Genomic DNA, 72,089 nt, shown 5'->3' on the forward strand with positions numbered 1-72,089 from the left:
TAGATGAAGGATATTCAACAGAGAGTTGTCATAAATTGAACTTTTTTAGGTTGGGCTAAAGTTGTGAGTGGAGTACCTCAAGGATCGGTACTGGGACCCCTGCTTTTTAACTTATTTTATAATGACCTTGAGGTTAGCATAGAGAGAAAAGTCTCCATCTTTGCAGATGACAATAAATTGTGTAAGGTAGTAGAATCGGAGCAGGATGTAATTTCTCTCCAGAAAATGTTGGATAGACTGGAAACTTGGGCAGGTAAATTGAAGATAAGGTTTAATACAAGTTTATTTGAACAGGAGTAAATAGAGGACAAAGTGCACAAGCAAAAACGGAGCTTTTCCTTGAAAAAGAACGCTGTGATGTTCAAAACGCGTTGGATGGGTCTTTGTCATATTAAATTGCCCTTTTAATTTATTTTTGATTCTGGGTCCTTCCTGCTCTGTTTTTGCTTGTGCGCTTTGTCCTCTATTTACTCCTGTTCAAAAACAGGTGATGGTGGGTGGGCATGTACCGTCTACCACCTGTCTTCAGGAGGATAGTACCCATACTATTGGATATTAAGTACTAATATCATTACTCATTCCTTAGACTTTGGATTAGTGGTTTGGCTTACTTTTTTCAATTATACCTGCATTGGAGCGCTTTAGCCTATTCTCTCTATCTTAATACAAGTTTATACATGTGGGCAACAAGAATAAGCAGGCAGCTTACAAATTAAATGGGGTTAAATTAGGAGAATCCTTGTGGGAGAAGGATTTAGGAGTACTTGTAGACAACAGGCTTAGCAATGGTGCCCAAAGTCATGCAGTAGCTACAAAGGCAAACAAGATCTTATCTTCCATTAAACGGACAATTGATGGAAGGCGAGTAAACATAATTATGCCTCTTTATAAAGCATTAGTAAGACCACACCTTGAATATCGAGTACAATGTTGGGCACCACTCCATAGAAAAGACATTACGAAACTAGAGAGAGTGCAGAGAAGAGCCAACAAATTAATAAAGGGGATGGATAATCTGATTTATGATGAGAGAATAGCTAGATTAGATTTGTTTACATTAGAAAAGAGGCATCTAAGAGGGGATTCGATAACTATATATAAATATATTCAGGGACAATACAAAGAGCTATCAAAAGAACTATTGTCATCATAACTCCCAGGACATACTTGAAAACGAGGGGTAACTGTCAATGTATTACTCCCTGGAAAAGCATTGTATAAATAAATAATTCATCCCAATGGCAGTACCAACGACACAGGTTCATTCCTTAAGGTGGGAGGAAATGAGTTTTCACCAGCAACAAAGGAAAGGGGTTGTTACGATAAGGGCAGTTAAAATGTGGAATTCATTACCCATGGAGAGTGTGATGGCAAATACACTAGATATCTTCAAAAAAAAAGTTGGACATCTTTTTAGAAAGGAAAGGTATACAGGTGTAGCCCTCTTTCCCCCCCCTAAGTGAGATTGAGGTGGGTAGGTGTATTTGACTACTTCTCAGTGTGGTGCGGTACCTGTTTGGCAACCAGGAGGGCTGAGCTTCCGCCACGGGGAACCTGGGGTATGTACTTACACTCGGTGCAGCGCCTCCACTGATGAGGGATCCCAACGGGGTGGGAGTGTGACCTCACCAGATCCCTCATACAGTAAATACACACCGTGTGAATAAACAGTATTTACTGAGCATGAACTGTGACTCCAATAACACCTCTTTGCATAACATCAAAACAATATATCAATAACAGTGCATCACTCTGAATGCATACAGTACCATCCCCTCACCCACATGTCCATCATCACATTCCCCTCAGTCTCTTGATTGTCCACAACAATAAAGACCAGTGTGAGTGTGAGGGATAGCGCTTCCCTGTGTTGTGGCCCGGTGGTGCACTTAATATATACTACCTCCCTCACCAGTCCTGGTCAGGAAAATCCTTGGAACTCAGCAACACCGCACAGTGATCCCACGGCGTGCTGCGCTGCTCTCTGCAGGAATGGAGGCATAAACTGACTCCACAGGAAAGGAATCTCCAGCCGGAATGCTCCTTTAACACAGTCTCTGAACACGCTGTCAGACAGTCAGGTGCTGTCAGACAGCATCCCTGTTGCTCACTAAAGATGGTGAAGGAGTCCCTGTCCTAAGGCCAACCCTATACCATACAGCTTCCTCTGGTGTCATAGGGGACTAACTGGGCTCTGGGGTATACCTCTACCCTAGTCCCTGCACGAAGAATAACTCTCCCTGTAACTTCTGTCTGATCCCAGACTCTGGCAGCTCACCACGTGCAACTGGCACTGGTGATATAACACACACTGAACAACTAGAAAGCAACCCCCCTTCTTCCTATGAGGGGCCTCTCACTGACACAGCCAAAGCTAACGGCTGTGGCTGCACTTAAGGCCACACTGTGTCTTCTAGTCAGAGCACACAGCACGACAGCTATGTCACTGACAAGATTACACACACCTAAGGGCAGAGTCCCTAACCTAGGGGCCATCCCTTATTAATTACCCACTAACCTGGTGGGGAGTTGGGGCCTGTCTGGGACCAGGGGAACCTTACCTGGTGTAGGAGCCACTTGCTCCCTACACCCTTCCTTCCCCTTCCTGCTCCCAGCTGCAACTGACAAATGTGGTCCCCGCAACATTGTAGCCTTCCTCCACAGGAGAAGCTGCAAAACCTTATTTGCTGTCTGTCTGGCTGCACGTGATGTGGGTGAAAGGGCAATCCCCAGAGGCTGCTGGGAATTGTAGTCCACTCAGGACCTCTGTAGCATTGGAACCGCGTGCGCTATCTTTTCTGCACACGCACAATCCTGTAATGGCTACCGCGGTCGCTCTACGCATGTGCGACCTCACGCCAACCTTAACCTTGCCGCCGGCACTCCTGGCACTGTACAGCGCGTGTGCAACTACACTGCGCAACCGCGAGCTCCTACAAGATGGCAATGCCCTGTAACTAAGGTCGCCGGCAGCCCCCGAAGCTCCCCGACATACCACGGGGGTCCCCGTTCTCCTGCGGTGGTAAGGGGGGCTAGGGGGAAGCCTGCTACATAGGGAAATACCAAAAACATAAACATGAGAAGGCTGTTGATCCAGGGAGTAATCTGATTGCCAATTTTTCAGGTCAGAAAGGAATTTATTTTTTCCCTTATGAAATATCATTGGATGATATTTCACTGTGTTTTTTGTTTGCCTTCCTCTGAATCAATATACTCCAAGTACAAATATAGGATAAACATTATCGGTCATCTAAATTTAGCATAGGTTGAACTTGATGGACGTATGTCTTTTTCCACCTCATCTACTATAACGTAACATAATGATTGAGCAATTGTTCAGTGGAGCTTAACATTTAAACAGAGAAAGTGTGAGTTGACGGAGGAGTGATGGAGTGTTATTGGGTGGAGAATCAAGAGATACCCTAACTTTTTGACATGAGCCAAGGATGTACCTTTTTTATTTCTTTGAATGAAAAAAATATGGGGAGCCAGTGAAGATATTTACTTGAAAGCAAACAAATAAAGAGTGATGGCTGTGGTTGTAATAAATCTTTTAAAATAGCTAATGCTAACTCAAGTGTAACATACACCACATGCAAAACCTCCAATGCACAATTGATGGAATTGTAGATTTGCATCATAATCAAACTAACTCACAGAATATGCGTGGGTAATGGAAATAACAAGGCTTGGTAGCCCTATATAACAATGAGGGCAGCTTAAGTGGGAACCAAAGTCTGTCTGTCTCAGCCACTGACGGTATCTTGTGTCAGAGTTTCAAAATTAGTGATTTGTGAAGAACAATCAAGTTCAAAGGCAAGACAATGGATTTCCTTCTGCGTATGTTTTTCTTAGTCCTGCTGTGGATTGAGTTCATTTTGGGGATTACACTAAATTCATTTATCGTGGCCACAACTTCCATGGAATGGATAACATATGCCTGGGTACCGGTGACAAAATCTTGGTGTCTCTGGGGTTGTCCAGATTTTGTTACCAATGGCGTATTATGTTGCATAATATATTTTGTATATATTTACCAGAGTTATATTTGCAGATGCATTTTAATGTCATTTTTTTGGTTGTAAGTATGTTTGTGAACTTCTCCAGTCTCTGGTTTGCCACGGTGCTCTGTGTATACTACTGCGTTAAAATCACAAACTACAACCATTTCTTATTCATCTATGTGAAAGTCCGGATCAACAAACTAGTCCCATGGTTTCTTCTGGCATCTCTGCTGACTTCTCTGGCTTCCAGTCTCCCCTTCGGCTGGTATGCTTTTACCTTGAACTACAGCAATTCAACTAACAACCTCTTGAAAAACCGCACTGTGCAAGATATTATTGTGGTGGAAGATTATACCAACCAGTACATTATGTACGGCTTAGGATCTTCGCTGCCATTCACCATATTTTGTGTTGCAACTTTCCTTTTAATTAAATCGCTTTGGATGCACATCAGGCAGATGCAACGCAGTGGCATGGGCATTAGAAGTCCCAGCTTGGACACTCACTTCAGAGTAGTAAAAAGTATGGTCTTCTTCCTTTTCCTTAATATCATTTTTTTCACCAGCATGAATGTGATATTTTCCAGGGTGCTGCCAATAGGAAACCCTTGGTTTATGTTCCTCTCTATTTTGACTTCTGCCTATCCGTTTCTGCACTCTGCGGTTCTGATCTTCTACAATAAGAGGCTCAAACAGACACTTCTAGATATATGCCACGGAGCTGTGAAATTTACTCAAAAACAGAGAAATTCTGCCAAATCCAGCAACGATTTCACAACTGGACGTCCACATGGTAAATATCTAGATTGTTTAACAATATGGCAATTTTACTGACCAAAAAAATGATGTCGTGTAATCAGATGAGAGAAATAATGGATATTTGCCAGATAACATTCAATTCAAATGGACACAAAGAAACTAGAAATAGATTGTCTATTTTTCACACACTGGGTGTTAAATCTTTCTTACATTGATATGTTGTTTTAAAAAACTATGTTCTTAGCACTGCTTAGGGGCGATGAAAACAAGAAAGAAAGAAGAGAGGCACAGTTAGAATGGCAAAGCAGACACAAACATACTGTACATTTAAAGAAGGTGAAATATAATCCCCAACCCATTTACTGCCAGATGGGTCATCAATTTATTGGGGTTATTTCATAAATGCAAAATAATGCCGATCAAGGTACTATCACATGGAAGTTTGTACTATACTGCCCCGATCAGCACTGTTGCAGTTTAATGAATGGTCCCCATTGTCTATTTCATAGAGATCACTTACTAAATCATATACTATTAAGCTTTTCTTCTGATCTGAGAAATTCTGAGTATTAATATGCAATATGTTCTGCCCTTACAAATTGAAAATATATTGCATAGGTGAACGATGTTATTGGTTTGCATTGCAGATATGTGTTGCTAAATGGATTTTCAATGGTAAAATACCAAACTAGTCCGTACCACACGGCAGAATAAATACTCCCTCATTATTTGGTCACTTTTTGATTTACAAACACAATAAATAAGTGGTAAGGTCATACGATGCATTCAAAGGGTCACTCTATCCTGGGAATAACAGTGCTTATGGGCTTAATTGATTAAATGGAGGTGATTGACATCTTTAAAAAAAAGAAAACAGGCAACCGTGCGTATTGTTAAAAAATACTTAAGCATCCAGTGTAGCCACAGTAAACAAATGCTTTGGAGGGCTTTAATCCTCTTTATCTCTTTTAGGTAGGAAAAAATACCCCATTCATGCGATCTTCATCATAATATAATAATATTTGCACATAAATACATGGTTTAAACACAGTAAGAAAAAATGTTGAATGGAATAAGAATGGATAACAATAAGCTGTATTGCACATACAGATTTATGAAACCATGTGAATGGTAGACGTGAATAAGGGAACCGATTGGACCCTTAAATAGTGTGTGAGTAACTACCACAATAAGGTTGTAACTGCCGACATAATAAATAACCAAAATGAGATTATTGACTCCTAATGCAGCATTTCATTTTCATCACATATACTGTATAAAAATGTATTCTGGAAAAATCACAGCCCGTGTGAAATGTGCATCGGGTCGGTGTGAATAGAGTCAGATTAAGAACTTGCTTTTGGAAGACATTTATGAAACATACTGATGGGATAGAACACAGAGGATAAAGGACTATTACAATCATGATAGTTGGGACAGTCCTATCCAATCATTTGTTTTCATATTTTTCTCTATACTATTATATGTGTCTTGTATACATACTGTATTTTATACAGTGTACAGTATGTGATGGGAATTAAGAGCTGCATTAGGAGCAAATATATCGGTGGTATTTCTCATGTAAAAGTAAAAGTCCTATAAAATATACACACAAAGTGAGTCTTGCTCAGTTGAGTGTATAGTTACCAGTGATTTGCTGGCCTGATTTTAGCCTTTTGTGGCTTCAATACAAAGTTTCATTTTTAAAACAACATGCATGTTTCTTAGAAAACAATCGATTCCAATGCTGTTATACAGATATCTTCTGGGTATAGCAGTACACACTGTATACATGTATATATCCTTCTTTTACAGAAGCAGCTGGTATGCAGTGTACAGCCTGCAGAGCAGCACCTTGCAGTTGAGTGACTGAAAGCTGATTAGATACAAGAAGTTCCTCCCCAGTGGATCCTTCCATTCTCCATATCATTGTGCTCTTTCTTACAGACTTCTTTGCTCTGTCAGCGTATTGCATGTAGCCCCATTATTTGTTCTATCAGTTTATTGCTAGTAGCCCCATTATTTGTTCACAGTTAAACTAATCCTAACTCATTCACTGGTGTACAGCATCGACACACTTTATTCGAGCAAATGCCCAGTTTGTACCTGGCAGATACCTGGAATGCGCCGCTCCTCACCTCTGACAAGCCCCGTTGCGTTTGCCTTCCCAGCCACGGTTCATGCCTGGCTGACGGGGGCCTGATCTGTTAAATGATAATGATCAGGATTTAATAGGCTGCAATGCTTCGCGTGTCCACCAGATGGCATAAATTCATGAATTGTAATGCAGTATATATATATATATATACAGTACTGTATATACACAGTATATATATATACTGTATAACAACAACCCCTATAAGCCCTAACATACAGTACTGTACATACAGTACTGTATAAGCACATACATAAATGATACTACTGTATGGGCGGCGGGGGCGAGATGTGTTTGCAGCAGAGAGAGATCCGCTGCTCTCTCTCTGCGCAAACATCGGCACATTAAAAATTATTTTAAATACATTTTTATTGATAGTGTACATGTGCAGGGGGTCTCCGGAGCTGAACCGTGTTGGTTTCAGGTCTGGGGACCCCCTGCTCCCCGAGATACAGCCCCCTTTATGAGGTGCCGGTATCTCTCTGCTTGGTTTAAAGGTCCCGATCACGTGATCGCGGCCTGTAAACCAAGCAGAGCAGAGGGATACCGGCACCCCCTAAAGGGGCCTGTATCTCGGGGAGCAGGGGGTCCCCAGACCTGAAACCAGTGCGGTTCTGCTCTGGAGACCCTCTGCACATGTACAGTATCAATAAAACACATACAGTATACAGTATAAATAAACACTCGTTCTTTACCTTAGCGGCTATGCGCTATGGTAAAGAAGCAGCATTTCTGTATTTTAATAATATTGTACAGTGAGCAGGGGGTTCCCTGAGCCAGAAATTAATGCTCATGGACCCCCCCTGCTCCTGCTCAATATTATTAAAAATACAGAAATGCTGCTTCATTACCATAGCGGATAGCCGCTAAGGCAATGAAGGGGTTAACCCACCGTGCCCGCTTTATTGTGCGTAGTGGGGATGGGTGAGGGGGTTATTTGGCCCTTGGTGTGAGTTTAGGACTTGCGGGGGGGTTGCGGGTGCACTTAACCCCTTCACGACCGTAGCAGTTAATACCGCTACGGTCATGAAGGGGTTAAGCCCTCCCGCTACCCCCCCGCAAGCCCTAAACAAGCACCGTTGGTGCTAATACCCCATTCACCCACCCCCGCTACCCACAATAAAAAAAATACACACACACAGCAGCCGCCAAAAAATAAATAAATAAATCTAAATAAATAAATAAATAAATGACAATAAATACATTTGAAATAAATTTTTATTGATAGTGTACATGTGCAGGGGGTCTCCGGAGCTGAACCGCGTTGGTTTCAGGTCTGGGGACCCCCTGCTCCCCGAGATACAGCCCCCTTTAGGGGGTGCCGGTATCCCTCTGCTTGGTTTAAAGGGCCCGACCACGTGATCGCGGCCTGTAAACCAAGCAGAGCAGAGGGATACCGGCACCCCCTAAAGGGGCCTGTATCTCGGGGAGCAGGGGGTCCCCAGACCTGAAACCAGTGCGGTTCTGCTCTGGAGACCCTCTGCACATCTACACTATCAATAAAAATGTATTTTAAATGTATTTATTTATATTCATTTATTTATTTAGATTTATTTATTAATTGTACTGCTGCTGCAAGTCCTAAACTCACACCAAGGGCCAAACACCCCCCTCACCCCCAATAAAAAAAATTCACGCACAGCAGCCCCACAATTAATAAATAAATCTAAATAAATAAATAAATACATGAAGAGAAATAAATATATACTGTATATATATACTGGATATATATACAGTATATATATAATAACAATCCCTATACATATACAGTATATACTGTGTATATATATACACTGTATACACACATATACATATATATATATATATATATATATATATATATACACACACATATATATATATATATATATATATATATATGTATATATATATATATATATATATATGCAAATATAGCTGTATGCTCATCTGCATGTCTTAGGCAGGTCTGCAACCCCGCCTTTCCCCATTATCACCCAGCATACAGCACTTCCACTGCAGCAAGGGATTCTGGGAAATGACATGCAAATGAGCACACAGTGTCACTTTTTGCCTCAATAACCATTTTTAACATGGTTCCCTATAGGCTTAAGCTTGCTGCATGGTCACAGCTTCGAGCACAGCCAGGGTTAAGGTGCATACCCAGAAAACCACCCACAGACAGCTGTTTCGACCTTGATGGGTCTCATCAGTGTGGGGTTGATTTTACTGGGAATGCAAGAGAGGCTTATGGGATAGGCCAAACCATAATACTGAGTTAAGTTATGGTGAGTAAAAAAGTGACAAAAACCCTCCACAGGAAAGCAAATATGCAAATATAGCTGTATGCTCATCTGCATGTCTTAGGCAGGTCTGCAACCCCGCCTTTCCCCATTATCACCCAGCATACAGCACTTCCACTGCAGCAAGGGATTCTGGGAAATGACATGCAAATGAGCACACAGTGTCACTTTTTGCCTCAATAACCATTTTTAACATGGTTCCCTATAGGCTTAAGCTTGCTGCATGGTCACAGCTTCGAGCACAGCCAGGGTTATATATATATATATATATATATACAGTATACAGTATATATACACACATGATGAACCAATATACAAATACATGTAGAATGGTTATCAAAATCATACTGTCCTACAGATAACGCTTCTCTATACAGACAATAATAATAATCCATTTAATAATCCTAACTGATTTTACAATATAAAACATAACATTCCAATCCACACAGTACATTGCATTTACATTGTATAAATGATGCATAAAATCTATGCACCATATACATTCTGCAAATGAATGTTAACAATATAATTGCAAGCTACTCTACCAGTAAATACAAACACTTCCAAACAAGTCAACTATTTTAACCAATCAAGTAAACAAAAATCAATATATACTGTAAGTACCAACCAGAAAACACAATTTAAAACCAAAGCTAACCCTTACAATACCAAGGATTACATCTATCTAATTGTAAAAAACCTTATACATTATACACAGCATTGCAATGTACATGATGAACAATACAGTACATTCCCTGTATCTCCCTGCCTTCAGTGTAATCTGTTTAAAGCCCCCTCCCCCCTAATGTTTCTGTTAAACAGATTACACTGAAGGCAGAGAGATGTAAAGGCCTAAAGCCCCCTCCCGCCTAATGTTTCTGTTAAACAGATTACACTGAAGGGAGAGAGATGTAAAGGCCTAAAGCCCCCTCCCCCCTAATGTTTCTGTTAAACAGATTACACTGAAGGGAGAGAGATTTTACAGAAACACACATTAGGGGGGAGGGGGCTTTAAACAGATTACACTGAAGGCAGAGATATGTTTCTGTTACCAGTAAATCTCCCTCCCTGCTGTCAGTGCAGTGTATGTAAATGTGGGGAGGGGGGGGGGGACCCAATGTGCATACTGTGAGGTCTAACCACCCTCACCCCCTACCCACATACCGTTACGCCCCCCCCCATCCTGGCCATGGCCCCTCCGCTTCTGCAAAACAGACACAAAAATGAAAACATACAAAGTAATGTCCCCTAACCCCTTAATCACCATAGCGGTTATTAACCGCTACAGTCATGAAGGGGTTAACCCACCCTCACCCACCACTCGGGATGCCTACATACCCTCCCACACTAACCCCCCCCCCCCCGTGAGGCCTAACCACCCAGTCAGTACCCACAAGGGAGGCCTACCCACATACCGTTGGGGAAACACCCCACCCCCAGTACCCACAATAAAAACAGTACAATGACCCACAATAAACAGCATTATATTTATTAAATACATTACCCACCCCCTGTGCCCCCCCATAAATACAAGATTTATCCTTTTACATACAGGGTTCATAACGCAGCCCCACGCTAGTCCCCGGTGGGCTGGCAGGGCACCTGGACAGACCTACAGTTTACCAGCAGCCCTTTTTACACAGGTTCTGGAGGCCTGCTGGTGGATCCTGCCAGCACCATGGCACCCAGGTGGTCTCCTTGGTCACCGTGGGCCACAATTGGGTCTCCATGGTAAGCCCAAGGATGTCTGGGAGCCCCGGGTCAAACCCACAGGTGTCTGTGGGGCCTCCGGTGGTTCCCTCGGGGGTCTGGGGAACTCACGGGTGCTCACTACAGGTCCGCGGTGCCCCCACAGAAGTGGGACCACACATCATCATCCTCGCACCTACGGGTCGGCGGTGCCCCCACAGAAGTGGGACCACACATCGTCATCCCCGCAGACTACTGGTCCGCGGTGCCCCCACAGAAGTGGGACCACACATCATCATCCCCGCATGTGTCACCCGTGGAACCACCAGTCTGATACCCTTGGGATACCCGAGGATACCCACAGGTTGTCTCCAGAGGCCCCACGCAAAACCACGGAATCAAACCCTGAATGTAAAAAAAATAAACCTGGCCTATACATTCAATACATACACCCTCCCCCCCAACACCTACAGTACAATAATGTGCAAAATAACTATTATCCAGATATGGATAATAGATTAATTGCCCATTATTAAAAACATTAACTAGCATATACAAATAAATAAAGTACTACTGACCTCATCAATACGAAGTGTCCGTTGCCAGCAAAATCCTTGTCTTGTCCACAACATACATAGCAAATACAAAGCCAATACATTGCAATTACATTCAGATATCAATTAACCCCTTAAACACCTTATCAGATAATAACCGCAAAGGTAATTAAGGGGTTAAGCCACACAGGACCGATACCCACCCTTCACCCATGAATTTGTACTGTGGCTTCATCATGCAACTATATATATATATATACTGTATATATATACAGAGAGACAGAGAGAAAGAGAGAGAGATATATACAGTATATATAAATATATATATATATACACACGTTATATACACACCCATGATAAACCAATATACAGTACAAATAAATGTAGAAGGGTTATCAAAAGCATACTGCCCTACAACCAAGTAAACAAAAATCAAAAGCCAATACATTGCAATTACATTCAGATATCAATTAACCCCTTAAACACCTTATCAGATAATAACCGCAAAGGTGATTAAGGGGTTAAGCCACACAGGCCCGATACCCACCCTCACCCATGAATTTGTACTGTGGCTTCATCATGCAACTATATATATATATATACTGTATATATATACAGAGAGACAGAGAGAAAGAGAGAGAGAGAGAGAGAGAGAGAGAGATATACAGTATATATATATATGCTGTGTATATAACGTGTGTATATATATATATATATATATATATATATATATATATATACACACGTTATATACACAGCCATGATAAACCAATATACAGTACAAATAAATGTAGAAGGGTTATCAAAAGCACTGTCCTACAACCAAACACTTCTCCATACATACACACTAAATTAAAATCAATTTCCTTTAATATTCATAACTGATCTCTCAATCTAAATCATCACTAAACCTCTGAAAAGCCATTTAAACAACTTACATTCCAATATAAATGATGCCTAAATATCTATGCACCATATACATTCTGCAAATTAATCAACCAAGTAAACAAAACTCAATTAGCAATCATTATTTACATCCCTAAACAATTCACACTAGATCCCGAACAATAAAACCATTAACAAATTCACGCCTAGAGCAGAACAATTAAGCCTTTGAAAAAATATAAGTACCGACAAAAATACAACCTTTACAAACCAAGCCTATCCCTGACCTGCCTCAAACACACAATACAATACCAAAGAATACATCTATCTAATTTTAAAATACTTTAAACTCACAATAAAGCATACTGTAGCAGAATACACAAAATAATTTAAAACACATCTAATCCAGCTTTTAAAACAACATAATTTCTTACCCTGTACTGTATGTATATATCTCTCTAGACATATATACATACATACATACAGTGGCAAGAAATGATATACCACAAAAATAAATAAATACACATGTTAAAAAACCTTTTGAAAAAATTAACAAGTTAAATAAAATACATTTCTTTACTGTTGTTCACTTACCATTACTTGCCCCCACCGACTCCCGTTGCGCAGCTTACTCACGAACCAATCCACGATCAGGAACCCATAAAATAAAAAACCATAATATAAAAAACATTAAACTAAAAATCCAAACCAATCCACGGGTCTTCTATCTGTAATCCATCTTCATCTGTGTTCTTCTATCTCCTTCCAGCGGGGCGGGGCGGGGTCTTCTCCCCGTCTGCGGCCACGCCCTGCTCTTCTTTCTTTCCCGGAGGTCCTTCCTCCGCGGCGTCTGGCTTCAAAATGAGACGACATAGGCTTTTAAAGGCCTATGACGTCACATTTTGCGTCATGGTTCCCACGGTCCTGATTGGACCGTGAAAACCATGTGTTTTGGCCGACAAAAAAAAAAATGATGACATCAAATGATCACATGGTATGGTAGCCAATCAGAGCGTGGGAACTCCATCCCTACTCTGATTGGCTCTGGTATACCATGTGTCAGGGGCTTGGGGGAGAAAGGATGTGACGTCATGAAAACCTGTCACGTGGTACGGTAGCCAATCAGAGTAGGGATGGAGTTCCCACGCTCTGATTGGCTACCATACCATGTGAGGGCGGCCATGTGCCTTTTCATGACGTCATCTTAAAGGCAATTGAAGCAAAGCCATTCTGATTGGCTGTGCTTTCATTCCCTTTAAGTGACGTCATCATTTTTTTTTGTCGGCCAAAACACATGGTTTTCACGGTCCAATCAGGACCCTGGGAACCATGACGCAAAATGTGACGTTATAGGCCTTTAAAAGCCTATGTCATCTCATTTTGAAGCCAGACGCCGCGGAGGAAGGACCTCAAGGAAAGAAAGAAGACCAGGGCGTGGCCGCAAACGGGGAGAAGACCCCGTCCCGCCCCGCTGGAAGGAGATAGAAGAACACAGATGAAGATGGATTACAGATAGAAGACCCGTGGATTGGTTTGGATTTTTAGTTTAATGTTTTTTATATTATGGTTTTTTATTTTATGGGTTCCTGATCGTGGATTGGTTCGTGAGTAAGCTGCGCAACGGGAGTCGGTGGGGGCAAGTAATGGTAAGTGAACAACAGTAAAGAAATGTATTTTATTTAACTTGTTAATTTTTTCAAAAGGTTTTTTAACATGTGTATTTATTTATTTTTGTGGTATATCATTTCTTGCCACTGTATGTATGTATGTATATATGTCTAGAGAGATATATACATACAGTACAGGGTAAGAAATGATGTTGTTTTAAAAGCTGGATTAGATGTGTTTTAAATTATTTTGTGTATTCTGCTACAGTATGCTTTATTGTGAGTTTAAAGTATTTTAAAATTAGATAGATGTATTCTTTGGTATTGTATTGTGTGTTTGAGGAAGGTCAGGGATAGGCTTGGTTTGTAAAGGTTGTATTTTTGTCGGTACTTATATTTTTTCAAAGGCTTAATTGTTCTGCTCTAGGCGTGAATTTGTTAATGGTTTTATTGTTCGGGATCTAGTGTGAATTGTTTAGGGATGTAAATAATGATTGCTAATTGAGTTTTGTTTACTTGGTTGATTAATTTGCAGAATGTATATGGTGCATAGATATTTAGGCATCATTTATATTGGAATGTAAGTTGTTTAAATGGCTTTTCAGAGGTTTAGTGATGATTTAGATTGAGAGATCAGTTATGAATATTAAAGGAAATTGATTTTAATTTAGTGTGTATGTATGGAGAAGTGTTTGGTTGTAGGACAGTGCTTATGATAACCCTTCTACATTTATTTGTACTGTATATTGGTTTATCATGGGTGTGTATATAACGTGTGTGTATATATATATATATATATATATATATATATATATATATATATATATATATACTGTATATATCTCTCTCTCTCTCTCTCTCTTTCTCTCTGTCTCTCTGTATATATATACAGTGTATATATATAGTTGCATGATGAAGCCACAGTACAAATTCATGGGTGAGGGTGGGTATCGGGCCTGTGTGGCTTAACCCCTTAATCACCTTTGCGGTTATTATCTGATAAGGTGTTTATGGGGTTAATTGATATCTGAATGTAATTGCAATGTATTGGCTTTTGATAACCCTTCTACATTTATGTGTACTGTATATTGGTTTATCATGGGTGTGTATATAACGTGTGTATATATATATATATATATATATATATATATATATATATATATATATATATATATATATATATATACTGTATCTCTCTCTCTCTCTCTCTCTCTCTCTCTCTCTCTCTCTCTCTCTCTCTTCTCTCTGTCTCTCTGTATATATATATACAGTATATATATATAGTTGCATGATGAAGCCACAGTACAAATTCATGGGTGAAGGGTGGGTATCGGTCCTGTGTAGCTTAACCCCTTAATTACCTTTGCGGTTATTATCTGATAAGGTGTTTAAGGGGTTAATTGATATCTGAATGTAATTGCAATGTATTGGCTTTGTATTTGCTATGTATGTTGTGGACAAGACAAGGATTTTGCTGGCAACAGACACTTCGTATTGATGAGGTCAGTAGTACTTTATTTATTTGTATATGCTAGTTAATGTTTTTAATAATGGGCAATTAATCTATTATCCATATCTGGATAATAGTTATTTTGCACATTATTGTACTGTAGGTGTTGGGGGGGAGGGTGTATGTATTGAATGTATAGGCCAGGTTTATTTTTTTTACATTCAGGGTTTGATTCCCTAGTTTTGCGTGGGGCCTATGGAGACCACCTGTGGGTATCCTCGGGTATCCCAAGGGTATCAGGCTGGTGGTTCCACGGGTGACACATGCGTGGATGATGATGTGTGGTCCCACTTCTGTGGGGGCACCGTGGACCTGTAGTCTGCGGGGATGACGATGTGTGGTCCCACTTCTGTGGGGGAACCGCGGACCCGTAGTGAGCACCCGTGAGTTCCCCAGACCCCCGAGGGAACCACCCGAGGCCCCGCAGACACCTGTAGATTTGATCCGGGGCTCCCAGACATCCTTGGGCCTACCGTGGAGACCCAATTGTGGCCCACGGTGACCCAATGAGACCACCTGGGTGCCATGGTGCTGGCAGGATCCACCAGCAGGCCTCCAGAACCTGTTTAAAAAGGGCTGCTGGTAAACTGTAGGTCTGTCCAGGTGCCCTGCCAGCCCACCGGGGACTAGCGTGGGGCTGCATTATGAACCGTAGGATAAATCTTGTATTTATGGGGGGGCACAGGGGGTGGGTAATGTATTTAATAAATATAATGCTGTTTATTGTGGGTCATTGTACTGTTTTTATTGTGGGTACTGGGGGTGGGGTGTTTCCCAAACGGTATGTGGGTAGGCCTTCCTTGTGGGTACTGACTGGGTGGTTAGGCCTCCCGGGGGGTGGTTAGTGTGGGAGGTTATGTAGGCATCCCGAGTGGTGGGTGAGGGTGGGTTACCCCCTTCATGACTGTAGCGGTTAATAACCGCTATGGTGATTAAGGGGTTAGGGGACATTACTTTGTATGTTTTAATTTTTGTGTCTGTTTTGCAGAAGCGGAGGGGCCATGGCCAGGATGGGGGGGGGGGTAACGGTATGTGGGTAGGGGGTGAGGGTGGTTAGACCTCACAGTATACACATTGGGTCCCCCCCCTCCCCACATTTACATACACTGCACTGACAGCAATGCAGGGAGGGAGATTTACTGGTAACAGAAACATCTCTCTGCCTTCAGTGTAATCTGTTTAAAGCCCCCTCCCCCCTAATGTGTGTTTCTGTAAAATCTCTCTCCCTTCAGTGTAATCTGTTTAACAGAAACATTAGGGGGGAGGGGGCTTTAGGCCTTTACATCTCTCTGCCTTCAGTGTAATCTGTTTAACAGAAACATTAGGGGGGAGGGGGCTTTAGGCCTTTACATCTCTCTGCCTTCAGTGTAATCTGTTTAACAGAAACATTAGGGGGGAGGGGTATTTAAACAGATTACACTGAAGGCAGGGAGATATAGGGAATGTACTGTACTGTATTGTTCATCATGTACATTGCAATGCTGTGTATAATGTATAAGGTTTTTTACAATTAGATAGATGTAATCCTTGGTATTGTAAGGGTTAGCTTTGGTTTTAAATTGTGTTTTCTGGTTGGTACTTACAGTATATATTGATTTTTGTTTACTTGATTGGTTAAAATAGTTGACTTGTTTGGAAGTGTTTGTATTTACTGGTAGAGTAGCTTGCAATTATATTGTTAACATTCATTTGCAGAATGTATATGGTGCATAGATTTTATGCATCATTTATACAATGTAAATGCAATGTACTGTGTGGATTGGAATGTTATGTTTTATATTGTAAAATCAGTTAGGATTATTAAATGGATTATTATTATTGTCTGTATAGAGAAGCGTTATTTGTAGGACAGTATGATTTTGATAACCATTCTACATGTATTTGTATATTGGTTCATCATCTGTGTGTATATATACTGTATACTGTATATATCTATATATATCTATATCTATCTATCTATCTATCTATCTATCTATCTATCTATCTATCTATCTATCTATCTATCTATGTGTATACAGTATATATATATACACAGTATATACTGTATATGTATAGGGATTGTTATTATATATATATACTGTATATATATCCAGTATATATATACAGTATATATTTATTTCTCTTCATGTATTTATTTATTTATTTAGATTTATTTATTAATTGTGGGGCTGCTGTGCGTGAATTTTTTTTATTGGGGGTGAGGGGGGTGTTTGGCCCTTGGTGTGAGTTTAGGACTTGCAGCAGCAGCACAATTAATAAATAAATCTAAATAAATAAATAAATAAATGAATATAAATAAATACATTTAAAATACATTTTTATTGATAGTGTAGATGTGCAGAGGGTCTCCAGAGCAGAACCGCACTGGTTTCAGGTCTGGGGACCCCCTGCTCCCCGAGATACAGGCTCCTTTAGGGGGTGCCGGTATCCCTCTGCTCTGCTTGGTTTACAGGCCGCGATCACGTGGTCGGGCCCTTTAAACCAAGCAGAGGGATACCGGCACCCCCTAAAGGGGGCTGTATCTCGGGGAGCAGGGGGTCCCCAGACCTGAAACCAACGCGGTTCAGCTCCGGAGACCCCCTGCACATCTACACTATCAATAAAAATGTATTTCAAATGTATTTATTGTCATATATTTATTTTGATTTATTTATTTATTTTTTGGCGGCTGCTGTGTGTGTGTATTTTTTTTATTGTGGGTAGCGGGGGTGGGTGAATGGGGTATTAGCCCCAACGGTGCTTGTTTAGGAGACAGAAAAAGGGGGGATGGGGGAGCACAGGTGGAATGGTATATAGTCTAAACTCAGATATGTAAGACTCTGAGCTGCTGGTGTGGGTGATGTAAATATATATATAATCTCAAACACTCACACGGCCTTGTGCAAATGCGTGTGCATCAAGGTATCTTTACGTCCTATGTTCTTTTCTTTAAGGATCTCGTCTGTGCTTTTCCTTCTTCGTTGGTGTGGATTCGCCTGTTTTGTTCTGGAGTACTCCACCTCTCGTCCGGGCTGGTTCTTCTGTTTCTGGTATTCGTTGTAACCCTCGGAATTAAAGAATTAAAGAACACAGGTTCAGCGACAATGGGATGACAAGCAAAAGAGGGCAATCTAGGTTGGGGGTGATCTGTGAGGTAGACTGTATATAATCAAACACTCACACGGACATGTGTGGGTGTACTCAAGGGCTGGCGTATCTTTTGGCTCCCTGGATTGGTCTCACTGTTCCAAATAGCAAGTGACTGATTATAATGATAAAAAATATAAAGTATTGTTACTCACACGGCCAAGTGTGAGTGCACACTTGGAAAGGTATCTTGGATTGGTCCTGGTGTCCTATGTTGAAGAATTTCTAACCGCTCCTGTTCTGGATTCCTGGCTCTCAGGTGGGTAAATGAAGATATAAGTCCAAGGATACCGGGCATAAACTTTATTGAAGTGTTAAACAATTAAAACAAATGAATTGATTAAAACAGGGGTGTAAAACAAACCCTCCGCTTGCTCAACTCGTGAGCTGCGGCAGGGGAAGGGGTGGGAGGCCCGTCTCTGGGATGTTCAGCAGTCTCGTGGTGCTACAGCCGCTCGCTCCGCGTCCAGTTGGAGCTCTGTACTTCCCTGTTCCTGCTCCCGACGGTGGCCGCAAAGTATCAAAATAGTGGGGGGATTTTGAGCAACGCGTTTCGCCCTATGGGCTTCCTCAGGCTCCGTAGTTAGGAAGGGTATGGTACACCGCTCCACTTTTATGTGTTGTGGACATCCTAACTACTACGCCCCCCTCGATCTAAAACAGCTGGGCTTTATTACATAGTTAAACATTGTGTGTGGTGGGTTGATTGGCCCCAGTAGGAACTTTCATTAGTTCAGTTCTTGTGTCAAATAGGCTTTGTTTTGAGCATGCTTCTACGCAGCCCTCTCATTAGAGACAGGTGATCTTTAATTGCGTGCCTTCATTTTTACAGTCCATTGACATTTTAAACATTTCTTAAACGGATATCATACATCATTATTCTTTCATGAATAGAGAAGTGGTGTAATACAAAAGTATAAAAGTAATATGTTTACTATTATATAAAAAAGGGTTAAAAAGTAAAAATAAAAATAAAAAATATCCAAGTTCAAATGTCCTGCATAATTGTGTATATACATATATATATAAAAGTGCCTCATATATATTATAAAAATGGTTCTAGGAACATGTGAGATAAGTCCATAGCCTGTAATAGTTTGTTAGTTTATCCAGATCTGTAATATGAATCAAAAACATAATTAGTGCCCTATAGTGGGATACGGGGTGCATAACTCATCTGAAATCAATATTCCGAAAAGAGGGAGGGGGGGGGGATGGGGAGGGGGGAGGGAGGGGAAGGGTGAGGGTGGGAGGGGGGGGGAAGGGAAAAAGAAGGGGGGGGGGTGGATGCAACTGGACTAAAGTCGGGGTTCGAACCTATCTGCTATAAGTCTAAAATGTGACCTGTATGATTTCTAAAACCGCTTTTTGGGGTGGGGTGGAAAAACTTTATAATCAATGAAGTCAATAAAATGCCCCTAGGTCTATGTCTATGTTGAGGCCCTTGGGTGCCAGGGTCTGGAGTCTATATATCCAGAAGGTCTCACGTTGAGCTAGTTTATTAAGCTGGTCTCCACCTCTCCAATGCGCCTCAACTTTCTCTATACCTTGATATACTAGCCCCTCTGGATTCCCTCCATGTGACAGACTGAAATGCCTGGAGACGTTATGGGTCATAACCTGTCGACGTATATTGCCCATATGTTCCAACACGCGGACTCTTAGGGGCCTAGATGTCCGGCCCACGTATTGGAGCCCACATGGACACGCCAGCAGGTATACCACATACTCAGTCCGACATGTAATTAGATTTTTAATATTAAATTTTTCTTTGGTGATATTAGATACGAAACTGTTTTTTTCTTTTGCTGCCTGTTTGCAGGCCTTGCAGCTGAAACAGCTATGAAAACCCACTGGAGGGGGGTAACCAATGTAGTGTGGGTTTTTTATCCCTTTTAAGGACACTCGGGGCTAACTTGGCTTTAATCATAGGTGCCCGTCTAAAAATGACCCTTGGTAAAGGCGGAATGTGGTCTTTTAAAATGGGATCTTTTTGCACTATGTGCCAGTGTTTCTTTAAAACTTCAGTAATTTTGCCAGAGTCGGTGCTAAAATCTGTAACAAATGATAGAGGGAAGCTTCTATCATTGGATTTAATGTGCGGTTTCAAAAGGTTTTCTCTTGGGATTAGTTCCGTTCTTTGAAGTGCATCGTCAAGTGTTTTAGCTTCATAACCTCTTTCTAAGAATTTCTCTTTTAAAATGAATGCCTGTTCCTGGTAGGTTTCTTGGTCTGTGCAATTTCTTTTTATTCTGCGCAATTGTCCATAGGGGATGTTTTTTAGCCACTTCGAATGGTGGCAGCTAGTATTCAATAGGTAGTTGTTTGCGTCAGTCGGTTTGAAAAAAGTTTTTGTCTTTAATGTATTACCTTCCACAGAAATCGTAAGGTCTAAAAAATGTAGAGAGTTTTTACTGTGTTCTGAAGTGAACTCCAGATTCACTTGGTTATTATTGATATAGCTGATAAAATACTCTAACTCTATTTCTGTGCCTTTCCATATGAGCAGCACATCATCAATGTAGCGATGCCAGGAGACAAGGTTCGCGCCATGCGGATGTTCGGACCAAATGTAACTGTCCTCCCAATCCGCCATAAAAATGTTTGCAAAACTAGGTGCGAACCTTGTCCCCATCGCGGTGCCGCACAGCTGGAGGAAAATCTCCCCATTGAACCAAAATGAGTTATGCCTTAAAATAAAACTTATACTGTCTAAAATAAATTTGCGTTGTTCCTCTGGCATTGTGGGGTCTTTTATTAATGCTCGCTCTATTGCCCCTTCCCCATCTGTATGTTTGATACAGGTATAGAGCGATTTGACGTCGCAGGTAACTAAAATGTAGTTATCCTGCCATTGGATATTGTTTAAAATGTTTAAAACTTGGGACGTATCCTTGAGATAGGATCTACTACTTGTGGCGTATTTTTGCAGGAAGGTGTCGACATATTCGGACAGGTTCTGGGTGAGGGAACCTATCCCTAATATGATTGGTCTACCTGGGGGAGTCTCCAGGCATTTATGTATTTTAGGTAGGAAGTAAAACACAGGCAGGATGGGGTTGTCTCTTTTGAGATAACTCCACTCCTTGGTGTTTAATATACCCTGTGCTTTACCCCTCTCCAGAATGACATCTAAGATTTTTTTGTCCTTTATTGTTGGATCTCCATTCAATTTCTGGTAGGTCCCTAGATCTCCCAGAATCCGTTCTGACTCTTTGAGGTAATAATCCGTGTCCATCACCACCACACCTCCCCCTTTATCGGCTGGTTTGATGGTGATGGATCTGTCGTCTCCTAGTGTTTTCAAGGCCTCTTTCTCTTCCTTGCTGAGGTTATCCCGTTTTGATTTTGGCTGTCCTGCAATCTTCTCTAGGTCTTCCAGAACCAACTGTGTGAAGACCTCTAGATGCTGCCCCTTACTACTACTTGGATAAAATTTAGATTTGTCTCTTAATCCTGAGTGAATAAACATATCCTCTGGACTTGGAATACCCAGTGTACTTGGCAGTGTGGCTTGGCTTTCTCTAAGTGTTTCTCTAGACTGAGCGTCTTAATTTAGAAAAAACCTTTTTACTGTCAATTTTCTTAAAAATTTATTTGCGTCGAGGAACAAGTTAAAACCATTGGACTTTATACTTGGGGCAAAGTTTAGCCCTCTTCCTATTAGTCCGAGTTGTGTATCTGTGAGTATGGTTTTACTGATATTAAAAACCCCCCTTATTTCGTTTGTTTCTTTGGGATGCCTCCTTCTTCCTCTTTTTCCTCTCTTTCTCTTTTTTTGTTGTAATGTTTCCCTTCTTTCTCTTTCTCTTTTAGTGGGTTGAAATGATTCTGTGTCTGTGGTGGGTGCGGGGGACTCTGCTCTAAAAAAGTCACCGCTGTATTCTGCTTGGGCCTCTCCCAAACTGGGCTCTTAATGGGAGAACGGCTTGCATATCTTCTTCTCCCCCCATCTCCATCTCTATCTCTTGTTGTCTCTCTTTTATCCCTAACGTGGTGTTTTTCTCTTTCGTCTCTCCCATGATATTTATAGCCTCTATCTTCCCTTTCTCCCCTACAGTCTCTCCCATGATTTGGTCGCGTCGCTTGTTTAGGGCTTGCGGGGGGGTAGCGGGAGGGCTTAACCCCTTCATGACCGTAGCGGTATTAACTGCTACGGTCATGAAGGGGTTAAGTGCACCCGCAACCCCCCCGCAAGTCCTAAACTCACACCAAAGGCCAAATACCCCCCTCACCCATCCCCACTACGCACAATAAAGCGGGCACAGTGGGTTAACCCCTTCATTGCCTTAGCGGCTATCCGCTATGGTAATGAAGCAGCATTTCTGTATTTTTAATAATATTGAGCAGGAGCAGGGGGGGGGTCCCTGAGCATTAATTTCTGGCTCAGGGAACCCCCTGCTCACTGTACAATATTATTAAAATACAGAAATGCTGCTTCTTTACCATAGCGCAGAGGGATACCGGCACCTCATAAAGGGGGCTGTATCTCGGGGAGCAGGGGGTCCCCAGACCTGAAACCAACGCGGTTCAGCTCTGGAGACCCCCTGCACATCTACACTATCAATAAAAATGTATTTAAAATAATTTTTAATGTGCCGATGTTTGCGCAGAGAGAGAGCAGCGGATCTCTCTCTTCTACAAACACATCTCGCCCCCGCCGCCCATACAGTAGTATCATTTATGTATGTGCATATACAGTACTGTATGTGTACAGTACTGTATGTTAGGGGTTATAGGGTAGTTGTTATACAGTATATATATATACACAGTATATATACTGCATTACAATTCATTATAGGGGACGGCTTCAAAGAGAACAGCTCGCAAGCGCCACCATGTGTTTTTACACGGCATTGCAGTATTTCAGCCAGCCGGAATAAAATGCTTAAATCCCTGCCGGGAAAATAACGCAATGCACTCTGGCAGAAAACGGTCAGAAACCTGAATACACCCGGGTATACCCGAATTCGCGGGACTAGCCGAGCGAGAATAAAGTGTGTCGCCACTGTAGTTCATCTTGAGACTGCGGAAACCTACATTTGTTCTCTTGCTTTCAGGACATCTGTGAGAGGCGGCATTGTACATTCACTGGATTGTCTATCACCAACTTTCAATAATATTTAATGTTTTGTTTTATTTATGCAATAAAAATTAGTTACCCCTAGGGTGGCTGTATAATTTATAGGAAGTTGGTCATTATTAGTGCTTGTGAAAACTTTTAAACTGTGTGGAAAGCAAAGAACGTGATTTAACATTTCAACGCACCGGCTTTCTTGACTTTTAATGAGAACAGTAAATTCCCATTTGGGGCAAATTCATTGTAATAATAATAATTACCCAATAATTTTACCCAGAAGAGGCAGATCACAGTTGAGTTGAATAGAGGTTTTCTGCAATAAGCCGCTTTTCAATATATTGAATGATCTCCTTTGTTTTATAATTTAATGACCTAGGTTTATTGTTTAATAAGATAAATTCAACCATATTTGTTTCCAACGTGATTGACTGCAGCTTGAAACTGAAATGCTGTATTTTTCATCACACAGTATCCCGGTTATGATGACTAGAACAAATGAGTATTACTTATCAAGCAAATACTGTATTTATGCGTGTGTGTGTCTGTGTGTGTGTGTCTGTCTTGTTATACTGTTACAGGATTCAGTACCAACTTTAGCAGAGTATTAGGAATCTCAAACTAATTGGGCGGGAGAGGGGAGTTAATGGAGAATCCTTTTAGGTTTAACGCATTAGAACAGATAGGTCAAAGTAAATAGCATAGGTCTGCAAAATAACATACATAGCAGTCCTTAATCTCAGTTATATGAAAGGGAGTTCCGGCTCTCCCCCAGACAGGTGCTCTGCAACCTGTTTCCCACACAGATTGAGAGCAGAGAGAGCAGGAAATCAGCTGCCTGCCTTTTAAACCTCCCCTTTCCCATTAGCTAGCAGACGTATACGCTAGGGTGTGTTTTTTTCTGGTCTGCTAGAGCGAGAGAGTTTTTAACCTCTTATATACTCTCAAACAGGGAAATAAAAATGGAACTGTGGAACTTTTCTGCTATCATTCTATTAATTTCCATCTTCTTCTCACCCAATATAAAATGCATCCCCTTTTACCTCTTTGCTCCAGACTGGCACCTGGAGCTGAGGTGGGTGTCTGAGTTATTTGTAGGCTTTCGATATGCCACATGTGGCTTACGGTCAGAGGGTGGGGACAATTGGTATGGTACACCTGCTTTTATGAAATCCTTACCCAGTTCTAAAGACCTCATAATCCTCAGCAAAGGATAACTATACTCATCATATAACATACATATTTTCTAACTTTTAATAAAACGCTGTGCAGGTGTGTGTCAGTGTCAGTTAAGAGTAGACCACCCAATCCTGGGTATATGGACCTATATAATGGTGCCAGCACACAGTGGGAGCGCTTAATGTACAGTACTAAAGTGTTGCAGGTATGCACTTCACAAAGATGCTTCAGTACCACTTTAACTGCTGCCATTGGAGGTCCCCTCCGATGATCGACACTCTGTGCACTTTATAGCGCACATCTGATGGGCCTTGCTGCACCAGGTACTGCTCTCCCTCCAGTGGATCTTCTGCTCTCCTTTCAGTGAATCTCAGCTCTCTCTCAGTGGGACTCATACTGGCCCCGGATCACACTTGATCGAACTTGAAGACATTAATGCTCATGCCCCTTAGTCCCACCTCTTCCACAGCCTTTGTCATTGGCAGATATTATGTCTATCACCAGTCACATGTCCATAGCACACTGGCGTGGAACTTGCCAGGGGGTAATGTGAGTTTGTTGCTTACATCACACAGGTTGTTGGAAAAAAAAAGTATAAACATCCATACATTGTGATTATATACAGTTGCATTTCAGTGTACAGTACAAAACTGATATACCATAAACATACACTATGTAACTATGTAACACCAAAATATTAAAGTAGTTACAAGGTAACACAAAATATAATTTAATGGCTTAAAGAAGTCACGGCAGTGTCCAACGTTTTGGTGCAGACCTAAAGAAGCCACTGGCAGGTCTTTCCATGCTGAGAATACTGTGGGACCATCCTGACGGTCTTAACCATCTCTTACGGCCTCTACGCAGAATATGCAGAAACATAGACAAACAGCCCCAATGCCGGTGTAACAGGATATCTTGAAGGGATTTATAGATTTATCAATATGAATAGTCTTGGTGAGTCAAGAGAAGATGTTGATTGTTGGGAATTTTATAACTTCTTAAATCCAGTGATCTGGTATACACATGTAGCTGGGCCCCTTTCCCTCCCTTACATCTGATGTGGGAGGCTACGGCTGCAAGTGGTCAGGGAGAGTGCTCCAGTGTTATGGAGCTCCGCGGCGGATGCCTAGGCAGGGTGCTGCCATTGTAGATAGCCGTGCATGCGCAGAAGCAACTCGTGCATGTACAGAAGTGTCTTGAGGTGCGGCGCTATTTGAGAGAGGTACACATGCGCAGGGTGAGTGTAGTAGCGGCAGCCATCCATCTTCTACATGCTCTTCAGGGGAACTACAGGGTCCCCTTGGGCGGCCCGATCACGCGGCACAGCACAACCAATAGGGCTGACGGATTCACAGTGAGGAAAAAGTGGAGTTTGGACGAAGGAGCACGTGCTGGCAGTTGGATCCAGGAGGCAGAAGGGGAAGGTAGGGTCTGGGTGTCAGTGGATCCTAGACTGGGTCCCATGCAAAGACATGCGGGCTCCATAATCAACATAGGATTCCCAAGGGTATTTTTTCCCAGTCCGGAACTTGCCCCGGTATGCTTCTGGGGTCAGGGCGTACTGTGTGAGCTACATACTTTGGATACGGCATCCACGCGTGGAATACCCTGCACAGTTCGCTTGGCTTTACCGGACAACAAGGGACGCAATCGCAGCACCATGTCCCGTCGTGGGACCCTATATCTGTGACACTACATCTCAAAGTCATTTAAAAATGCGTTGATCTCGTCCGTGCCATCCACGAACTTGCTGAAGCTGTGGTGGTCCACCCGGGTAATATCCTGTTCCCCGTTGACAAGGTGGGAGTGGGGGGCTTTTTCGTGCACTGCGGCAAGCATCTGTATACACTCGGCTGCTGTAGCCCTTTCTCCCCATGCGACCAGGAGAGCTGTGAGCCCAGGGGCGGCAAGTCCGGCAGCCGCAGCGACTACCTCCTCTGGACCCTCTGGTGCCAAACCACCATTATTCAGGTGGTCACTTGCTCACTCCCCATGTCCTTGTGGGTCCAGAGCTGGATTGACCTCCTGCACTCCGTGGTGAGTGGTGTCTGCTGCCACAGCAGCTAAGGGGCCAGGCCCCTCCAATGGAGCCAGTCTGGCTTCATGACTCTCCAAGTCCTCCTCCAGTTGCACCTTTGACCGACCGTCTGTCGGTAGTCCATAGCCTTCACATCGTTCGACGACACGAGCTCGGTCCCAGGATTGGAACCCTCCGGATCTGTGACTCATGATGAGACTGCTAGCACAGGTATATGGGCAAAGGGAAAGTTGTACTATCTAGTGCTCTTGTGAAGCGTGTGTAAGTTGCCATTTGTCTGGGGAGCTCGCAATCTACAAGTTTCCCCCACTACTGTATGTTACTGAATCCCGCAGGAGACAATACCATAGGCTTAATCAGCGTCCCATCGCTCCCACAAGTAAATAAGCCTGTCACGGTAGACCAGGTCTTACCAACACATTAATACCGGGATTCTGGATTGAGCACAAAAGTAGGGCAAAATAAATTGTAATTTATTAATTTTCAGACAAACACACAAATCTTCACAATTACACTGGATAAAACACTTACTGGGAAGGGGATACGAAATCAAATATCCACGGAACAAATGACTTAACAACAAAGTCTCTGGACACCCCTGCACGCATGCAAGTGGGTGTGCGATTTGAGCCGTGCGACAGTCCTTGGCTAGGGGCACAACTTGCCTCCCCTATATCTCCGCCAAAAGGAATAATTTCGTAAAGTCCTTACAGGATTCGTTCAAGAATTCCCAGCTAAAACTAATTCTGGAAGAGGGGTGCAATTCTTCGTTACGGTGTAGTTAACCCCTCACGCTTTGGAACAACTGACGCTGTACTTGGACATTTCTTAGATGAAATCAGGTGAATCTGACTAGGATGTGGCTGCAGGCATTCTTATAGGGTTAAGAGCCCTAATCCTAACATACACAGCAATCCACCCATGGGAACAACTTTTTCCACATATCCCCGACTTGCCAGGAGTTCCTAGAATGAGCAGAAGTTGATTTCCGGTCTGCTAAGAGCATGCGCCAACCTGACACCTAAGCTGCTTCGCATACCGGGCCCAACCTTGCGACTGTAAATCTGGGGTTTGGCTACCAAGTGTGAAGTGCTCATACTTTGCACTGGTATCTGATACTTAGCAATATCCTGGCTGTCACGGGAGCTTGTACAGGGTTATAATATAACACAAATTCACTGAGTTGAATCGAATGCGAATAAGATATGATAAATAAAGTTTATTCCTTGAAGAAGGTGAACACACAAGATATACAAATAACACACAGAATATGAACACTTACTTAGGGTTTGGGCAATGAAGCAATCAGGATCTGGATTGGCAATTCATTCACGATACAGCATACAGATGAAGACAAAAATGAAGACACTGGGCATAGAGTTTACATCAGTTATATAGGATTTAAGCCCTATCCCTTAACATTGGGTGTCAGGTATTGGTTACCAATTACCTACACCCAATTACCCCTTGCCACCTCACGTGGGAAGCCAGGTAATACCTGCCCACAGGGGTGGGCATTATTCTAATCAAGGGCTCATTTCCCTAGCCCCACTCTAAAGAATAGGCGCCTCCAAATCTGCCAGAAGAATATCTGGACAGGAAAACCTTTGTCTGTAAGTGTGATTTACAACACCTACAGACCACTCAAGTCATGCTCTTCTCCGCCCTATCATATGCAATCAGGGTGGGGGAGCCTTTGATCAGGGGGTCTGTTGTAGACTGATAGTCGCCCCCTAGACATTAACATACTGCAGAGCCAGTATCTTTCCCGGGCTTTTATGCCAGACACCAAATACAGTACATTTTCACAATTATATATATATTAAAATAATCCGTTCGGCTGGGCCGAGCGGGCTACAAAATGCCAGATCCTCATGCCAGAGAGGATTCTACACGGTGGCCAATTTTTAGCTCGCTACAGCCCACCGAACCGGAGTTATAGAAATTCAATTTAAATGCACATTTACAGACATTGCATTTCTCTGCCATTGAAGTCAATGGCAGAAACCCAATCTGAACAATTAACCTGCTTCCGTTCTGTTGCTCAGAGAGGGTCGGTATTTGCCACGCAGTCATGCTGGAACGATGACTACATGCTGGCCAAATCCCAGCTCTCTAGTCCGCACAGAACCTGAGTTATGGACTTAAGGTTTTTACCGTTTTACACGTAGCCGTTTACCTTGCGGCTTTTACCTCCATTGGAATCAATAGGGCCGGCGCCGCCATGGGAAATGCATGGGCTGGCGTCGCCATAGGATTCAATGGGACCTCCGCTACCATTGGAGTCAATGGGCAACTCACACTTTTTTACAGTTAACCCTACTACGTTCGGTTGAGGGGAGAGGGCTGGAAATTGGCATGCAGTCATGCCAGATCAGTGACTACATCCTGGCCAAATCCTAGCCCTCTGGTCCCCACGGAACCGGAGTTATGGGTTTTCAGTTTACACTGTTTTGGACTTAGTGTTTGAGAGCTACGCGGCTTTCTCCGCCATTGCTGGCAATGGTGCCATCTTCGTGGCGAGTGCGACCCTTTCTCACCGCCATTAATAGTCTGACACGGTTGGGGTCGAGTAAGGGGGTTCCTGGGGCCTAGGAAAGAATTTTATTCCGGGGTGCTCTAGAACCGAAGTTTCCCACGCCAATTGGTCGTGAACTTGACCGAGGCCTGATCAAAGCTCTTTTCAGACATTGTTTCCGCTCTTGCGGTTTTGCAGTCTGGCTGGCTGCCAGCTCGTTCCTGGAGGTCCGATTTGAGAAATCCCCATCGAAATGCATTACTCCATTCACTTTCAGTGGGGAACCGCCGCTCCTCCTCTTGGGCGCCACCTGCAGGTCTTCCGTGATATCGGACCCAAATCGCTGGAATCTCCATAGGGTTACATGGGGCTCCAATGGCAACCTATGGAGAGACTGCAAAATGGAGACAGCAAAGGCGGGAAAGGGGACAAAGGGCAATAAACATATAAATGCAATTAACCCTTTCCCTCCCGATCTGATCCCAGTGTATGGGGTTGGTACATACACTGCAAAGGTACAAACACCAATAATTTTACCAACAAAAACATCCAGCACATAAAACAGTTTGCCATGAGGCAGGGGAATAAAGATACATGAAATCCCTCTAAATGTGGGAAACATGACAACCAAGGGACGTACCTTTTGGTTTGAGGCAGGGGAACATATGTATTACCGGTACATTTCTGGTTAAGCCCTCACCTCCCAGACGGTGGAAGGGGGTGCCTAATGGGGTGACCCCTTTATTACTCGCTTGGCACCCCTCCCCCGTCACACCGGCCACCCTAACACCTAGGGTCTCTGAGGCTTTTCAACTCCGGACTTCTCTAGACACTGGGGCACCAACATAGCAGGGTGCCCTTTGAAGTTCGGAGATGAAAAATCCCTCAGCTCATTCATCCATAACATATGGGCATGTTAATGGATTCATTGCTGGCTGACAGGAAAGGGTTCCTGCCTTTACATTTAAAACAACATTGAAATACAGTTTATTTTTATATGTAGGTTTTGTATGTGCTACAAATATAAAACCCATATGTTTGTTCATGGTACACTTTTACTAGCTACACTTCAAAAATTAGAGTGCTAGCTCTTTCCAATCGTAAGTTATCCACTTAATTGAAGGGGCTCTGTGATGTGGTTTGACTTATTATCGGCCTGGTTTACAAACCGGCATACAATGTATCCGTGCTGGCTTTGATCAGTAACCACAGACACGCGTCACAAATTCACCTCAAGTGGATAACGAGACAGTCGGATATATGGTAGCAAGAAGGTACATCAGCTAAATCGCAGACCACTTATTCAATTGACTTTGCGGTTTCGACGTCTGTGGTCTAGAAAGTGATACCTATCTTCAAGGCAGCCACTTATTCGCAGGCACGCTTATTCAATCAATGCTTGGCACAGCGCTAGAAGCTCCCCCTTGTTTCACGAATGCAATTGCACAGTTCAAATACATTCATATAACTGCAGCTAGCTTCTAGGCTGCAAAACAGGGACAATAAAGATAGTGTAGGGGAAAACATGGCATTATGGTGACCATACAATTTAACCCCTTCAGTCCCAACAAGGTTTAGGGTTAACAAGCCGGGAATAATACCTTTATTATTGGCCCGGTTAACCCTTCACCGCCCCAGCCAAACCATTACATTTAATATTCAGGGACTCCATTTCCACAGGCTCACTACTACAAGTTCGGTGTAAAGCAGATGTGGTGCCTATATTTAAAAAGGTAGCTAGATCACAACATGTGAATTACAGACCTGTAAGCCTGAAATCAAAAGTGGGGAAGCTACTTGAAGGTTTAGTATGAAATAATATTCAGGATTGCCTAATGGAAAACAAAATGATTAGTAATAGTCAGCATGAATTTACTGTATGAAGGATCGTTGTGCCAAACTAACCTTGTTAGTTTCTTTGAGGAGGTACAGCAAGTAGGAATTTAGACCAGGGTAATGCAGTTGATGTGGTCTACTTAGATTTTACAATGGCTTTTGATATGGTTCCACACGAGATTAGTGTACAAAATAATGCAAATTGGACTCAGTAAACATATTTGCATCTGGATTGAAAACTAGATGAAGGATATTCAACAGAGAGTTGTCATAAATTGAACTTTTTTAGGTTGGGCTAAAGTTGTGAGTGGAGTACCTCAAGGATCGGTACTGGGACCCCTGCTTTTTAACTTATTTTATAATGACCTTAAGGTTAGCATACTGAGAAAAGTCTCCATCTTTGCAGATGACACTAAATTGTGTAAGGTAGGTGAATCGGAGCAGGATGTCATTTCTCTCCAGAAAATGTTGGATAGACTGTAAACTTGGGCAGGTAAATTGAAGATAAGGTGTAATACAAGTTTATACATATGGGCAACAAGAATAAGCAGGCAGCTTACAAATTAAATGGGGTTAAATTAGGAGAATCCTTGTGGGAGAAGGATTTAGGAGTACTTGTAGACAGCAGGCTTAGCAATGGTGCCCAAAGTCATGCAGTAGCTACAAAGGCAAACAAGATCTTATCTTCCATTAAACGGACAATTGATGGAAGGCGAGTAAACATAATTATGCCTCTTTATAAAGCATTAGTAAGACCACACCTTGAATATGGAGTACAATGTTGGGCACCACTCCATAGAAAAGACATTACAAAACTAGAGAAAGTGCAGAGAAGAGCCAACAAATTAATAAAGGGGATGGATAATCTGATTTATGATGAGTGAATAGCTAGATTACATTTATTTACATTAGAAAAGAGGCATCTAAGAGGGGATTCGATAACTATATATAAATATATTCAGGGACAATACAAAGAGCTATCAAAAGAACTATTGTCATCATAACTCCCAGGACATACTTGAAAACGAGGGGTAACTGTCAATAAATTACTCCCTGGAAAAACATTGTATAAATAAATAACTCATCCCAATGGCAGTACCAATGACACAGGTTCATCCCTTAAAGTTGGAGGAAATGAGTTTTCACCAGCAACAAAGGAAAGGGTTTGTTATGATAAGAGAAGTTAAAATGTGGAATTCATTACCCATGGAGAGTGTGATGGCAAATACACTAGATATCTTCAAAAAAAAAGTTGGACATCTTTTTAGAAAGGAAAGGTATACAGGTATATACCAAAAACATAAACATGGGAAGGCTGTTGATCCAGGGAGTAATCTGATGCCAATATTTCAGGTCAGAAAGGAATTTATTTTTTTCCTTATGAAATATCATTGGATGATATTTCACTGTGTTTTTTGTTTGCCTTCCTCTGAATCAATATACAGAGGCGACCAACTTTATTCTAACTCGGCTAGTTCCGCAAATTTGGGTATATCCCGATGATGTTCGGTTTTGTACCGTTTTCGGCCGGAGTGTATTGCGTTATTTTCCCGGCTGTGATTTAAGCATTTTATTCCCGCTGGCTGCAATACTGCAATGCCGTGTAAAAACACATGGCGGCGTTTGCGAGCTGTTGTCTTTAAAGCCGTCCCCTATAACCCCTAACATACAGCACTGTACATTTTTATTCATAGTGTACATGTGCAGGGGGTCTCCAGAGCTGAACCGCGTTGGTTTCAGGTCGGGGGACCCCGTGCTCCCCGAGATAAGACCCCTTTATGAGGTGCCGGTATCCCTCTGCGTTTAAAGGTCCCGATCACGTGACCGCGACCTGTAAACAAAGCAGAGGGATACCGGTACCCCCTAAAGGGGGCTGTATCTCGGGGAGCAGGGGGTCCCCGGACCTAAAACCACAGCGGTTCTGCTCCGGAGACCCTCTGCACATGTACAGCCTGAATAAAAAACATATATAAATAAACACTCGTTCCTTACCTTAGCGGCTATGTGCTATGGTAACGAAGCAGCATTTCTGTATTTTAATAATATTGTACAGTGAGCAGGGGGTTCCCTGAGCCAGAAATTAATGCTCAGGGAACCCCCTGCTCCTGCAAAATATTATTAAAAATACAGAAATGCTGCTTCATTACCATAGCGTATAGCCGCTAAGGCAATGAAGGGGTTAACCCACTGTGCCCGCTTTATTGTGGGTAGCGGGGGTGGGTGAAGGGGGTATTTGGCCCTTGGTGTGAGTTTAGGACTTGCGGGGGGGTTGCGGGTGCACTTAACCCCTTCACGACCGTAGCAGTTAATACCGCTACGGTCATGAAGGGGTTAAGCCCTCCCGCTACCCCCCGCAAGCCCTAAACAAGCACCGTTGGGGCTAATACCCCATTCACCCACCCCCACTACCCACAATAAAAAAAATCACACACAGCAGCCGCCAAAAAAAATAAATAAATAAATCTAAATAAATAAATAAATGACTATAAATAAATACATTTGAAATACATTTTTATTTATAGGGTAGATGTGCAGGGGGTCTCCGGAGCTGAACCGCGTTGGTTTCTGGTCAGGGGACCCCCTGCTCCCCGAGATACAGCCCCCTTTATGAGGTGCCGGTATCCCTCTGCGTTTCAAGGTCTCGATCACGTGACCGCGGCCTGTAAACCAAGCAGAGGGATACCGGCACCCCCTAAAGGGGCCTGTATCTCGGGGAGCAGGGGGTCCCCGGACCTAAAACCACAGCGGTTCTGCTCCGGAGACCCTCTGCACATGTACAGTATAAATTAAACACACACATCAATAAAGAATCGTTCTTTACCTTAGCGGCTATGTGCTATGGTAATGCAGCAGCATTTCTGTATTTTAATAATATTGTACAGTGAGCAGAGGGTTCCCTGAGCCAGAAATTAATGCTCAGGGAACCCCCTGCTCCTGTACAGTATTATTAAAAATAAAGAAATGCTGCTTCATTACCATAGCGTATAGCCGCTAAGGCAATGAAGGGTTAAGGCAGAATAAACAATAAATACATTACATACATATTTTTAATGTGTGTGTTAAACTTCCCTTCCTTCACTGTAATCTATGTAAAAACCCCTCCCCCTATTGTGTGTTTTAAACCTCCCTGCCTTCACTGTAATCTATGTAAAAAAAACCCTCCCCCTATTGTGTGTGTTAAACTTCCCTGCCTTCACTGTAATCTATGTAAAAACCCCTCCCCCTATTGTGTGTGAAGCTTCCCTGCCTTCACTGTAATCTATGTAAAAAACCCTCCCCCTATTGTGTCTGCTAAGATTCCCTGCTTTGACTAATCTGTGTAAGCCCCCCTCCCCCTATTGTGTCAGTTAAATCTGCCTGGCCTGTGTTTCTGTGAGTGCAGTGTACTGTATGTAAATGTGGGGAGGGGGATCCCATGTAAATAACCACACCCACACCCACTACCCACTACCCACCTGCACATGGCCCCTCCGCTGCTGCAAAAAAAAGAGACAAAAATTAAAACATACAAAGTAATGTCCCCTAACCCCTTAATCACCATAGCGGCTATTAACCGCTACAGTCATTAAGGGGTTAACCCACCCTCACCCACCACTCGGGATGCCTACATACCCTCCCACACTAACCCCCCCCGTGAGGCCTAACCACCCAGTACCCACAAGGGAGGCCTACCCACATACCGTTGGGGAAACACCCCCCCACCCCCAGTACCCACAATAAAAACAATAGTGACCCACAATAAACAGCATTATATTTATTAAATACATTACCCACCCCCTGTGCCCACCCCATAAATACAAGATTTATTCTTTTACATACAGGGTTCATAACGCAGCCCCACGCGAGTCCCCGGTGGGCTGACGGGGGCACCTGGACAGACCTACAGTTTACCAGCAGCCCTTTTTGCACAGGTTCTGGAGGCCTGCTGGTGGATCCCGCCAGCACCATGGCCCCCAGGTGGTCTCCTTGGTCACCGTGGGCCACAATTGGGTCCCCACGGTAGGCCCGCGGATGTCTGGGAGCCCCGGGTCAGACCCACAGGTGTCTGCGGGGCCTCGGGTGGTTCCCTCGGGGGTCTGGGGAACTCACGGGTGCTCACTATGGGTCCGTGGTGCCCCCACAGAAGTGGGACTACACATCATCATCCCCGCACCTACGGGTCGGCGGTGCCCCCACAGAAGTGGGACCACACATCTTCATCCCCGCAGACTACGGGTCGGCGGTGCCCCCACAGATGTGAGACCACCGCTTCAGCCCCGCATGTGTCACCCGTGGAACCACCAGCCTGATACCCGAGGATACCCGCAGGTGGTCTCCAGAGGTCCCACGCAGAACCACGGAACCAACCCTGAATGTAAAAAAAATAAACCTGATCTATACATTCAATACATACACCCTCCCCCCCAACACCTACAGTACAATAATGTGCAAAATATCTATTATCCAGATATGGATAATAGATTAATTGCCCATTATTAAAAACATTACCTAGCATATTCAAATAAATAAAGTACTACTGACCTCATCAATACGAAGTGTCCGTCGCCAGCAACATCCTTGTCTTGCCCACAACATACATAGCAAATACAAAGCCAATACATTGCAAGTACATTCAGATATCAATTAACCCCTTAAACACCTTATCAGATAATAACCGCAAAGGTGATTAAGGGGTTAAGCCACACTGGCCCGATACCCACCCTTCACCCATGAATTTGTACAGTGACTTCATCATGCAACTATATATATATACTGTATATATATATACAGAGAGAGATATATATATATATATATATCATTATTTACATCCCTAAACAATTCACACTAGATCCCGAACAATAAAACCATTAACAAATTCACGCCTAGAGCAGAACCCTATATGTATATATCTCTCTAGACATATATACATACATACATACATACACTACCGACACGTTTAATCCGAGCACGGCTAGCACCGCAAGCCGGGGGATGCCCCGGCGTGCTAGCCGCACTCCCTCAGCGTGCCGCGCATCACCGATGCGCGGTCACGCGTCATCGGGTGCCTGCGCCCCCTGCACGCGCGTCCAGGGTTCCCCGAGAGAGCCCTGGTGTCCCGCGATGTGGGGGACGGCGGCAGGGGGTTCCGGGGGACCCGGCAGCGGGAGGGAGAGCGCCCCGATCGGAGGGCGCTCTTCCGATGCTTCGGCGCGCGCCCGGCACCCTCCAGCGAGCGCCAGGTTACTGCTGCGGCCGAGAACGGGCAAATGCTCGAATAAACTCGGCCGCAGCAGTACAGTGGCAAGAAATTATATACCACAAAAAAAAAAATACACATGTTAAAAAACCTTTTGAAAAAATTAACACTTACTGATTGGCTCTAGTATACCATGTGACAGAGGCTTGGGGGAGAAAGGATGTGACGTCAATGAAAACCTGTCACATGGTATGGTAACCAATCAGAGTAGGGATGGAGTTCCCACGCACTGATTGGCTCTAGTACCATGTGACAGGTTTTCATTGACGTCACGTCCTTTCTCCCCCAAGCCTCTGTCACATGGTATACTAGAGCCAATCAGAGTAGGGATAGAGTTCCCACGCTCTGATTGGCTCTAGTACCATGTGTGCATGGCCATGTGTCTTTTAATGACGTGATCTTAAAGGCAATTGAAGCAAAGCCATTCTGATTGGCTGTGCTTTCATTGCCTTTAAGTGACATCATCATTTTTTTTTTGTTGGCCAAAACACATGGTTTTCACGGCCCAATCAGGACCGTGGGAACCATGACGAAAAATGTGACGTCATAGGCCTTTAAAAGCCTATGTCGTCTCATTTTGAAGCCAGACGCCGCGGAGGAAGGACCTCCGGGGAGGAAAGAAGACAAGGGCATGGCCGAAGATGTAAAGAAGACCCTGCCCAGCCCGGAAGAAGATAGAAGAAAGAAGAATACAGATGAAGATGGATTACAAGTAGAAGACCCGTGGATTACTTTGGATTTTTAGTTTAATGTTTATTTTTTTATGGTTTATTATTTTATGGGTTCCTGATCGTGGATTGGTTCATGAGTAAGCTGCGCAACGGGAATCGGTGGGGGCAAGTAATGGTAAGTGAACTAAAGAAATGTATTTTATTTAACTCGTTAATTTTTTCAAAAGGTTTTTTAACATGTGTATTTTTTTTTTGTGGTATATAATTTCTTGCCACTGTATGTATGTATGTATATATGTCTAGAGAGATATATACATACAGGGTAAGAAATGATGTTGTTTTAAAAGCTTGAGTTGATGTGTTTTAAATTAATTTGTCTATGCTGCTATGCTTTATTGTGAGTTTAAAGTATTTTAAAATTAGATAGATGTATTCCTTGGTATTGTATTGTGTGTTTGAGGGAGGTCAGGGATAGCCTTGGTTTTAAAGGTTGTATTTTGGTCGGTTACTTATATTTTTTCACAGGCTAAATTGTTCTGCTCCAGGCATGAATTAGTTAATTGTTTCATTGTTCGGGATGGAGTGTGAATTGTTTAGGGATGTAAATAATGATTGCTAATTGATTTTTGTTTACTTGGTTGATTCATTTGCAGAATGTATATGGCGCATAGATTTTATGCATCATTTATATTGGAATGTGAGGTGTTTCATTGGCTTTTCATTGGTTTGTGATGATTTAGATTGTAAGATCAGTTAGGATTATTAAAGGAAATTGATTTTAATGTAGTGTGTCTGTATGGAGAAGTGTTTGGTTGTAGGACAGTATGGTTTTGATAACCCTTCTACATTTATTTGTATATTGGTTCATCATGTGTGTGTATATACTGTGTATATATATATATATACTGTGTATATATATATATCTCTCTCTCTGTATATATATATACAGTATATATATATAGTTGCATGATGAAGTCACTGTACAAATTCATGGGTTAAGGGTGGGTATCGGGCCAGTGTGGCTTAACCCCTTAATCACCTTTGCGGTTATTATCTGATAAGGTGTTTAAGGGGTTAATTGATATCTGAATGTACTTGCAATGTATTGGCTTTGTATTTGCTATGTATGTTGTGGGCAAGACAAGGATGTTGCTGGCGACGGACACTTCGTATTGATGAGGTCAGTAGTACTTTATTTATTTGAATATGCTAGTTAATGTTTTTAATAATGGGCAATTAATCTATTATCCATATCTGGATAATAGTTATTTTGCACATTATTGTACTGTAGGTGTTGGGGGGAGGGTGTATGTATTGAATGTATAGGTCAGGTTTATTTTTTTTACATTCAGGGTTGGTTCCGTGGTTCTGCGTGGGACCTCTGGAGACCACCTGCGGGTATCCTCGGGTATCCCAAGGGTATCAGGCTGGTGGTTCCACGGGTGACACATGCGGGGATGAAGTGGTGGTCTCACATCTGTGGGGGCACCGCCGACCCGTAGTCTGCGGGGATGAAGATGTGTGGTCCCACTTCTGTGGGGGCACCGCCGACCCGTAGGTGCGGGGATGATGATGTGTGGTCCCACTTCTGTGGGGGCACTGCGGACCCGTAGTGAGCACCCGTGAGTTCCCCAGACCCCCGAGGGAACCACCCGAGGCCCCGCAGACACCTGTGGGTCTGAACCGGGGCTCCCAGACATCCGCGGGCCTACCGTGGGGACCCAATTGTGGCCCACGGTGACCAAGGAGACCACCTGGGGGCCATGGTGCTGGCGGGATCCACCAGCAGGCCTCCAGAACCTGTGTAAAAAGGGCTGCTGGTAAACTGTAGGTCTGTCCAGGTGCCCCGTCAGCCCACCGGGGACTCGCGTGGGGCTGCGTTATGAACCCTGTATGTAAAAGAATAAATCTTGTATTTATGGGGGGGCACAGGGGGTGGGTAATGTATTTAATAAATATAATGCTGTTTATTGTGGGTCACTATTGTTTTTATTGTGGGTACTGGGGGTGGAGGGGGGGGTGTTTCCCCAACGGTATGTGGGTAGGCCTCCCTTGTGGGTACTGGGTGGTTAGGCCTCACGGGGGGGGTTAGTGTGGGAGGGTATGTAGGCATCCCGAGTGGTGGGTGAGGGTGGGTTAACCCCTTAATGACTTTAGCGGTTAGTTACCGCTATGGTGATTAAGGGGTTAGGGGACATTACTTTGTATGTTTTAATTTTTGTCTCTTTTTTGCAGCAGCGGAGGGGCCATGTGCAGGTGGGTAGTGGGTGTGGGTGTGGTTATTTACATGGGATCCCCCTCCCCACATTTACATACAGTACACTGCACTCACAGAAACACAGGCCAGGCAGATTTAACAGACACAATAGGGGGAGGGGGGCTTACACAGATTAGTCAAAGCAGGGAAGCTTAGCAGACACAATAGGGGGAGGGTTTTTTACATAGATTACAGTGAAGGCAGGGAAGCTTCACACACAATAGGGGAGGGTTTTTTACATAGATTACAGTGAAGGCAGGGAAGTTTAACACACACAATAGGGGGAGGGTTTTTTACATAGATTACAGTGAAGGCAGGGAGGTTTAAAACACACAATAGGGGGAGGTTTTTTTACATAGATTACAATGAAGGCAGGGAAGTTTAACACACACATTAAAAATATGTATGTAATGTATTTATTGTTTATTCTGCCTTAACCCTTCATTGCCTTAGCGGCTATACGCTATGGTAATGAAGCAGCATTTCTGTATTTTTAATAATACTGTGCAGGAGCAGGGGGTTCCCTGAGCATTAATTTCTGGCTCAGGGAACCCCCTGCTCACTGTACAATATTATTAAAATACAGAAATGCTGCTGCATTACCATAGCACATAGCCGCTAAGGTAAAGAACGATTCTTTATTGATGTGTGTGTTTTATTTATACTGCACATGTGCAGAGGGTCTCCGGAGCAGAACCGCTGTGGTTTTAGGTCCGGGGACCCCCTGCTCCCTGAGATACAGGCCCCTTTAGGGGGTGCCGGTATCCCTCTGCTTGGTTTACAGGCTGCGGTCACGTGATCGGGACCTTGAAACGCAGAGGGATACCGGCACCTCATAAAGGGGGCTGTATCTCGGGGAGCAGGGGGTCCCCTGACCTGAAACCAACGCGGTTCAGCTCCGGAGACCCCCTGCACATCTACACTATAAATAAAAATGTATTTCAAATGTATTTATTTATAGTCATTTATTTATTTAGATTTTTTTTTTTTTTTTTGGCGGCTGCTGTGTGTGATTTTTTTTATTGTGGGTAGTGGGGGTGGGTGAAGGGGGTATTAGCCCCAATGGTGGTTGTTTAGGGCTTGCGGGGGGTAGCGGGAGGGCTTAACCCCTTCATGACGGTAGCGGTATTAACTGCTACGGTCATGAAGGGGTTAAGTGCACCCGCAACCCCCCCACAAGTCCTAAACTCACACCAAGGGTCAAATACCCCCTTCACCCACCCCTGCTACCCACAATAAAGCGGGCAGAGTGGGTTAACCCCTTCATTGCTTTAGCGGCTATACGCTATGGTAATGAAGCAACATTTCTGTATTTTTAATAATATTGTGCAGGAGCAGGGGGTTCCCTGAGCATTAATTTCTGTCTCAGGGAACCCCCTGCTCACTGTACAATATTATTAAAATACAGAAATGCTGCTTCGTTACCATAGCACATAGCCGCTAAGGTAAGGAACGAGTGTTTATTTATATATGTTTTTTATTCATACTGTACATGTGCAGAGGGTCTCCAGAGCAGATCCGCTGTGGTTTTAGGTCCGGGGACCCCCTGCTCCCCGAGATACAGCCCCCTTTAGGGGGTGCCGTTATCCCTCTGCTTTGTTTACAGGTCGCGGTCACGTGATTGGGACCTTTAAACGCAGAGGGATACTGGCACCTCATAAAGGGGTCTGTATCTCGGGAAGCAGGGGGTCCCCCGACCTGAAACCAACGCGCTTCAGCTCCGGAGACCCCCTGCACATGTACACTATGAATAAAAATATATTTAAAATAATTTTTAATGTGCCGATGTTTGCGCAGAGAGAGCAGCAGATCTCTCTCTGCTGCAAACACATTTCGCCCCCGCCAGCCCATAGTATCATTCATGTGCATATACAGTACTGTATGTGTACAGTACTGTATGTTAGGGGTTATAGGGGTTGTTGTTATACAGTATATATACTGTATATATATATACTGCATTACAATTCATGATTTTATGCCATCTGGCGGACACGCGAAGCATTGCAGCCTAATAAATCCTGAACCATTATAAATTAACACATCAGCCGCGCGTCAGCCGGGCATCACCCCTGGCTTGGAACGTGGCATGCTCCAGGTGAACAGTGTCACATTCCAGGAACCTGCCAGGTACAAACCGGTGATTTGTTAGAATAAAGTCTGCCGCAGCAGTACTCTAAGTACAAATATAGGATAAACGTTATCGGTCATCTAAATTTAGCATAGGTTTAACTTGATGGACAAATACAAAAGAAACAGCGCAAAAGACCTCATAGTGTAGTATGAATATAAAATTATATTGGTAAAACAGGTGAGTATTGCACGTACATCAGATAAAATAATTACTGGCAGTACATGTATATGGACATGTTACCAATCAGAACCACGGGTGGAACGGGCAATCATCAGGTGGATATTCTCTCCTTCCCCTCTCCTTTGGTGGATCAAGGCTGCTGTGGTGTATGGTGTTACCCCGACATCCAGCTGCAGTAGTCCGGTGGAATTCGTCTACTTCACAGCTGTGATCATCCCTGAAGAAGTACTGTAATAGTACGAAACGCGTTGGATAAGAGGACGCTTCTCTAGTACTACCCACTGTGCATTTGTATCCTGTATATACCCTTTATTAATCTCCGTTCCCGCCCGCTGCCTCCCTGACCGGCTGAGATCGTGAAGACGCTACTAGATGACGTCATTGACGTGCGCCAGAGTCTGACGTCACACGCCGAGAGATACAGGGTGAGAGCCTGTCTCGCTGGATCAACAGCCGCACAGCAGACAAAATCTACCGGGCGTGCTGAAATTGGATGCCGTGAGCCTGCCCCGCTGAAACAACAGCTGTGAAGTAGACGAATTCCACCGGACTACTGCAGCTGGATGTCGGGGTAACACCATACACCACAGCAGCCTTGATCCACCAAAGGAGAGGGGAAGGAGAGAATATCCACCTGATGATTGCCCGTTCCACCCGTGGTTCTGATTGGTAACATGTCCATATACATGTACTGCCAGTAATTATTTTATCTGATGTACGTGCAATACTCACCTGTTTTACCAATATAATTTTATATTCATACTACACTATGAGGTCTTTTGCGCTGTTTCATTTGTATTTGTTCTTCTAGTTGGTCTGTGGAGCCATTCCACGAATACAGCTGCACACCTTCACAAAGTAACAGGTTTATATATATATTTAATCACTTTATCACTGTAAGAATACACCACTTTGTTCACAATTTATAGAGCGCAGTTCACTCCTTGTTTGTTTCTTAACTTGATGGACGTATGTCTTTTTCCACCTCATCTACTATAACGTAACATAATGATTGAGCAATTGTTCAGTGGAGCTTAACATTTAAACAGAGAAAGTGTGAGTTGACGGAGGAGTGATGGAGTGTTATTGGGTGGAGAATCAAGAGATACCCTAACTTTTTGACATGAGCCAAGGATGTACCTTTTTTTATTACTTTGAGTGAAAAAAATATGGGAGCCAGTGAAGATATTTACTTGAAAGCAAACAAATAAAGAGTGATGGCTGTGGTTGTAATACATCTTTTAAAATGCCTAATGCTAACTCAAGTGTAACATACACCACATGCAAAACCTCCAATCCACAATTGATGGAATTGTAGATTTGCATCATAATCAAACTAACTCACAGAATATGCATGGGTAATGTAAATAACAAGGCTTGGTAGCCCTATATAACAATGAGGGCAGCTTAAGTGGGAACCAAAGTCTGTCTGTCTCAGCAACTGACAGTATCTCATGTCACAGTTTCAGAATTAGTGATTTGTGAAGAACAATCAAGTTCAAAGGCAAGACAATGGATTTCCTTCTGCGTATGTTTTTCTTAGTCCTGCTGTGGATTGAGTTCATCTTGGGGATTACACTAAATTCATTTATCGTGGCCACAACTTCCATGGAATGGATAACATTTAAGTGCCTGCGTACAAGTGACAAAATCTTGGTGTCTCTGGGGTTGTCCAGAATTTGTTACCAATGGGGTATTATGTTGCATAATATATTTCATATATATTTACCAGAGTTATATTTGCAGATGTATTTTAATGTCATTTTTTTGGTTGTAAATATGTCTGTGAACTTCTCCAGTCTCTGGTTTGCCACTGTGCTCTGTGTATACTACTGCGTTAAAATCACAAACTACAACCATTTCTTATTCATCTATGTGAAAGTCCGGATCAACAAAATAGTCCCATGGTTACTTCTGGCATCTCTGCTGACTTCTCTGGCTTCCAGTCTCCCATTTGGCTGGTATGCTTTTACCTTGAACTGCAATAATTCAACAAACAACCTCTTGAAAAACAGCTCTGTGCAAGATGTTATTTTGGTGCAAGATTATACCAACCAGTACATTATGTGCGGCTTCGGAACTTCGCTGCCATTCACCATATTTTGTGTTGCAACTTTCCTTTTAATTAAATCGCTTTCGATGCACATCAGGCAGATGAGAAGCAGCGGCATGGGCATTAGAAGCCCCAGCTTGGACACTCACTTCAGAGTAGTAAAAAGTATGGTCTTTTTCCTTTTCCTAAATATCATTTGTTTCAGTAGCATGAATGTGATATTTTCCGGGGTGCTGCCAATAGGAAACCCTTGGTTTATGTTCCTCTCTATTTTGACTTCTGCCTATCCGTTTCTGCACTCTGTGGTTTTGATCTTCTGCAATAAAAAGCTCAAACAGACATTTCTAGATATATGCCACGGAGCTGTGAAATTTACTCAAAAACAGAGAAATTCTGCCAAATCCAGCAACAATTTCACAACTGGACGTCCACATGGTAAATATCTAGATTGTTAAACAATATGGCAATTTTACTGACCAAAAAAATGATGTCAGTGTAATCGATGAGAGAAATAATGGGTATTTGCCAGATAACATTCAATTCAAATGGACACAAAGAAACTAGAAATATATTGTCTATTTTTCACACACTGGGTGTTAAATCTTTCTTACATTGATATGTTGTTTTAAAAAACTATGTTCTTAGCACTGCTTAGGGGCGATGAAAACAAGAAAGAAAGAAGAGAGGCACAGTTACAATGGCAAAGCAGACACAAACATACTGTACATTTAAAGAAGGTGAAATATAATCCCCAACCCATTTACTGCCAGATGGGTCATCAATTTATTGGGGTTATTTCATAAATGCAAAATAATGCCGATCAAGGCACTATCACATGGACGTTTCTGTGCTATGCTGCCCCGATCAGCACTATTGCAGTTCAATGAATAGTCCCCATTGTCTATTTCATAGAGATCAATTACTTAATAATATGCTTTTAAGCTTTTTCTTCTGATTTGAGAAATTCTGAGTATTAATATGCAATATGTTCTACACTTACAAATTGAAAATATATTGCATAGGTGAATGATTTTATTGTTTTGCATTGCATTTATGTGTTGCAAATTGGATTTTCAATAGTAAAATACCAAACTAGCACGTACCACACGGAAGAATAAATACTGCCTCATTATTTGGTCACTTTTTGATTTACAAACACAATAAATAAGTGGTAAGGTCATACAATGCATTCAAAGGGTCACTCTATCCTGGGAATAACAGTGCTTATGGGCTTAATTGATTAAATGGAGGTGATTGACATCTTTAAAAAAAAGAAAACAGGCAACTGTGCGTATTGTTAAAAAAATACTTAAGCATCCAGTGTAGCCACAGTAAACAAATGCTTTGGAGGGCTTTAATCATCTTTATCTCCTTTAGGTAGGAAAAAATACCCCATTCATGAGATATTCATCATAATATAATAATATTTGCACATAAATATATGGTTTAAACACAGTAAGAAAAAATGTTGAATGGAATAAGAATGGATAACAATAAGCTGTATTGCACATACAGATTTATGAAACCATGTGAATGGTAGACGTGAATAAGGGAACCGATTGGACCCTTAAATAGTGTGTGAGTAACTACCACAATAAGGTTGTAACTGCCTACACAATAAATAACCACAATGAAATTATTGACTCCTAATGCAGCACTTAATTTTCATCACATATACTGTATAAAAATGTATTTTGGAAAAATCACAGCCCGTGTGAAACGTGCATCGGGTCGGTGTGTGAATAGAGTCAGATTAAGAACTTGCTTTTGGAAGACATTTATGAAACATACTGATGGGATAGAACAGAGAGGATAAAGGACTATTACAACCATGATATTGGGACAGTCCTATCCAATCATTTGTTTGCATATTTTTCTCTGTACTATTATATGTGTCTTGTATACATACTGTATTTTTATACAGTGTATGTGATGGGAATTAAGAGCTGCATTAGGAGCAAATATATCGGTGGTATTTCTCATGTAAAAGTAAAAGTCCTATAAAATATACACACAAAGTGAGTCTTTCTCAGTTGAGTGTATAGTTACCAGTGATTTGCTGGCCTGATTTTAGCCTTTAGTAGCTTCAATACAGAGTTTCATTTTTAAAACAACATGCATGTTTCTTAGAAAACAATCGATTCCAATGCTGTTATACAGATATCTTCTGGGTATAGCAGTACACACTGTATACATGTATATATCCTTCTTTTACAGAAGCAGCTGGTATGCAGTGTACAGCCTGCAGAGCAGCACCTTGCAGTTGAGTGACTGAAAGCTGATTAGATACAAGAAGTTCCTCCCCAGTGGATCCTTCCATTCTCCATATCATTGTGCTCTTTCTTACAGACTCCTTTGCTCTGTCAGCGTATTGCATGTAGCCCCATTATTTGTTCTATCAGTTTATTGCTAGTAGCCCCATTATTTGTTCACAGTTAAACTAATCCTAACTCATTCACTGGTGTAGTTCATCTTGAGTCTGCGGAAACCTACATTTGTTCTCTTGCTTTCAGGACATCTGTGAGAGGCGGCATTGTACATTCACTGGATTGTCTATCACCAACTTTCAATAATATTTAATGTTTTGTTTTATTTATGCAATAAAAATTAGTTACCCCTAGGGTGGCTGTATAATTTATAGGAAGTTGGTCATTATTAGTGATTGTGAAAACTTTTAAACTGTGTGGAAAGCAAAGAACGTGATTTAACATTTCAACGCACCGGCTTTCATGACTTTTAATGAGAACAGTAAATTCCCATTTGGGGCAAATTCATTGTAATAATAATAATTACCCAATAATTGTACCCAGAAGAGGCAGATCACAGTTGAGTTGAATAGAGGTTTTCTGCAATAAGCCGCTTTTCAATATATTGAATGATCTCCTTTGTTTTATAATTTAATGACCTAGGTTTATTGTTTAATAAAGATAAATTCAACAATATTTGTTTCCAACGTGATTGACTGCAGCTTGAAACTGAAATGCTGTATTTTTCATCACACAGTATCCCGGTTATGATGACTAGAACAAATGAGTATTACTTACTGCACCGACACACTTTATTCGAGCAAATACCCGGTATGTACCTGGCAGATACCTGGAATGCGCCACTCCTCACCTCTGACAAGCCCCGTTGCATTTGCCTTCCCAGCCTGGGTTCATGCCTGGCTGATGGGCGGCTGATCTGTTAAATGATAATGATTAGGATTTAATAGGCTGCAATGCTTCGCGTGTCTACCAGATGGCATTAATTCATGAATTGTAATGCAGTATATATATATATATACTGTGCAGTATTGCAGCCAGCGGGAATAAAATGCTTCAATCCCTGCTTGGAAAATAACTCAATGCCCTCGGGCAGAAAACCGTCACAAACCTCAATACACCCGGGTATACCCGAATTCGTGGGACTAGCCGAGCTCGAATAAAGTGTGTCGCCAGTGTATCAAGCAAATACTGTATTTATGCGTGTGTGTGTCTGTGTGTGTGTCTGTCTTGTTATACTGTTACAGGATTCAGTACCAACTTTAGCAGAGTATTTGGAATCTCAAACTAATTGGGCGGGAGAGGGGAGTTAATGGAGAATCCTTTTAGGTTTAACGCATTAGAACAGATAGGTCAAAGTAAATAGCATAGGTCTGCAAAATAACATACATAGCAGTCCTTAATCTCCGGTATATGAAAGGGAGTTCCGGCTCTCCCCCAGACAGGTGCTCTGCAACCTGTTTCCCACACAGATTGAGAGCAGAGAGAGCAGGAAGTCAGCTGCCTGCCTTTTAAACCTCCCCTGTCCCATCAGCTAGCAGACCTATACGCTAGGGTGTATTTTTTTCTGGTCTGCTAGAGCGAGAGAGTTTTTAACGTCTTATATACTCTCAAACAGGGAAATAAAAATGGAACTGTGGAACTTTTCTGCTATCATTCTATTAATTTCCATCTTCTTCTCACCCAATATAAAATGCATCCCCTTTTACCTCTTTGCTCCAGACTGGCACCTGGAGCTGAGGTGGGGGTCTGAGTTATTTGTAGGCTCTCGATATGCCACATGTGGCTTACGGTCAGAGGGTGGGGAATAAGTACACGATGGGTATGGTACACCTGCTTTTATGAAATCCTTACCCAGTTCTAAAGACCTCATAATCCTCAGCAAAGGATAACTATACTCATCATACAACATACATATATTCTAACATTTAATAAAACACTGTGTAGGTGTGTGTCCGTGTCAGTTAAGAGTAGACCACCCAATCTTGGGTATATGGACCTATATAATGGTGCCAGCACACAGTGGGAGCGCTTAATGTACAGTACTAAAGTGTTGCAGGTATGCACTTCACAAAGATGCTTCAGTACCACTTTAACTGCTGACATTGGATGATCGACACTCTGTGCACTTTCCAGCGCACATCTGATGGGCCTTGCTGCACCAGGTACTGCTCTCCCTCCAGTGGATCTTCTGCTCTCCTTTCAGTGAATCTCAGCTCTCTCTCAGTGGGACTCATACTGGCCCCGGATCAGACTTGATCGAACTTGAAGACATTAATGCTCATGCCCCTTAGTCCCACCTCTTCCACAGCCTTTGTCATTGGCAGATATTATGTCTATCACCAGTCACATGTCCATAGCACACTGGCGTGGAACTTGCCAGGGGGTAATGTGAGTTTGTTGCTTACATCACACAGGTTGTTGGAAAAAAAAAGTATAAACATCCATACATTGTGATTATATACAGTTGCATTTCAGTGTACAGTACAAAACTGATATACCATAAACATACACTATGTAACTATGAAACACCAAAATATTAAAGCAGTTACAAGGTTACACAAAATATAATTTAATGGCTTAAAGAAGTCACGGCAGTATCCAACGTTTTGGTGCAGACCTAAAGAAGCCACTGGCAGGTCTTTCCATGCTGAGAATACTGTGGGACCATCCTTACGGTCTTAACCATCTCTTATGGCCTCTACTCAGAATATGCAGAAACATAGACAAACAGCCCCAATGCCGGTGCAACAGGATATCTTGAAGGGATATATATATTTATCAATATGAATTGTCTTGGTGAGTCAAGAGAAGATGTTGCTTGTTGGGAATTTTATAACTTCTAAAATCCAGTGATCTGGTATACTCATGTAGCCGGGCCCCTTTCCCTCCCTTACATCCGATGCAGGAGGCTACGGCTGCATGTGGTCAGGGAGAGTGCTCCAGTGTTATGGAGCTCCGCGGCGGATGCCTTGGCAGGGCGCTGCCATTGTAGATAGCCGTGCATGCGCAAAAGCAACTCGTGCATGTACAGAATTGTCCTGAGGTGCAGCGGCTATTTAAGAGAGGTGCACATGCACAGGGTGAGTGTAGTAGCGGCGGCCATCCATCTTCTACATGCTCTTCGGGTGAACTACATATCCCATTATCCCCTTGGGCAGCCCGATCACGCGACACAGCACAACCAATAGGGCTGACAGATTCACAGTGAGGAAAGAGTGGAGTTTGGATGAAGGAGCAGGCGCTGGCAGTTGGATTCAGGAGGCAGAAGGGGAAGGTAGGGTCTGGGTGTCAGTGGATCCAAGACTGGGTCCCATGCAAAGTCATGCGGGCTCCATAATCAACATAGGATTCCCGAGGGTATCTTTTCCCAGTCAGAAACTTGCCCCAGTATGCTTCTGGGGTCAGGGCGTACTGTGTGAGCTACATACTTTGGATACGGCATCCACGCGTGGAATACCCTGCACAGTTCGCTTTTCATTACCGGACAACAAGGGACGCAATCGCAGCACCATCTCCCATCGTGGGACCATGTATCGGTGACACTACGTCTCAAAGTCATTTAAGAATGCGTTGATCTCGCCCGTGCCATCCACGAACTTGCTGAAGCTGTGGTGGTACACCTGGGTAATATCCTATTCCCCGTTGACAAGGTGGGAGTGGGGTGCTTTTCCGTGCACTGCGGCAAGCATCTGTATACGCTCCGCTGCTGTAGCCCTTTCTCCCCATGCGGCCAGGAGAGCTGTGAGCCCAGGGGCGGCAAGTCCGGCAGCCGCAGCGACTACCTCCTCCGCACCCACTGGTGCCAAGCCACCATTATTCAGGTGGTCACTTGCTCGCTCCCCATGTCCTTGTGGGTCCGAAGCTGGATTGACCTCCTGCACTCCGTGCTGAGTGGTGTCTGCTGCCACAGCAGCTAAGGGGCCAGGCCCCTCCAATGGAGCCAGTATGGCTTCATGACTCTCCAAGTCCTCCTCCAGTTGCACCTTTGACCGACCGTCTGTCGGTAGTCCATAGCCTTCACATCGTTCCACGAATTGAGCTCGGTCCCAGGATCGGAACCATCTGGATCGGTGACTCATGATGAGACTGCTAGCACAGGTATACGGGCAAAGGGAAAGTTTTCCTATCTAGTGCTCTTGTGAAGCATGTGTAAGTTGCAATTTGACTGGGGAGCTCGCAATCTACGAGTTTCCCCCACTACTGTATGTTACTGAATCCCGCAGGAGACTATACCATAGACTCAATCAGCGTCCCACCGCTCCCACAAGTAAATAAGCCTGTCACGGTAGACCAAGTCTTACCAACACATTAATACCGGGATTCTGGATTGAGCACAACAAGGAGGGCAAAATAAATTGTAATTTATTTATTTTCAGACAAACACACAAATCTTCACAATTACACTGGATAAAACACTTACTGGGATGGGGATACGAAATAAAATGTCCACGGAACAAATGACTTAACAACAAAGTCTTTGGACACCCCTGCACGCATGCAAGCGGGTGCACGATTTGAGCCATGCGACACTCCTTGGCTAGGGGCACAACTTGCCACCCCTATATCTCCGCCAAAAGGAATAATTTCGTAAAGTCCTTACAGGATTCATTCAACAATCCCCAGCTCAAACGAATTCTGGAAGAGGGGTGCAATTCTTCGTTACAGTGTAGTTAACCCCTCACACTCTGGTACAACTGACGCTGTACTTGGACGTTTCTTAGATGAAATCAGGTGAATCTGACTAGGATGGGGCTGCAGGCATTCTTATCGGGTTAAGAGCCCTAATCCTAACATACACAGCAATCCTCCTATGGGAACAACTTTTCCCACCTATCCCCAACTTGCCAGGAGTTCCTAGAATGGGCAGAAGTTGATTTCCGGTCTGCTAATAGCATGCGCCAACCTGACACCTAAGCTGCTTAGCATACCGGGCCCAACCTCTTACCTGGCGACTGTAAATCTGGGGTTTGGCTACCACGTGTGAAGTGCCCATACTTTGTATCGGTATCTGATACTTAGCAATATCCCGGCTGTCACGGGAGCTTGTTCAGGGTTATAATATAACACAAATTCAGTGGGTTGAATCAAATGCGACTAAGATATGATAAATATAGTTTATTCCTTGAAGAAGGTGAACACACAAGATATACAAATAACACACAGAATATGAACACTTTCTTAGGGTTTGGAAAATGAAGCAATCAGGATCTGGATTGGCAATTCACTTACGATACAGGATACAGTTAAAGACAAAAACGAAGACACTGGGCATAGAGTTTACAATCAGTTATATAGGATTTAAGCCCTATCCCTTAACATTGGGTGTCAGGTATTGGTTACCAATTACCTACACCCAATTACCCCTTGCCACCTCACATGGGAAGCCAGGTAATACCTGCCCACAGGGGTGGGCATTATTCTAATCAGGGGCTCATTTCCCTAGCCCCACTCTAAAGAATAGGCGCCTCCAAGTCTGCCAGAAGAATATCTGGACAGGAAAACCTTTGTCTGTAAGTGTGATTTACAACACCTACAGACCACTCAAGTCATGCCCTTCTCCGCCCTACCATATGCAATCAGGGTGGGGGAGACTATGATCAGGGGGTCTGTTGTAGACTGATAGTTGCCCCCTAGACATTAACATACTGCAGAGCCAGTATCTTTCCCGGGCTTTTATGCCAGACACCAAATACAGTACATTTCCACAATTATATATATATTAAAATAATACGTTCGATTTGGCCGAGCGGGCTACAAATTGCCAGATCCTCATGCCAGAGAGGATTCTACATGGTGGCCATTTTTTAGCTCGCTAGGACCCACCGAACCGGAGTTATAGAAATTCACTTTAAATGCACATTTACAGACATTGCATTTCTCTGCCATTGAAGTCAATGGCAGAAACCCAATCTGAACAATTAACCTGCTTCCGTTCTGTTGCTCAGAGAGGGTCGGTATTTGCCACGCAGTCATGCTGGAACGATGACTACATGCTGGCCAAATCCCAGCTCTCTAGTCCGCACAGAACCGGAGATATGGACTTAAGGTTTTTACCGTTTTACACGTACAGTAGCCGTTTACCTTGCGGCTTTTACCTCCATTGGAATCAATAGGGCCGGCGCCGCCATTGGAAATGCATGGGCCGGCGTTGCCATAGGATTCAATGGGACCTCCGCTACTATTGGTGTCAATGGGCAACTCACACTTTTTTACAGTTAACCCTACTTCGTTCGGTTGAGTGGAGAGGGCTGGAAATTGCCATGCAGTCATGTTGGAGCAGTGACTACATCCTGGCCAAATCCTAGCCCTCTGGTCCCCACGGAACCGGAGTTATGGGTTTTCAGTTGACACTGTTTTGGACTTAGTGTTTGAAAGCCATGCGGCTTTCTCTGCCATTGCGGGCAATGGTGCGACCCTCGTGGAGAGTGCGACCCTTTTTCGCCGCCATTAATAGTCGGACCCGGTTGGGGTCGAGTGAGGGGGTTCCTAGGGCCTAGGGGCAAAAATAATTTTATTCCGGGGTGCCCTAGAACCGAAGTTTCACATGCCAATTGGTTGTGAACTTGACCGAGGCCTGATCAAAGCTCTTTTCAGACATTGTTTCTGCTCTTGCGGTTTTGCGGGCTGGCTGGCTGCCAGCTTGTTCCTGGAGGTCGGATTCGAGAAATCCCCATTGAAATGCATTACTCCATTCACTTTCAATGGGGAACCGCCGCTCCTCCTCTCGGGCGCCACCTGCAGTTCTTCCGTGATATCGGACCCAAATCGCTGGAATCTCCATAGGGTTACATGGGGCTCCAATGGCAACCTATGGAGAGACTGCAAAATGGAGATAGCAAAGGCGGGAAAGGGGACAAAGGGCAATAAACATATAAATGCAATTAACCCTTTCCCTCCCGACCTGATCCCAGTGTATGGGGTTGGTACATACACTGCAAAGGTACAAACACCAATAATTGTACCAACATATACATCCAGCACATAAAACAGTTTGCCATGAGGCAGGGGAATAAAGATACATTGAATCCCTCTAAATGTGGGAAACATGACAACCAAGGGACGTACCTTTTGGTTGTGAGGCAGGGGAACATATGTATTACCGGTACATTTCTGGTTAACCCCTCACCTCCCAGATGGTGGAAGGGGGTGCCTAATGGGGGTGACCCCTTTATTACTCGCTTGGCACCCCTCCCCTGTCACACCGGCCATCCTAACACCTAGGGTCTCTGAGGCTTTTCAACTCCGGACTTCTCTAGGCACTGGGGGACCAACTTAGCAGGGTGCCCTTTGAAGTACGGAGATGAAAAATCCCTCAGCTCATTCATCCATAACATATGAGCATGTTAATGGATTCATTGCCGGCTGACAGGAAAGGGTTCCTGCCTTTACATTTAAAACAACATTGAAATACAGTTTATTTTTATGTAGGTTCTGTATGTGCTACAAATATAAAACCCATATGTTTGTTCATGGTACACTTTTACCTAGCTGCACTCCAAAAATTAGAGTGCTAGCTCTTTCGATTCGTAAGTTATCCACTTAATTGAAGGGGCTCTGTGATGTGGATTGCGGTTTAACCTATAATCGGTCTTGTTTACAAGCCGGCATACAATGTATCCATGCTGGCTTTGATCGGTAACCGCAGACACGCGTCACAAATTCACCTCAAGTGGATAACAAGACAGTCGGATATATTGTAGCAAGAAGGTACATCAGCTAAACCGCAGACCACTTATTCAATTGACTTTGCGGTTTCAACATCTAGGGTCTAGAAAGTGATACCTATCTTCAAGGCAGTCACTTACTCGCAGGCACGCTTATTTAATCAATGCTTGGAACAGCACTAGAAGCTCCCCCTGGTTTCACGAATGCAGTTTGCACAGTTCAGATACATTCATATAACTGCAGCTAGCTTCTAGGCTGCAAAACAGGGACAATAAAGATAGTGTAGGGGAAAACATGGCATTATGGTGACCATAGAATTTAACCCCTTCAGTCCCAACAAGGTTTAGGGTTAACAAGCCGGGCATAATACCTTTATTATTGGCCTGGTTAACCCTTCACCGCCCCAGCCAAACCATTACATTTAATATTCAGGGACTCCATTTCCACAGGCTCAGTACTACAAGATCGGTGTAAAGCAGATGTGGTGCCTATATTTAAAAAGGTAGCTAGATCACAACAAGTGAATTACAGACCTGTAAGCCTGAAATCAATAGTGGGGAAGCTACTTGAAGGTTTAGTATGAAATAATATTCAGGATTGCCTAATGGAAAACAAAATGATTAGTAATAGTCAGCATGAATTTACTGTATGAAGGATCGTTGTGCCAAACTAACCTTGTTAGTTTCTTTGAGGAGGTACAGCAAGTAGGAATTTAGACCAGGGTAATGCAGCGGATGTGGTCTACTTAGATTTTACAATGGCTTTTGATATGGTTCCACACGAGATTAGTGTACAAAATAATGCAAATTGGACTCAGTAAACATATTTGCAGCTGGATTGAAAACTAGATGAAGGATATTCAACAGAGAGTTGTCATAAATTGAACTTTTTTAGGTTGGGCTAAAGTTGTGAGTGGAGTACCTCAAGGATCGGTACTGGGACCCCTGCAATTTAACTTCTTTTATAATGACCTTGAGGTTAGCATAGAGAGAAAAATCTCATCTTTGCAGATGACACTAAATTGTGTAAGGTTGTAGAATCGGAGCAGGATGTCATTTCTCTCCAGAAAATGTTGGATAGACTGGAAACTTGGGCAGGTACATTGAAGATGACGTTTAATACGTTTGGGCAACAAGAATAAGCAGGCAGCTTACAAATTAAATGGGGTTAAATTAGGAGAATCCTTGTGGGAGAAGGATTTAGAAGTACTTGTAGACAGCAGGCTTAGCAATGGTGCCCAAAGTCATGCAGTAACAATTGATGGAAGGCGAGTAAACATAATTATGCCTCTTTATAAAGCATTAGTAAGACCACACCTTGAATATGGAGTACAATTTTGGGCACCACTCCATAGAAAAGACATTACGAAACTAGAGAAAGTGCAGAGAAGAGCTAACAAATTAATAAAGGGGATGGATAATCTGATTTATGATGAGAGAATAGCTAGATTAGATTTATTTACATTAGAAAAGAGGCATCTAAGAGGGGATTCGATAACTATATATAAATATATTCAGGGACAATACAAAGAGCTATCAAAAGAACTACTGTCATCATAACTCCCAGGACATACTTGAAAACGAGGGGTAACTGTCAATGTATTACTCCCTGGAAAAGCATTGTATAAATACATAATTCATCCCAATGGCAGTACCAATGACACAGGTTCATCCCTTAAAGTTGGAGGAAATTCGTTTTCACCAGCAACAAAAGAAAGGGTTTGATACGATAAGGGCAGTTAAAATGTGGAATTCATTACCCTTGGAGAGTGTGATGGCAAATACACTAGATATCTTCAAAAAAAAAGTTGGACATCTTTTTAGAAAGGAAAGGTATACAGGGATATACCAAAAACATAAACATGGGAAGGCTGTTGATCCAGGGAGTAATCTGATTGCCAATATTTCAGATCAGAAAGGAATTTATTTTTTCCCTTATGAAATATCATTAGATGATATTTCACTGTGTTTTTTGTTTGCCTTCCTCTGAATCAATATACTCTAAGTACAAATATAGGATAAACGTTATTGGTCATCTAAATTTAGCATAGGTTGAACTTGATGGACGTATGTCTTTTTCCACCTCATCTACTATAACGTAACATAATGATTGAGCAATTGTTCAGTGGAGTTTAACATTTAAACAGAGAAAGTGTGAGTTGACGGAGGAGAAATGGAGGTTATTGGGTGGAGAATCAAGAGATACCATAACTTTTTGACATGAGCCAAGGATGTACCTTTTTTATTTCTTTGAATGAAAAAAATATGGGGAGCCAGTGAAGATATTTACTTGAAAGCAAACAAATAAAGAGTGATGGCTGTGGTTGTAATAAATCTTTAAAAATACCTAATGCTAACTCAGGTGTAACATACACCACATGCAAAACCTCCAATGCACAATTGATGGAATTGTAGATTTGCATCATAATCAAACTAACTCCCAGAATGTGCGTGGGTAATGTAAATAACAAAGCTTGGTAGCTCTATATAACAGTGAGGGCAGCTTAAGTGGGAACCAAGTCTGTCTGTCTCAGCCATTGATGGTATCTCGTGTCAGAGTTTCAGAATTAGTGATTTGTGAAGAACAATCAAAGTCAAAGGCAAGACAATGGATTTCCCTCTGCGTATATGTTTCTTAGTCGTGCTGTGGATTGAGTTCATTTTGGGGATTACACTAAATTCATTTATTGTGGCAACAAGTTGCGTGGAATGGATGACATTTAAGCGCCTGGGTACCGGTGACAAAATATTGGTGTGTCTGGGGTTGGTCAGATTTTGTTACCAATGGGGTATTATGTTGCATTATTTATTTGGTATGTATTTACCAGAGTTATATTTGCAGATGTATTTTAATGTCATTTTTTTGGTTGTAAGAATGTTTCTGAACTTCTCCAGTCTCTGGTTTGCCACGGTGCTCTGTGTATACTACTGCGTTAAAATCACAAACTACAACCATTCCTTATTCATCTATGTGAAAGTCCGGATCAACAAAATAGTCCCATGGTTACTTCTGGCATCTCTGCTGACTTCTCTGGCTTCCAGTCTCCCATTCGGCTGGCATGCTTTTACCTTGAACTGCAATAATTCAACAAACAACCTCTTGAAAAACAGCTCTGTGCAAGATGTTATTGTGGTGGAAGATTATACCAACCAGTACATTATGTGCGGCTTCGGAACTTCGCTGCCTTTCACCATATTTTGTGTTGCAACTTTCCTTTTAATGAAATCGCTTTGGATGCACATCAGACAGATGAGAAGCAGCGGCATGAGCATTAGAAGCCCCAGCATGGACACTCACTTCAGAGTAGTAAAAAGTATGGTCTTCTTCCTTTTTCTAAACATCATTTGTTTCAGTAGCATGAATGTGATATTTTCCGGGGTGGTGCCATTTGGAAGTCCTTGGTTGGTGTTTCTCTCTATTTTGACTTTTGCCTATCCGTTTCTGCACTCTGTGGTTTTGATCTTCTGCAATAAAAAGCTCAAACAGACACTTCTAGATATATGCCACGGAGCTGTGAAATTTACTCAAAAACAGAGAAATTCTGCCAAATCCAGCAACGATTTCACAACTGGACATCCACATGGTAAATATCTAGATTGTTAAACAATATGGCAATTTTACTGACCAAAAATAATGGGTTTTTGCCAGATAACATTCAATTCAAATGGACACAAAGAAACTAGAAATAGATTTTCTATTTTTCACACACTGGATGTTAAATCTTTCTTACATTGATATGTTGTTTTAAAAAACTATGTACATAGCACTGCTTAGGGGGCTATGAAAACAAGAATGAAAGAAGAGAGGCACAGTTAGAATGGCAAAGCAGACACAAACATACATTTAAAGAAGGTGAAATATAATCCCCAACCCATTTACTGCCAGATGTGTCATCAATTTATTGGGGTTATTTCATAAATGCAAAATAATGCCGATCAAGGCACTATCACATGGAAGTTTGTACTATACTGCCCCGATCAGCACTATTGCAGTTTAATGAATAGTCCCCATTGTCTTTTTCATAGAGATCACTTACTTAATAATATGCTATTAAGCTTTTTCTTCTGATTTTAGAAATTCAGAGTATTAATATGCAATATGTTCTGGCCTTACAAATTGAAAATATGTTGCATAGGTGAACGATTTTATTGTTTTGCATTGCAGATATGTGTTGCAAATTGGATATTCAATGGTAAAATACCAAACTAGCCCGTACCACACGGCAGAATAAATACTCCCTCATTATTTGGTCACTTTTTGATTTACAAACACAATAAATAAGTGGTAAGGTCATACGATGCATTAAAGGGTCACTCTATCCTGGGAATAACAGTGCTTATGGGCTTAATTGATTCAATGGAAGTGATTGACACCCTTAAAAAATAATACAGACAACTATGCGTATTGTTAAAAAAACTTAAGCATCCAGTGTAGCCACAGAAATCAAATGATTTGGAGGGCTTTAATCATCTTTATCTCTTTTAGGTAGGAAAAAATACCCCATTCATGCGATCTTCATCATAATATAATAATATTTGCACATAAATACATGGTTTAAACACAGTTAGAAAAATGTTGAACAGAATAAGAATGGATAACAATAAGCTGTATTGCACATACAGATTTATGAAACCATGTGAATGGTAGACGTGAATAAATGAATCAATTGAACCCTTAAATAGTGTGTGAGTAACTAGAACAATAAGGTTGTAACTGCCTACACAATCAATAACCACAACGGGATTATTGACTCCTATTGTAGCACTTAATTTCTATCACATACTGATGCAGCCACCAGTATTAGAACACTTACCTGAGAAATTCCTGGGAGATTCTGGGGCAGTCTCACAGTAAATGCCTCAACGTTTCTGTAAAATTCTTAATGGCCTATCGGATTAACACAGCAGGGGGTCCCTGCAGTCCCATTCAGTTTGCAGGGACCCCCTGCTATATTAATCCTATGGGCCATTCAGAATCTCACAGAAATGTTGAGGCAATGTTGAGGCAATGTTGAGACTGCCCCAGAATCTACCCAGGCAGAGTTCTAATACTCGTTGCTGCATCTGTATACTGTATTAAAATGTATTCTGGAAAAATCACAGGCCGTGTGAAACGCGCATCGGGTCGGTGTGCAAATGGAGTCAGATTAAGAACTTGTTTTTGAAAGATATTTATGAAACATACTGATGGGATAGAACACAGAGGATAAAGGACTATTATAACCATGATAGTTGGGACAGTCCTATCCAATCATTTGTGTGTATATCTTTCTCTGTGCCATTACTACGTGTCTTGTATATGTAACGGTGTTTCCCCCCCCCCCAATCTCACATTGGCCCCTTACGTGAGGAAACTGCCCCATGTTACATGTAATGTAGTGGGGTGCACCTGCTGGCTTGCAGAACTCTTTAGTCTTCCGCGTTGATAATGGGAAATACATCAGGACTGGCTCATGAGGTAATGCTGATAACTACTCACTTCTGGTACAGCGCCTCCATCCCTTCCAGGTCCCCACGACAGCAGGGAGAAGTTTCTGAAAGAGAACCTCTGGGTGCAGCTTCTCCCTGAATGACTCCACTCTCAGGCAAGAAGGTTCTTTCATGTTGGACATTCTTTATTAACATCATTAGTGGCCGACTGCCCATCCTTGCGGCCGGTCTCTAGCCGCTCATTATAAATGTTGCCCACCTCAAGGAAGTCCCTGGACACCACTCCTAGTCAGGGCCCTAGAAGCTGTCCTTGCTCTTCTCTTACTCCCTAATAGAGTAAGGGGAATAGTCTGCCCACCTCTCCCGTAGGGGAGGGCCATAATCCTTGCCAGAGCCCTGGCAGTGTGTTGGGTCAGACAGTCTCATTCAGGTGGGATGAGACACTCACACACACTAAATTCAGAAAGTGTCGCATACTACACTACCGACACACTTTATTGAAGTGTGGTCGGTACCGCAAGCCGGGAAATCTCCCGGCTTGCTAGTGGCCGCCCCTCGGCGTGCCGCGCGTCATAGACGCACGGTCACGCGTCATCGGGAGCGTGCGCCCCCTGCACGCGTGTCCAGGGGCTCCCCGAGGGAGCCCTGGTGTCCCGCGATCGCGGGACAGCGGCAGGGGGTTCCGGGGGACCCGGCGGACCCGGCAGCGGTAGGGAGAGCGCCCCGATCGGAGGGCGCTCTTCCGCTGCTTCGGCGCGCGCCCGTCACACTCGGGCGCGCGCCAGGCTACTGCTGCGGCACAGAACGGGCAAATGCTCGAATAAACTGTGCCGCAGCAGTATATAGCTTTACTAGGCACCACCCCTGTGTCACTGTAAGTGGACACAGAGCATGATGTCACTTCCTTCACTACAAAATACACATCACAGGGGATGAGGGAAAACGTCATGATTACTCCTGGCAAACCTGCCCTTTAAACAGGGATTATTGCACAGGAGGAGAAAGGCATGTAACCCCAAAATTACACAGGGCTACATATATATATATATATATATATATATATATATATATATATATATATATATATATATTGTTATACAGTGTATGTGATGGGAATTAAGCGATGCATTAGGCGTCAATATATCAGTGTGATATTTATCGTGGAAAAATAAAAGTCCTTTAAAGTATACACACAAAGTGAGTCTTGCTCAGTTGAGTGTTTAGCTACCAGTGATTTGCTGGCCTAGTTTTAGCCCCTTGTGGCTACAATACAAAGTTTTATTTTTAAAGCAACATGCATGTTTCTTAGAAAACATTATCGATTACAATGCTGTTATTCAGATAAAGATATCTTCTGGGTATAGCAGTACACACTGTATACATGTATATATCCTTCTTTTACAGAAGCAGCTGGTATGCAGTGTACAGCCTGGAGAACAGCACCTTGCAGTTGAGTAACCAAAAGTTGACTACATACAAGATCCCCAGTGAATCCCTCCATTCTCCATCTCATTGTGCTCTTTCTTACAGACTCCTTTGCTCTGTCAGTTTAATTCTAGTTGCCCCATTATTTGTTCTCTTACTTTCAGGACGTCTGTGAGAGGCACACTGTATAATCACTGGATTGTATATCACCAATTTTCAATAATGTTTGATTTTTATTTTATTTATGCAATAAAAATTAGTTACCCCTAGGGTGGCTGTATGATTTATTGGAAGTTGGTTATTATTAGTGTTTGTGAAAACTTTTAAACTGTGTTGAAAGCAAAGAACGTTATTTAACATTTGAACACGCCGGCTTTCCTGACCTTTAATGAGAAAAGTAAATACCCATTTGGGATTAATTCATTGTACCCAGAAGAGGCAGATCACAGTTGAGTTGAATAGTGGGTTTCTGCAATAAGCCGCTTCTCAGTATATTGAAAGATCTCCTTTGTTTTATAATTTAATGACCTAGGTTTAATGTGTAATAAAGCTAAATACAACCATATTTGTTTCCAACGTTATTGGCTGCAGCTTGAAACTGAAATGCTGTATTTTTAATCACAATATCCCGGTTATGATGACTAGAACAAATGAGTATTACTTATCAAGCAAATACAGCTCAACCCCATTATAGCGCGATCTGCTTATAACGTGGTTTGAGCATGGAACCCGAATTTAAAAAAAATAAAATAAATTTAAGTTTTTTTTTGTTGCACACACACTGCACACACTCACTACACATTGCATATATTCACTGCACACTGCACACTGCACAAACTCACAGCACACTGCACACACTCACAGCACACACTCACAGCACACTGCACAAACTCACAGCACACTGCACAAACTCACAGCACACTGCACACACTCACAGCACACTGCACATACTCACAGCACACTGCATACACTCACAGCACACTGCATACACTCAGAGCACACTGCATACACTCACAGCACACTGCATACACTCACAGCACACTGCACACACACACACTGACACACACACAGCACACTGCACAGCACACTGCATACACTCATAGCACACACTCACAGCACACTGCATACATTCACAGCACACTGCATACACTCACAGAACACTGCACACAGTCACAGCACACTACACACACTCAGCACACACTCACAGCACACTGCATACACTCACAGTACACTGCATACACTCACAGCACACTGCACACACTCACAGTACACTGCACACACAGCACACTGCACACACACACACTGACACACACACACAGTCACACACACACACACACACACACACACACACACACACACACACACACACACACACACACACACACACACACACACACACACACACACACACACTGTCTCTTTAAGGGAGCTTGCTCTCGCAAGACGGAAGCAGAAGCAGAGACAGGGAGAAGAGCTGCCAGATGCCGGGTAAGTGCTGTGTGCTGTTGCCGCTGCCCCACCGGGTCTGGGAACGCTGGGAGAGTTTATAACGCGGTGGTCGTGGGTAGCCCCCGAGGACCGCGCTATAACGGGGTTCAGCTGTACTATTTTTATGTGTGTGTGTTTCTCTGTCCTATACTGTATACTGTTACCGGCATTTCCTGTCTATTTTTGTATAGTATATATATATATATATATATATATATATATATATATATATATATACTAGCTGAGAGATCCGGCGTTGCCTGGGATGTTCACAGCTGGCTGGCTCCCACGTTCAAAACTCCGTTCCCCTTCCCAGCTCCGTCCCCCCCGTCTTCACAGCTCCGCCCCCCCCCCCCACCTTCACAGTTGCAGTCTCCCCTCCCTGCCCCCCACATCACTCTCTCCCCCCCCTGGCCCCCACATCACTGTCCCCCCCTTGCACGTCACCTGACTCTTCCCCCCTTGCACGTCACCTGACTCTCCCCCCCTTGCACCTCACATCACTCTGCCCCCCTTGCACCTCACATGATTCCTCCCCCCCCTGCACCACACAGTGTGACACACGCACGCACGCACACACACACACACACACACACACACACACACACACACACACACACACACACACACACACACACACACACACACACACACACACTGTCTCTTTAAGGGAGCTTGCTCTCGCAAGACGGAAGCAGAAGCAGGAAGCAGAGACAGGGAGAAGAGCTGCCAGATGCCGGGTAAGTGCTGTGTGCTGTTGCCGCTGCCCCACCGGGTCTGGGAACGCTGGGAGAGTTTATAACGCGGTGGTCGTGGGTAGCCCCCGAGGACCGCGCTATAACGGGGTTCAGCTGTACTGTTTTTATGTGTGTGTGTTTCTCTGTCCTATACTGTATACTGTTACATGATTCAGTACCAACTTTAGCAGAGTATTAGGAATCTTAGGAATCTCCAAATAATTGGGGGGGGGTGGAGATAACGGAGATTCCTTATAGGTTTAACGCAATAGAACAGATAGGTCAAAGTAAATAGCATAGGTCTGCAAAATAACGTACGTAGCAGTCCTTAATCTCAGGTATATGAAAGGGAGTTCAGGCTCTCCCCCAGACAGGCGCTCTGCAACCTGTTTCCAACACAGATTGAGAGCAGAGAGAGCAGGAATCTGCTGCCTGCCTTTTAAACCTCCCCTTTCCAATCAGCTAGCAGACCTATACGCTAGGGTGTGCTTTTTTCTGGTCTGCTAGAGTGAGAGAGTTTTTAACTTCTTATATAATCCCAAACAGGGAGATAAAAATGGAACTGTGGAACTTTGATGCTATCATTATATTAATTTCCAGAGACTTCTCACCCAATATAAAATGCATCCCCTTTTACCTTTTTGCTCCAGACTGGCACCTGGTGCTGAGGTGGGGACCTGAGTTCTTTGTGGCTCTCAATATGCCACATGTGGTCACGGTCAGAGGGCAGGAAATAAGTACACGATGGGCGTGGTACAACTGCTTTTATGTAATCCTTTCCCAGTTCTATTGACCTCGTAATCCTCAACAAAGGATCACTATACTCATCATACAACATACATATATTCTAACATTTAATAATAATGCTGTGCAGGTGTGTGTCAGTGTCAGGTAAGAGTGGACCCCCCAATCATTGGTATATGGACCTATATAATGGTGCCAGCACACCGAGGGAGCGCTTAATGCACTAAAGTGTTGCAGGTATGTACTTCACAAAGATGCTTCACTACCACTTTAACTGCTGCCATTGAAGGTCCCCTCCGATGATCGACACTCCGTGCACTTGCCAGCGCGCATCTGCTTGGCCTTGCTGCACCAGGTACTGCTCTCCCTCCAGTGGATCTCCTGCTCTCCCTCCAGTGGATCTCCTGCTCTCCTTCCAATGAATCTCAGCTCTCTCTCAGTGGGACTCATACTGGCCCCGGATCACACTTGATCGAACCTGAAGGCATTAAGGCTCATGCAGATCTGACTCACGTGTCTAAGGCTTGTCTCCCCTTAGTCCCACCTCTTCCACAGTTTTTGTCATTGGCTGCTATTATGTCTATCACCAGTCACATGTCCATAGCACACTGGCATGGAAGGTGAAACGCGTAGAGTGACGCTGACCAACCAACCCCACGGCAGACCGGAACCTCTGGATTCTGATGACGTCATTTCCGGTATCGTTGACACGCATCCGTGAGACGCACGCCATACCATAGGGGAAGCAGAGATACTTCTGATCCTGCTGCCGAGATCTTATTTGTGAGATCTAAATGCCTGTTACTACCTTTTATCATGTGAGTGCATTGCATTATACATACCTTTTATAAAATTCGCATACAGTCTGTACTATGTTTGGCTCTTTTGTCTAATACTAAGGTTACCAGAGTGTACATCTCCACTAAGAATCTATCCATCTACACCGCAACTGGCGGATCATCATCCAAAGATACCATTACGTGTATATATTCCATCTCACATCTGTGAGTATTCTACACATCGATTCTAGGATAACGTTTTTCACTTTATTATAACAATACTGCACCATCAGAATATTTCTTTCTGTTTCCACATGTTTGCGCTTCCCGATGATCAACTCTTCATCCATTTCACACGGGATTGAGAGAGCAATCCCACACTGGGTCACAGCAGCATTCATCAAATGTGTTTGTATTTTGTATCACTGTTGATCACTTTTGCACGAATTATTTGTTGCACACTGATAATTTGAGCGCCGCTATTGATAAGTTTGTTTTTCATCAGTGACAGGATGCCACACGGTGACTCGCGGCCTGTGGTCTGGGACCAGACACCCACGATAATAGACTCTTAAAGGTGAAACCCTTGCAGAGGCGGATGCATTCGTAGACAGACCTACGTCGTTGGATCTGCGGATCCCTGGTTGTTATTCGGCAGTACCCGGGTACTGGAGTGCCCGGGCAGATACCACACCGAGGTGCACCAATGGCCCACGGGGTAGTGTTACTCCCTACACTGTGGGTGGGACTGACTTTGGGAGAGAAGGACACCAAGGATATTGGTGCCAAGCACCCTAGCTACTTTGGGGACCCTCAACCGTTATATTGTGTTGTGTGTGATATATACTGTGTGGTACAGGTTGCCATATTTTATGTTAGTAAACCAGTTGATATATACCCTGTGTGTGTGGTTACTGTTGGTATCAGTTCCTGTGATTGGCTTATCCTGCTAAGCTGGGATCCCTCACAGGTGGAGGCGCTGGAAGGAAGCGAACAAGAAATCACCCCAGGCTCCCAGTGGCGGAGGCTCAGGCCTTCTGGTAGCCAGACATGTAACGGCAGTACCGGCAGTTCCTTTATTGATGGGGAAAAGGGGCTACACTAACATATGCATTGATACTCATGATAAATGGAAAACAAACCTACTATGGGTGGTACCAGGGATTATATGGACAGATTAAAGCCACTGTCCAGTTATCCTAACCAACAGTAAGTTGTACTTCTAGAGTATAAAGAATAAGTGTCCACGATCAGGAATACTGAATTAAAAGGCCCCAAATAAGGGTAAGTACTCACTTCATGATGCGCTGACGTATACAGCCTCTTGACTCCATTGCGTGCTCCCATCCGGTAGATAGCCAATGTAGAAATCCTAATGAGGGATGATAGTGCAAAGCAAAACAAAAGCATGGAACTCAGCACAAAAGATAAATTAAAAACAATTTAATAGATGGGTGACAGATCAAAAAATGTGGGTAAGGGAATCATTCTAATGCGTTTTGCGCATATCTGGCGGTTTATCAAAGAGTCTAATGTCCCTTGTGGTCTTTCCTGTTTTGTAGATGCCCGTAAGACTGAAAACCGGAAGTGACACGGTGCATGCAGTGAGCACACCGTCAACAGTCACCCTATAAGAGATCTGTCTGGATACCTAATATGGCTGCCGACAGGAAGTGACCTTTCGCCCTCACTGAAGCTACCATCGCCATCTTGCTTCCTGGCAATTCCTGCTCCTCACTTCCTTACAGGAAGTCAGCTTCTCTCTGGCCCTCATTGTCAGCAGTTGCTTCTGGCCTTTAAATAGCAGGCAGTTGCTCCGTTCAGTGCTCGTGCAAAGTTCTCTGTACCTGGTTTTGCTTGAGCCCTGTGTTTGTCTCTGTATTTACCTGATCGTGCTTGACCTCTGCCTCGAGCTGACAACCCCATGCTGCAGCCTGCCTTGACACCGGAATTGGACCTGACTAGCCCTGCTTCCCGTCCCAAATGGAGTGAACATCCAGGATACATCCAGGATAGGTATAGGTATAGGTCTCCCTATAGACAAGATAGACATTAAGAGAGGAGGTCCCCTGATAGATATTATAGATCTAGAAATATTGGGAATATCAGGGAATATCAGAGTTATAATAAAAGATTTCAACCCCAGAGGAAGTAAAGATAACTTTTTAGACGTGTTTGAAAAATTGATCATAAATGATCTAGAAAAATTATCTCTAAATAAGAATAAATATAGACATAATTAGAGCGTGAGGCAGTCAAGACACTATCAGATAATGCAACAAAAGTCATAAAACAAGCGGATAAAGGGGGCAGAGTTGTAATAATGAACAGGAGTGACTATGTCACAGAAGCAGACAGACTCTTTGGTGATGGTAACACATGTTAAACTTAGGAATGATCCTATTATAGCGTATCAAAAAGAACTGTCTGCACTATTAAACAAGGGGAAAGAAATGGGGGTTTTGAATAAGAAAAAATTTGAATTCCTCATGGTTGAAAATCCAAGATTACCAATCTTTTACTTTTTACCAAAAGTGCACAAGTCCTTAACCCACCCCCCTGGCCGACCAATAAATTCGGGCTTTGGCTCTGCCATCCAAAATTTATCAGATGAAAAAGTATCTACGGCGCTCCCCTATCACACTTGAAATCACACTGATGTTAATTAAACAGACATACAGTATGTGAGAGCCTAAAAACAAACAAAATTGTTTACTGGCCCTTTAGAACTGCAGCTCAACCCTTAAGAGATCCTTCCTTGATCCCCACATATACAGATTTCTTGACGAGTTGGTGAGCGCATAGAAAAGAAGAAAAGATATAATAAATGCTTTGTATTAACACTGAGTGGAACAAGTAGGGAAAGGGATAAGTGGATCAAAAGTTGGCTAAGCCAAATTTTTACTCACATAGACAAGTGTGAGCCAATCCTGTCAGGGTATCTTTTATGGGGTTCCACTTCAGGGGATACTGCCAGAGACTGATGCATGGATTCTTGATAAAGCAGTTCCTTCCCTCTGGTACATGTACAATACAGCACTTCCGGCATCCGTCTCCGTTGTATCAGCTCATGCGGGGACTCCCTTGCTGCCGCGTCCGGTCGCAGGGGCTGCAAATTAGTTCTTCCTCGGGAGATACGGTGGCTTTCAGTGGTCATGAACAAATCACAATGCCGACACAGGTACTTCGGGATACAGAATGGCGACCTGGGTACATATGGGTGACCACACAAAAATATAGTTATCGCTCAGTACCAAAAAACACACAATCAAGTATAAGGCTCCAGGTGCGTAGGGAGGAGATAAAGCAAAAAAATATATATACAGTTGCGGCACACTTTATTCTAACAAATCACCGGTTTGTCCCTGGCTGGTTCCTGGAATGCCACGCTGTTCACCCGGAGCATGCCGCGTTCCCAGCCAGGGGTCATGCCGGCTGACGCGCGGTTGATGTGTTAATTGATAATGGTTCAGGATTTACTAGGCTGCAATGATTCGCGTGTCCGCCAGATGGCATAAATTCATGAATTGTAATGCAGTATATATACTGTAATGCAGTTTATATCACTCCCTTGAGAAAGGTCCTGTTTCAGGACCGAAACGTCGGTTGTATGTGCCTTTTTTTCAATACATCTATATTTGATATCAATCTGAGTGCTGTCTCGGTTCTTGCTGCGTGGTCTTGGACTCCTGGTCTGCCTGGTAAGGAATCTCCATTTTTATTCAATATTATATGAGACAAGCACCGGCTTTCTATCATTATTGCGAGTGACATCTGCCTTTGTATATATATATATATATATATATATATATATATATATATATATATATATATATATATATATATATATATATATATATATATATACTGTATAACAACAACCCCTATAACCCCTAACATACAGTGCTGTACACATACAGTACTGTATATGCACATCAATGATACTATAGGCCGGCGGGGGTGAGATGTGTTTGCAGCAGAGAGAGAACCGCTGCTCTCTCTGCGCAAACATCGGCACATTAAAAATTATTTAAAATACATTTTTATTCATAGTGTAGATGTGCAGGGGGTCTCCGGAGCTGAACCGCGTTGGTTTCAGGTCCAGGGACCCCCTGCTTCCCGAGATACAGCCCCCTTTATGAGGTGCCGGTATCCCATTTAAAGGTCCCGATCACGTGACCGCGGCATGTAAACAAAGCAGAGGGATACCGGCACACCATAAAGGGACCTGTATCTCGGGAAGCAGGGGGTCCCCAGACCTAAAACCACAGCGGTTCAGCTCCGGAGACCTTCTGCACATCTAAAGTATGAATAAAACACATATATAAATAAACACTCATTCCTTACCTTTGCAGCTATGTGCTATGGTAACGAAGCAGCATGACTGTATTTTTAATAATATTGTACAGTGAGCAGGGGGTTCCCTGAGCCAGAAATCAAAGCTCAAGGGACCCCCTGCTCCTGCACAATATTATTAAAAATACAGAAATGCTGCTTCATTGCCATAGCTGATAGCCGCTAAGGCAATGAAGGGGTTAAACCACCGTGCCCGCTTTATTGTGGGTAACGGGGGTGGGTGAAGGGGGTATTTGGACCTTGGTGTGAGTTTAGGACTTGCGGGGGGGTTACGGGTGCACTTAACCCCTTCACGGCCGTAGCAGTTAATACCGCTACGGTAATGAAGGGGTTAACCCCTCCCGCTACCCCCCCGCAAGCCCTAAACAACCATCGCTGGTGCTAATACCCCCTTCACCCACCCCCGCTACCCACAATAAAAAAAATTCACACACAGCAGCCGCCCAAAAAATAAATAAATCTAAATAAATAAATAAATACATGAATATAAATAAATACATTTAAAATACATTTTTATTCATATTGTAGATGTGCAGGGGGTCTCCGGAGCTGAACCACATTGGTTTCAGGTCCGGGGACCCCCTGCTTCCCGAGATACAGCCCCCTTTATGGGGTGCCGGTATCCCTCTGCATTTAAAGGTCCCGATCACGTGACCGCGGCATGTAAACCATGTGACAGAGGCTTGGGGGAGAACGGATGTGACATTATTGAAAGCCTGTCACATGGTACTAGAGCCAATCAGAGTAGGGATAGACTTCCCACGCTCTGATTGGCTACCGTACCATGTGAGGCCGGCCATGTTTCTTTTAATGACATCATCTTAAAGGCAATTGAAGCAAAGCCATTCTGATTGGCTGTGCTTTCATTGCCTTTAAGTGATGTCATCATTTTTTTTTTCTCGGCCAAAACACATGGTTTTCACGGCCCAATCAGGGCCGTGGGAACCATGACGTAAATGTGACGTCATAGGCCTTTAAAAGCCTATGTCGTCTCATTTTGAAGCAAGACGCCGAGGAGGAAGGACCTCCTACAGAAGAAGAAGACCAGGGCGTGGCTGTAGACGGGAAGAAGACCCCGGAAGAAGATAGAAGAAAGAAGAATACAGATGAAGATGGATTACAAATAGAAGACCCGTGGATTGATTTGGATTTTTAGTGTAATGTTTATTTTTTTATGGTTTATTATTTTATGGGTTCCTGTGCCTGGTGGATTGGTTCGTGGGTTAGCTGTCCAACGGGAGTCGGTGGGGTCAAGTAATGGTAAGTGAACTAAAGAAATGTATTTTATTTAACTTGATGTTTATTTTAAAGGCTTTTTACATGTGTATATTTTTGATTCTTTGCTTTATCATTTCTTGCCACTGTATGTATGTATGTATGTATGTCTAGAGAGATATATACATACAGGGTAAGAAATTATGTTCTTTTAAAAGCTTGATTTGCTGTGTTTTACATTAATTTGGCTATGCTGCTATGCTTAAATGTGTGTATAATGTATTTTACAATTAGATAGAAGTAATTGTTGCTATTGTATGGTGTAGTGTATGTCATGGCGAGACTTGCTTTTCTATATTGTATTCTTGTTGGTACTTATATTTTTTCACAGGATAATTTGTTCTGTTCAACGCTTGAATTAGTTAATTGTTTAATTGTTAGGGATGGAATGTAAATTGTTTAGGGATGTAATTAATGAATGCTAATTGATGTATGTTTACTGGAATGGTTACAATAGTATACTTGTTTGGAGGTATTGGTATGCAATGTTTTGATTGTCATTAAAGGTTTTTGATTGGCATTTGAGGATTTTGATTGTAAGATCAGATAGGATTATTAAAGGAAATTGATTTTATTGTAGTGTGTCTGTATGGAGAAGTGTTATTTGTAGTACAGCATGTTTTTGATAACCCTTTTACATTTATTTGTATATTGGTTACATCCGTGGAGGAACCGCGGACCCGTAGTGAGCACTCGTGAGTTCCCCAGACCCCCATGGGAACCACCCGAGGCCCTGCAGACACCTGTGCGTCTGACCCGGGGCTCCCAGACATCCGCGGGCCTACCGTGGGGACCCAATTGTGGCCCACGGTGACCCAAGGAGACCACCTGGGGGCCATGGCGCTTGGCGGGACCCACCAGCAGGCCTCCAGAACCTGTTTGAAACGAGCTGCTGGTACCCTGTAGGTCTGTCAGGTGCCCCGCCAGCCCGCCGGGGACTCGCGTGGGGCTGTGTTATGAACCCTGTTTGTAAAATGATAAACCATGTATTTATGGGGGGGGGGCACAGTGGGTGGGTAATGTATTTAATAAATATAATGATGTTTATTGTGGGTCACTGTATTGTTTTTATTGTGGGTACTGGGGGTGGGAGGGGGGTTTCCCCAAGGTTATGTGTGTAGGCCTCCCTTGTGGGTAGTGGGTGAGGGTGGTTAGGCCTCATGGGGTGGGTGGGGTTAGTGTGGGAGGGTATGTAGGCATCCCGAGTGGTGGGAGAGGGTGGGTTAACCCCTTAATGACTGCAGCGGTTAATAACCGCTATGATGATTAAGGGGTTAGGGGACATTACATTGGATGTTTTTATTCTTGTGTCTGTTTTGCAGCAGCGGAGGGGGCATGGGCAGGATGAAGATGAGGATGGCCTTCATCGTGTCAGCCGGACATGAGTGAGTACTATATGTATTTAATGTATTGATTGGTGTTTATGTTTTTAAAATGGGCACATGCACTATTATCCATTTGTGGATAATAGTAATTGTGGATTACTATACTGTATGTGTTAAGGGGGGGGGGTTCTTTATAAGTATGTATGTGTTTTGACATAAATTTGGGGGGGGGCACATAATTGGTACTCCAGGCCTGCGGGTAACACCCGAGGGCCCCCCCCCACCAGCCTATAGTATCATTGATGTGCATATATGTGTATGTTAGGGGTTGTTGGGGTTATATATATATATATATATATATATATATATATATATATATATATATATATATATATATATATATATTCATCCTATATATATATATAAATATATATATATTTATTTATATTCATTTATTTATATTCATTTATTTATTTATTTAGATATAGCTATATTTATTTATTTATTTAGTGTGGGGCTGCTGTGTGTGAGTATTTTTAATTGTGGGTAGCGGGTGTGGGTGAAGGGGATATTAGCCCCAACGGTGTTTGCTTAGGGCTTGCGGGTGGGTAGCGGGGGGCCTTAACCCCTTCATGACCGTAGCGATATTAACTGCTATGGTCGTGAAGGTGTTAAGTGCAGAAAAGAAGAGTTGGCGAACTCCCTTACACAAGCTGGCACAAACTCACCATCTACCCTGAGATAAACAGTCTGTTTTATATTGCATGTGTCCTGGAAATCTGAGTGAAACACCGCGCCGGAGGATCCCCCCCCTCTTCTTTTCTGTGACTAATACAGAGGTTGGTGAATC

At 43.1% G+C, this 72,089-nt stretch overlaps 2 protein-coding genes across 2 annotated transcripts; both read left to right on the forward strand.

The window, feature by feature from the left end:
- Nucleotides 1-3,925: 3,925 nt before the first annotated feature.
- LOC142492458 (taste receptor type 2 member 40-like) lies at nt 3,926-24,864 on the forward strand. The gene is made up of 3 exons (XM_075595094.1): nt 3,926-4,796; nt 18,378-18,473; nt 24,704-24,864. Exons 1-3 carry the CDS (start codon nt 3,926-3,928, stop codon nt 24,862-24,864), a joined length of 1,128 nt encoding a protein of 375 aa, XP_075451209.1.
- Nucleotides 24,865-43,475: 18,611 nt separating this feature from the next.
- On the forward strand, nt 43,476-44,204 carry LOC142492459 (taste receptor type 2 member 39-like). The gene has a single exon (XM_075595095.1). It carries the CDS (start codon nt 43,476-43,478, stop codon nt 44,202-44,204), a length of 729 nt encoding a protein of 242 aa, XP_075451210.1.
- Nucleotides 44,205-72,089: the final 27,885 nt, after the last annotated feature.

Source organism: Ascaphus truei, chromosome 4, assembly GCF_040206685.1.
Source record: "Ascaphus truei isolate aAscTru1 chromosome 4, aAscTru1.hap1, whole genome shotgun sequence".
NCBI classification, from domain to species: Eukaryota; Metazoa; Chordata; class Amphibia; order Anura; family Ascaphidae; genus Ascaphus; species Ascaphus truei.

Excerpts from the sequence above, each read along its gene's own strand:
- LOC142492458 (XM_075595094.1), top strand. The coding sequence starts at position 3,926 with ATGGATAACATATGCCTGGGTACCGGTGACAAAATCTTGGTGTCTCTG. Across the intron at positions 4,797-18,377 it reads CACAACTGGACGTCCACATG|GATCTCGTCTGTGCTTTTCC; the intron begins GTAAATATCTAG and ends CTTTTCTTTAAG. Across the intron at positions 18,474-24,703 it reads GGCTGGTTCTTCTGTTTCTG|ACTGGCACCTGGAGCTGAGG; the intron begins GTATTCGTTGTA and ends TCTTTGCTCCAG.
- LOC142492459 (XM_075595095.1), top strand. The coding sequence starts at position 43,476 with ATGTCTGTGAACTTCTCCAGTCTCTGGTTTGCCACTGTGCTCTGTGTA.